The sequence below is a fragment of the Chenopodium quinoa genome, unplaced genomic scaffold (assembly GCF_001683475.1).
Source record: "Chenopodium quinoa cultivar QQ74 unplaced genomic scaffold, ASM168347v1, whole genome shotgun sequence".
Lineage (NCBI taxonomy): Eukaryota > Viridiplantae > Streptophyta > Magnoliopsida > Caryophyllales > Amaranthaceae > Chenopodium > Chenopodium quinoa.
Genome location: NW_018742204.1, coordinates 23112211 through 23173158, shown reverse-complemented (window position 1 = coordinate 23173158; position 60948 = coordinate 23112211). Strand labels below are relative to the sequence as shown.

Genomic DNA, 60948 nt, shown 5'->3' with positions numbered 1-60948 from the left:
TCAACATATGAGAACAAGCCCTAATACTCTATTTAGAGTTAATTAACAATAACCCTAAAATCCATTGTAGCCAATCTAACCCAAATCTAATTTGGTCTAAATCTTGATAAATAAATATCCAAACTACCAACTCGACCCGATCCCATTGCCATCTCTACTCGACAGGTCGGTAACTCAAACAACTCGGTTAAGGGTAAATCTTAACGGTGCGAGCGCGGGAGTTGCACAATTCCCAACAATAAATCAAACCCAAAAAGACTGTCTCCCTTCCGCGGACTTCCCACGTCAACTGTATTTTCTCTCTCCTCTGCAACTTCGCCATTAAGCTTTCTTCTTCCTTCATCTTCCTTTATATACCTCACCATTTTCACTTTTCTCTCACTTTCTTCTTCATCACAACAACAATGGCGTCTCAAGAACTCCCTAATCGTCGATCTTCATTGTATTCTGATATTGATCAATCTAACCCCAATTCTTCATCCCCTTTTTTGTACAATCAAACTCCTAACCCTAACCCTAACCCTAACCCTAATTCCCAATCTTCTAATTCTCTTTACCCTACTCTTCATATGTCAGATCTCGTCGATAATCTATTTCCCGATGATTATCATCGAAACCCTAATCCTAATCCTAATCCTAACCCTAACCCTGATTCTGTTCCTGGTACTCCATCTGCTCCACCAGAGCTCGAACCTGAACCTATTGAAGAAACCCTAATCACTGTTCCAGGTGCGGTTGTTCATCTAATTGATAAGAAGTACAGTGTTGAGCTCGGAATCGGCGATTTCACGGTTCGCCGCATTCGTCAGGGGGTGAATACTGTGGCTGTTTTCGCTTGTGTTTCAGAGGAGGTGCAATGGCCGTTAGTGAAGGAAGAAGCGATTGTCAAAGTTGATGATTCGCATTATTTCTTCTCTCTATCTGATTCGGATTCGGGTTCCAAAGAAAAATCAGATGATGTTTTGAATTATGGACTGAGTTTTGCTTCAAAGGGGCAAGAGAGTTTGCTGAGGGAATTAGATGCTATTTTCGATGGTTTCGGGAATTTTACGGTGCAAAGCGTTTCGGAGAAGAGTAGGGGAGATTTGGCGGGAGTGGGTGTCGCTGGTGAGATTTCGCCGCAGGAATTGAAGTGTGATGAGAAAAAGAAAGCGGTGATGGAGCGGAGTTGTGGGGCGTATTGGACGACATTGGCTCCCAATGTGGAGGAGTATAGTGGGTCTGCTGCCAAGTTTATTGCGGCCGGGTCAGGGCATGTGATCAAGGGGATTTTGTGGTGTGGGGATATCACTGTTGATCGGTTGAAATGGGGGCATGAAGTGATGAAGAAGAGGCTTGATCCTGCTGAGAAGAAGGAGGTTGATAAGAATACTTTGAAGAGGATCAAAAGGTTTGATTTTTTGAATTAAGCTATTTTTTTTTTTTTTGTTAACTTCTTATGCCTAACAATTTTGTCTATATTACCTGTTTGTACTGTTCTAAGAGTTCTATGTATTGTTTATATACAATTATGGTTGACATATTAATTCAGTTTTCTGTTATTTATTTTATATCTTTGATTCTTAGTTTAGTTGATGACATGTTGAATTGTCTTCATTTGAAACTGTTTTTTAGAAAGTTCCTTTACTAGATTACAGGATTAGGTATCGAAAAAATAATCAATGTTGACATTATTTTTTAACTATAGGATGGTCAGTGCAAGAAAGTAGCTTTAAATGTAGAAGACTAGAAGGGTGATGCCGTGATGGGGCTATTTCCTCTTTTATTTAGGATGCTGCTAATTGAAGAACTTTTATATGTTTTGTGTATGCACTATGGAACAATGAGTACGGAGTAATATAAAATGTTTTACCTTGCATGGAAATTATATCAGTGGAAATTGACTTTCAAGCTTCACTCTACTTCTTTCTTTTTTTTTTTTTTTTTTTTTTTTTTTTTTTTTTGTGGGGGGGGGGGTGTGGGAAAATAGAGGAGGAAAGTAAGAAATGAGGTTTGAAATGTGACGTATGTTCCGAAAATGAGAAGAAGTTTGGCAAAAAACATTTTCAACACAAGAAATCTATGTGTAAAATGCAACCCACAATTAACCTAACAGGGCTATGTAGGAAAACATGCAATTATGATAGTCAACCCAAGTCTGGCATGGATTGTGTGTTTGTGTGTGTTGTATTTTTCAAAAAATGAATTAAAGGTGCAAGCTTTAATTGTTACTGTTCAGTTCAATATACCTAAGTTTTGGTTTTATTAAATGAAGATTTCTGATACCTATTTTTCAACTTTAGGTCATTAGTGGTATCTGACAATCTAACATAGTCAATGAATATGCTTTGCTTGTCTTATAGGGTGAAGAGGATGACAAAAATGACCAAGCAGGTGGCAACTGGAGTGCTGTCTGGGGTTGTTAAAGTATCTGGATTTTTCACAAGTTCAGTTGCAAACTCAAAAGTAGGAAAGAAATTCTTCAGTCTATTGCCTGGAGAAATGGTCTTGGCCTCTTTGGATGGATTCAGTAAGTTCCCTTGCCTGTTTTAGTTTTTGCCTGTTTTTATTCTTTGACATTACTCTGTTCCTTCAGTAAATTTCTAGTATAATTCTACAGAATTTTTGTTGACTGAATGTAACATCATGATCTGTGTTTAATGCAAATTTTCTGTAGAAAATGCTTCTTGAAATTGTTTTTAAAGCCTTATAGTGTGTTTGGATTGAAGAAAATGGAGGGATAGGAAGGGAAGGGAAATGGAGAGATGAGGTATCATTCATTTGGGACTTTGGGTAACAAATGAGGAAGGAAGGGAAGTGGAGGGGAGAGAAATGAAGGGATTAAATTGCAAGAAATTTATCCCTCCAACAAGGGAGAGATTTGGAAGGAAAACTCACCATTCTTCCTTCCCCTCCCTTTCCCTCCCATCCTCTTCTCCTCCCTCCCCTTCTTTTCCTTCCCCTTTAATTATCCAAACACAGTATAGTCATAGTTTTCCACTGTTTGCAGCAGTGCAGGTTCTCCTGTTGATTATTAAAGCCATTGTAGCAATGTAGCATCAATGGCTCAAAATATGTCTCACAATTTCTATTCTGTTTGCTGATATTGCATCTCTTATGTGCTTGATGAAAATTTATTCCGGTGATAATACTTTTTTTTTTTTTCCAATGTTGTCTTTTTATGTCAGTTGAAGCATTCATGTTTTATGCCAATTCTAGATCAATCATTGCGGTGTGTTTTCTTCTCTGTTTCATCTGGAGTAATAGAATTATTTACGTAGGTCATTGTTCAGTCTTACTGGTCTGAATGTTTACTGGCACATATGATATACTTTTTGTTTATTTGAGGGGTGGGACTGTTTAAGACTTTAAGCTGTCAATGCAAACTATTTCTCCATTGAACTTACCATTCTTGCTGCGTGTTAAGATGACTTAATAATAATGACTTTGGGCTTGTTTTGATAGTAGTGTGTATTTAATTAAGTCGTATATTTTGTTTTCTTAACAGATAGAATATGTGATGCCGTTGAAGTAGCTGGAAAAAATGTCATGTCAACATCATCTACTGTGACAACTGGACTAGTGACACACAAGTAAGTGCTCACTTTTTCCCCCCTGACTAATCTGATAAATTTTCATACAGTTTTTAGCTTTTCAAAACCTCTTTATCTCGGGATTCCTTTGTCATGTTCTCATCTTCTTAGTTTGAATTGACCTTGGTATACTTTCTGAGCCTCTGAGGATTCACTTATTCTTTATAATGTGATGCACATGACAACTGGTTGCTTGTGAAGTATGCATGCTATTAGGAGCAAGACACTCTTTAACCGGAGAATATGAGTGGCCATGTACTAAGTAGAGAAGGCTAATTGCTGAATCCTGATAGAACTAATTGTTGGAAAGAACACATGTATGTTTCATTCACTTAGTGTCATCTAATTAGACATCTCTGATGGAGGCATGTCAATCCTTACTGATTAAAAATGCTTCCCTTAATCGCCTAATTCTTTTGTGTTGCTGGAGCCTGGAGATAAGGAGCAAACTATAGCTGGTTGAGTTGAGTTAAAGTGCGAGACTGACTAGAAGGGAACTCATTCAATTTACATACTTGGCTTTTGTTTGTGAAGAACCATACATAGACCACTTCCCCCCCCCCCTCTTGCGGTCCCAACTAAATAAGTTAAAGCCCTTAAAGAGAAAGAAAGAAGGTAGGGAGGGAGGTCAAATGTCAGTTTAGCTTTTTAGCTGTCCTTCGTCTATGGACTTCAATGAAATATTATATAAGCTAAAAATAATCCACCTCTTGGTCGTTAGAATATATATGGGGGAGAAATAGTTGTAAATGATGCCTTTTGTGTTTCAATGCAGATATGGAGAGGAAGCTGGTAATGCAACACATGAAGGGCTTGGTGCAGCTGGGCATGCCATTGGTACTGCTTGGACTGTGTTCAAGATCCGGAAAGCCTTGAATCCTAAGAGTGTCCTTAAACCTACCACTCTAGCCAAAACTGCTGTTAAAGAAGCTGCTCGTGAAATGAAATCTCAAAAGGGCTCGAAATGATTCCTGCTTTGCTTGGGAGATCCTTTATCCACTTATGTATGGAACTGAGTTGTATACTTGTATCTGTAACATAGTCCTTGAGTTTTGAAGCTCTGTTTTTGTTATAAACTAGCTTATTCTTGTAGCTTTGTATTCATGGCTTGATCCATTGGTTTTAACAGAACATCATCTTGAAATTGGTGCTTGCAAGTGATTACTGTAATTAAAATTTTACTTGCTGATTATTTTTCTTGTATATGAGGTCCTGCACTGAGGAATTTCACTTGTTTTGTTTTTTATGTTGCTGAATTATGAGGTACCTAAAATTTTCTCTGGTTCATATTTGCAGTGGTATTACATGCATCAGAGATCAACAGCTCGATTATATATGGTTGTACTTGTGTGGATGTAAACTAGCTTAGTTGGTTATGTCTTGGAGGTAATATACTTGGCTTGGGATCGAATCTTGTCTATGTTTGTGGCTCTCTTTAATTTACACCAAAAATAGTACTCGTGTTTCGTATTTATTGTACGTGGGGAACTTTTTGTGACTCTTGTTAGGTTTTAGAGACAGGGCAATATGGGGCTCAGACATAGAAGAGCACCTCTGCTTCATAGACATGTATTAAATGTCACCCACCAACATGAAGCATGGGATAAGATCACACCACTTTAATTTTTATTATGGTGTATTTTGATTGGTATTATAGATCCAATTGGGAACTTTTAAGGATTTGTTTGGTAGAAACCAATAAATTGTTTTGTTTTTCTTTTTTGAACTACTAGAAACCAATAAAATTTGATCATGCATTTTCCTCCCAGACAATTGGACGACTGTGATTGATTTTTCAAAGACAGCTGCACCCAGTTACCTTCAGTTGTGGACATCTACTGTGCAGTTGCTTGGCTTTCATAAATTGGTTTGAATAATGACACTAGTTATCTAGTGATTAGGAATCGTTAATGCAATAATAGACGAGATTTGACCTTCTATTGTTAGAATGCTGGGTAATGTATTACAGAGTACTGTACTAGTTAAGCTAGTTGATAATCACATAATTAAATAATTGTTCTTAAAAGTGAATAAGTTATTTTTTTTCATGTAGTGGCGCACTAGGGATGATATTTGTTGGTCATACAGTAGGAAATTTCAGATTCCAATTTAATCTAAGGCACATAAAAGTTGCTTTGTTACGTGTAATCTGTCAATAATTCATTTATTCTTGTATGTACTTTGGCTCGTATTGTATAGTTTTGTATTTTAATCTAAGGCACATAAAAGGCACACAAAACTCGTTTAATATCTTTCTTTGCTCTACTTGAGTTGAGCGAGTTTGATTGGGATAAAAAGGCAATTTACCACGTTTATTGGTTCTAAAGGAGTATGAAATGAACTGTTTAAAGCTCACTAGAATATATTATGTAGATAATATTTGTAGAAGTAGAACATATTCTATGTCATATTAAGGATAAGTTTGACTCTTTAATGAGAAGATAATAGTATAGGAATATTGTGGAGATCTATTAGAACCCCATTTAGGAAGCTTCACAAGTAAACAATTTCTGCAGTTGCAATACTTAATCATACATTTGATGGGTTAGTTTCTCATGCTGTAGGTTCACTGGATTTGTCATCGTCGTGGCGTCGATAATGTTACTTGACATACCCAGGGCCTATGGAGTCATACACTTACATGCCTTGGCCTGTCGATTTCCATAAGCCGCCCCACTAGTCTTAAATTATAATCCTAATTATATAACATGGATGTCATCTAATCCTGTCCTACCTCTGTGTTCTTTCATCGGATGTCTTTATCTCTTTAGTGAAATGAGAAAAAGGTGATTTGGTCTTCTTACCTAAGTTTTACCTGTCTTGTTTTTACTAAAGCTTGCTTCTTTTTGTTTTTTTACTAAAGCTTGTTTCTTTTTACACCTTATTGTAAAACATATGTGCACTTTCATCTCTTCATAATAAATAAAAGCAGGGCAGGGCATCCAAGAGGATTTTCTCCCATTACTGGACCATCTAATAACTACGGAGTAGAATTATTTTTTGTTTTTTTTTTAAAAAAAAAAACCCGCTTTAATTTAAATAGACCGTCCAATTACTGGAGAGAATCCCGATCTTGGGGACCCATTATATATAATTCAAGTTACCCAAGTGTTTATTACATATTATAGTACATGATTTACTACCAGCTTTGGAGAAGAATAATTGACAGATAGGGTACTTTTCACTACTTTTAGTCTGTTCTAAAAAATGTAAAATCAGTCTCTATCTAAAAGTTTGGTCTCTTCATTAAGACAAAGTTCTATAGCCACTAATTTTTGGACCTTTTTCATCTATAATATTCAATCATGAAAATATTTTTATATATTTAATTATATCTTGTTATGAATTTTGTTGTTTTACTGAAATTTCTGTACAATATGGTGCAATGGTCATATTATAATGGAAGGAATTCTGATTGTGGATGAGTAAGATAGCCACCATTTTTAGCTCTCCACTTCAGAAGCAACAGCTTATGTCATCTTCCAGGCAGAAAAAAAAGGATAAGAAATAAATTTTTGTACTCAATTATTCTAAGTACAATTCTAAAACCTTTAATGGGCTGAGTTTAGTGTTTTTCTTAGTGAGTGTACAAGAATTTTCAATTTCAATGGCGGAAAATTCAAACAAAGCTTCATCAGAACCGTCTTCACCAAAGACACCACCGGTTGAATCTCCTAGGAAAAATAATGCATTCATTAGTAGATTCTTATGTTTTGGCACCACTTGTAAAGGAAGTCCGACTCTGAGACTAAGAAGGCGTCTTAGAGGTGATGTTGAGGAGGAGTTTCAGTATGCTAGCTCTGATTGCTTGTCATCATATTATAGTGTTTTTGTGGTCCGCCTTGCTATTATGGTATGTAAAAGCTTGATATTCACCTTTTTATCACATTCATGAAAGTTGTCAGATTTTACAAGGCATTTTATTAGTCTTGGTAATATTGGTTTATTTCTTGTGTTTTGTCTCTTGCAGGCTCTTCTGGCAATTTTGATAGGGATGCTAACTATACTAACATGGCACTTTACTCGCGTCTACACTACAAAATCCTTGGATAACCTTGCTTCTGGACTTCGTTATGAGCTCCTTCAACGTCCCTTGTTACGAATGTGGAATATAGTTAACTCCACAGTTGAGGTAACAACAGCACAGGTTAACCTCTCAGAGCTTATCTTCAAAAAGTACAACACCAAGCCAGTAGTTCAAGAAAATCAAGTTGAGGTTGACTGTCAAACTTTTCCCTTTTATCTCTTCTTCCTCTTTGTAATGTTTGAGTTTGTCAAATCTTGCTACTAATTTTTGCAAAAAATAACCTGTAATCTGCAGTTATATCAAATGATGAAGGATGTAATGTGGGCGCTATTTGCAAGTCACAAAGCACTTAATTCAATGACAATAAATTATAGGAACGGGTTTATCCAGGCTTTCCATAGAGATCATAGAAACAACAAAACTTTCTACATCTATTCTGATCTTGCAAATTATTCAATAAGTGCTGCCTCCTATGAAGTGAGCAAGGTTTCTTCTCATCAGCTTTGGAATGATCAGTCAATACAAGGAAACCTTTCTGCAATCTGGTATCGTGAGCTACTTGATCCTGTCAGTGGTGAGAAGATAGGAAAGCAAGAGCAAATTCCTCCTGACGACTTGATAAATGTTGCTGGACCTTCACAAGTACCTGATGGAGTTGCTTCGTGGCATGTATCAGTGAGCAAGCATACAGGTTCACCTTTGCTTTCTGCTGCACTGCCTGTATGGGACCCTTCCAATGAGAGTATAGTTGCTGTTGTGGGTGTTACGACTGCACTGTATAGTGTCGGACAGTTGATGAAGGAGCTTGTTGAGGCGCATAGTGGTCACATATACCTTACCTCTCAAGAGGGTTTTTTGCTTGCCACTTCTACTAATGCCCCTCTCTTGAATAATTCAACAAAAGGCCCTAAGCTCGTAAGGGCTGTTGAGTCAGAGGATGATATCATACGGCAAGGTGCTCAGTGGTTACAAAAGGAGTATTCAAACAAGTTTCCTCCGAGCTATGGAGTTCATGAAGAGGATATCAAGCTTGGAGGCAAGAAATATTACATCGACTCCTTTTTCTTAAATTTGAAACGACTTCCTATGGTAAGAACTCGGTAACAGTTGAGACTTTGAGCCATTGATTGTTCCAATACGATTTAAGTGCAACATAAAATTTTGTCTGCAGGTGGGTGTAATTCTCATCCCTAGGGAATATATAATGGGGAAGGTGGATCACAGAGCTTATAAAACATTGGTGATACTTATATGTGCTTCCGTCTGTATCCTGGTAATCGGATGTATTTGCATATTGATATTGACTAATGGAGTATCCAAGGAAATGAAACTAAGAGAAGAACTAATAAACCAACTAGATGCAAGAAGACGGGCAGAAGCATCAAGCAATTACAAAAGCCAGTTTCTAGCAAACATGAGGCAAGTACTAGTACTTGTATTTGAAACCTTCTTATTTCACTGCAAAGTTTATAAGTCAAATGTGTTTCCATTACTTGATTTTAAATTTATAGTATTTTGTGACATGTAACATGTGACATGTAAATGTCTTTGTGGTTGTTGATTTGTTTGTATATCTTGGAAAGTAAAAGTTTGGCTCCGTGTGTAACAGCCATGAGCTGCGAACCCCTATGGCTGCAGTGATTGGATTGCTGGATATTCTAATTTCTGATGATTGCCTCACAAATGAGCAACATGCAACTGTTTCTCAGATTCGTAAATGTTCAAATGCACTTCTCCGTCTTCTTAACAACATTTTGGACCTCAGTAAGGTACCATACATTCAAGCAGCTTGCCTATCTGATAGTTGAAATCTGTTATGCATAGCATTTGTCTTAGATACTGAACTTCTGAAAATATTAGAATATCTGTAAAGTTAGTTCAGGATGTAATACATGATGCTTGAGCCCAATTTCTGAAATTTGTAATTTTGTAAAATAAAAAAAACAGGTTGAATCTGGGAAACTGGTACTTGAAGAAGCAGAATTCAATTTGGGTAGAGAACTTGAAGGACTTATTGACATATTTTCGGTTCAGTGTATCAACCACCATGTAGAGACTCTTTTAGATCTCTCGGGTATGTATGTACAACTAGTCAATCTTCCCTTTGTGTTGAAGTAAAATGTGTTGCCTTCTTGCATGAACAATTGGTTTTACAGTCAGTATAATGTTATCAGAACATCCTGATTTTCTGAAGGATACTTTGTTAAACTGTTGCTTTTCAGATGACATGCCTAAGTTGCTTCGAGGAGATTCTGCACGGGTGGTTCAAATATTTGCAAATCTTATCAGCAATTCTATCAAGTTCACAACCTGTAAGTACAACTTTGTTTCATGATGGTATTAATAGCTCTTTTAAGCAGAGGAGGATTAGATGGTATAGTATTACAACTCAATTGTTTTGTCCTTGCAGCTGGCTACATAATCTTAAGAGGATGGTGCGAAAAACCTGGTAGCTGCAGCAACACCGGAAGGCTTCCTCTCAATCAAGGCTCTTCTCCAATGGTGAAGTCAAAGCAATTAGGATCTTTCATGAAAAATCCATACAGAAAAGAAAACAAAGTGAGACTTTGGTTTGAAGTCGAAGACACTGGCTGTGGTACGTACCCAGTAACCCAATGATCTACTAGAAAGTCTATACCATTATAATCTTACTCTATATCTACTGGTCTTTCTTTAATTAATCACATTAATTTAACTCTCCTTTGATCAGGTATCAATCCAAATAAGTGGGAGTCTGTATTTGAAAGCTTTGAGCAAGCTGACCCATCAACTACAAGAATGTGAGCAATTTACTTGATCCTCCTACCAAGTCTTGACATTTAATCATTTGTATGATACTATATAATCTAAATTTTGCTATGTTAACTGATCAAGTCTCTAATGTAGAACATCGATTTTCTTTTTTGTTCTCCTATTTAGGCATGGTGGCACTGGTTTGGGCCTTTGCATAGTACGAACCTTGGTGAGTGCTCCTCCCTCCTCCCCCAATCCCCCTGTCCCGATTTTACAAAGCAATGAAGAGAAGTACAATGACTTTCTGAGAACATTAGTGGCTTTACAAATCTCTGTGCTATACTTTATGAGATGCTGTCAAGATTAAAACTGCAACCTCGGTATTCTATTGTGTCCACCCACCTCCTGATGACTTGTAAATATGACAGGTTCGTAAGATGGGAGGAGATATAAAGATAGTTGAGAAGAATGGGCCTGGGACATTGATGCAAATATCCTTGGTTCTTGGCTCTTCCTCGAATATACTTGAACAGCACATTCAAGTAGAACTCGCTGACCATAACTTGATGGTCAGTATTCCTAGAGCTTCATTAGTGTTTTTGATAAAAGTATTTGTTAATGATAATAATTGATCATACTATACACTTTATTAAGATGGCATTGCTTTTATAAATGAAATTATGCTGAATGTAGTTTTCCATGAAATATTGAAAATTTTCTGTATGTAGGTACTACTTGCACTAAGTGGCAGTACAGGAAGGTTAATTATGTCCCAGTGGCTAGATGAAAAGGGGGTTTCTACATTACAAGCGTCTGATTGGAATGAACTAACACAGATGCTTAGAAGGATTTTTAAAGACAAAGGTCCACCTGGTGACAATTTCATTGACATACAAAACCAGATAGAACCATTCACTGCTAAGGATGTTAAACGGTCACAGATTATTATAGTCGTTGATATTGGTTTGCTTGACTTGAGTACCAATATCTGGAAGGAGCAGCTGAACTGCCTCAATAGATATGCAGACAAAGCAAAGTTTGCATGGATATTAAATCATGATACGCCTAGTTCAATCAAGAAAGAGCTTCGAAGAAAGAGACACTTTTTGATGGTTAACAGACCGTTGTACAAGTCAAAAATGATTCAAATTTTGGAAGCTGTCATTAAGCAAAGGGATATTGAAGTACAGTTAAAAAGTGAAAGTGCTTCTGATTCAACAGAAGGGGAAATGCATGAATGTCTCGAGGTGGATCCCATTCATTATGATGCCTCTAGCTCTGAGGATTCTGATAAAGGCGATGTTGGACATTTGAGCTCTGGAAGTGCAAGTCAAACTGAGGCAACGAAAAGGCAGAGAGGTGTAAAACCATCATTCTCACAATTATCAGCAGCAAACAACTATCTGCTTGAGTTTGATGAAGATGGCTTTCCTGAAGGTAACCGTGACAGTCAGAGAGATTTTGATGACAACAGAAACACTTTGATCAGCAGCAGCTCTGAAGAAAGGAAGGATGTGCATTTTGCAAAGAATTCGAGTGATCAGAAATCACTAGAAGGAATTAAAATCCTCCTTGCAGAAGATACACCAGTTCTTCAGAGAGTGGCTACAATAATGCTGGAAAAAGTAGGAGCTAGAGTGATGGCTGTCGGAGATGGATTACAGGCAGTAAACACTCTCAAATCCTCTCTAAACGCAGAAGGATGCTGCACAACATCTCCCTTACCCGAAGGAGCAGCAAGTATTATAACTCCAACTCTAAGCCGGAATTTCCCTCCATTTGACTTAATTCTGATGGACTGTCAGGTAATACACTTCATTGAATTATACTGATTATCCAATGTAATCAGAATAGTTAATAAGTTCCTGATTTCCTACAATATACTGTCTTGTGACTATGCAGATGCCACAGATGGACGGTTATGAAGCAACAAAAGAGATTCGAAGATTGGAATCAGGAACAAGTGTCCACATTCCAATTGTTGCACTGACAGCCCACGCAATGTCGTCTGATGAGGCCAAATGCTTGGAGGTGGGCATGGATGCTTATCTAACAAAGCCAATTGACTACAAGCTTATGGTATCTACCATTCTATCACTAACCCGCAAAGCGGCTTGAGCTTTTTTTTGTACCCCATCATTTCTGATGATTCGCGTTAGCCTATAGCAAGCACAGGTTTATACAGTCATACTAGTAAAATAATAACAGTAGTGACTGAGCTTATTAGCATGTTTTGTAGAAAGCAAAAGTTGTACATAATTGATCCTTCATACCTCCTGTAAATGTTGTAACTGTAATGCGATATACTGGTAAGTATGCATTACTAGCACAGTTGAATGTTAACTGATGTAAAATGTAAATAATGCATTTGACCTGTATACATATGTAATCTCATTTCAATACCTTGTTTGCATTAGGCCTTTAATTGAGGAACATCCATTGGACCTGTGTGGGTCGGGTCGCAACCCATTAGATACTGGCCCATTTTATTATTAAGGGTAAAGATTCTATTATTCTAAAGTGAGTACAAAATTTGAATTACAGTTATAAATTGAACTATGTATGTTTTGTTTGGTTGCTTACTAGTTGTAGAGGAAAGGAAAATGTTTAGTACCATTTAAAATACCAATCAAAGGAAAATAAAAAAATCATTTTTATTATTCATCTTAATGTGTGATTTCACACTACTTATTCAATAGGCATATTAATGGTTAGAAAATCATTTTCGTCGCAGGAACGGATATGATGCGGATTGTGTCACAGTTTTCCCAATGTTAATTTAATTTTGAAGTCTTGTAGAAAATTATACTCATACTTGGTAACACTTTTACACTTTTCGAATAGTTAAGAGTAAAATTGTACTGTAGAGGATTAGAGCCATTAGAGGAGAGACATGCATGAATCTTTCACTGTATCTTTAAATAAAAAGTAACTACTTTTGAGTGAAACAAGAGAGATAAGTAACGCAAAGTGATTTGGGGTTGGAATGTTTAATTCGCCCAAGATTGTGGTTTTTCAAAGCTTATTATTGATACAAATGATTTTGATCAATTGAAAATTTACAATACAACCCAGTCAAAATGATGCAGCTTGGTTTAATACGATGTGGGCTTATCAGTGTTCACACAGTCACACATACACATATTAGACATTACATCATGGCATGCCGACGTACGTATGTAACACACAATATAAAGTGTCAAATTATATTGCACTCATTGGGCATGAAGACACATACTAAATTACTAAGTAGAGGAGGAGAGGACACATTACACATGTAACTAAATAAGCTACATTTATAATCACTTGCTGTAGTTTACATCTTTTCGTTCTTTTTCCATTCAATAAGATTCAAAACTAATCCACAAACCTCAATTTATGTGATTATGTCTTTTACTACTACCCTAATCATTTATAATGAGGCATTGAGGGCTTGAGGCTCACCGTCGCCCTCAATTTGTGTAGCATAGCTTTATTTATGTATTCAAATGTTGTTACTCGTACAACTTACAAGGTTTAAATAACTTTTAAATAATCCTCCATACTACTTTTGTAAAAGATAGTACATGTGTTGTTTTTCATATGAACATAATCTCCTACTCCATATTAATGAATTCATTATTACTCATATTATATTTGTTTTATCCGTATCAGTATCCATCTTAGTGCAACCTAACATATCATATTTTTATAAAGCACAAGCACAACTAAATATATTTATATTTACACTTGTCCATTGATAATTTAATTTTTACAAATTCTAACAAACAAATTCACTAAGTAGTGATTAATATTAATATTAAAAAGGAAAAGGAAAAAAAAAAAAAAAGCAAAAGTAGAGTATGAAAAGGGTGTCTTGTTGCCCAAGTTCTGAAAAAGCATTTCGATTAACACCGGAGACGAACCCTCCTTCATCTCTCCCAACACTCAACTCACTCGATCAACTTCCATTTTCAGAGGAGAGAGAAAGTGAACCAAACTCAGTTCTACAACAATGGCGAGATACGACAGAGCCATTACAGTCTTCTCACCTGACGGTCATCTCTTTCAGGTCGAATACGCTCTTGAAGCCGTCCGTAAGGGTAACGCTGCCGTCGGTGTTCGTGGTACCGATACTGTTGTTCTTGGGGTTGAGAAGAAATCTGCTGCTAAACTTCAGGATTCCAGGTTTTCTTTTGCTTTCTCTCTTCGATTTTGATTGTTTTTTTGTTTTAGGGTTTGTGATTTGTTGCGGAAGGGGCTTTGATTTATATGATTTCAGATTTCTGACCTAATTTTGGGGAATTTACGATTTAATTAATGATTTGTGCTTGCTTGTGTGATTTTGATTGCTTAATTTTGTGTTCACTGGAAATTATTGATTGATTGTATCATAGCAATGAGAATTTTCCAGATTAGGTTAACTTGATTGATTGTACATGAATTGATTAACAATTGTAAACTGTAATTGAGGAAGATCTTTACTTAGGTTTTGTTTAAGTAATTTGGATTGTTTGAAGGACAAAGGCAACAACTTGGTAAGATGCATATATTGATGTATTCTTGTATCTTCGTTGGTGCCTAAACACGGAATCACGAGTGCCAAGCATATAGATCACTATAAAGCTCATTTCATGAATGTATGAATTTGATTTCATTTATGTTTGTGTCTTCGTTTGTGCTAAGAATTGAATCACTGGTATCTTGGATATCATCAGGTCACTATATAGCTTTGTTCCATAGATGGTGGAGTGATTCGATTGAATACATTTGAATAGATTTTGATGTGTTAGCTAGCAGGTTAAACTCATATTATGTGCAGCGAGGCTCTCATAAAAGGCAAAAAAACCTGAACCATGAAACGTTCAATGTTGTACATGATGACTAGTATGCTCCAGATATTGGCTTTCTTGCTTTCCATTTGGATATAATGTCCAATACTCTACATTTTCTTGTACATTTTGCCTCCTGTTGTGTGATCAAAGCCTCAGAGGCAATAAAGTTTTAGTTTATCAGAGTATTGGCTCTTAGGGGGTGTTTGGTATGAATATTGAAAACGGAGTGGAAAGGAAACAAATAAGAGTAAGGAAAGAATTTTTGTTTGGTTTAACCATGTAAAGGTATCACTTAAGCCTAACTCCCTTTCTTTTTGTTTGAGGAGTGTAAGGGTAATTGTTACCTTAGGTTTGATCGAGGTAACAAATGTGTGGAAACCATGGTAATTGTTATCCAAACCTTCTAATCAAACACTTGGTAATGGTTATAGTTGAATTGAATTTGTGTCCAACTCATTAAAAACTCTTACCAAACATGCTCTTATTGTCATCATATCTGTTCTCCAGTGTTTTAGAGTTCCTTACTCACTGTAATTGTTCTAGCATCATATATCAGAGCTCTGTTTCTTCTTTCTCTTCTTTTTTTTGTTTTGAAAGTGCGAGAGGCATGAGTTCGCGCCTTCTGTGTTATATATAAAACACCGTGTTCTTCTCATTTGCAGGTCGGTCAGAAAAATTGTAAACCTCGACGATCATATTGCTTTAGCTTGTGCTGGTCTTAAAGCAGATGCTCGTGTTCTAATAAACAGGGCACGTATTGAGTGTCAAAGCCACAAGCTGACCTTGGAAGATCCAGTAACAGTTGAGTATATAACTCGTTACATTGCTGGACTTCAGCAGAAGTATACCCAAAGTGGTGGTGTTAGACCATTTGGGCTGTCCACCTTGATTGTGGGATTCGACCCGCACACTAATGTACCAGCACTGTACCAGACAGATCCATCTGGTACCTTTTCAGCTTGGAAGGCTAATGCAACTGGAAGAAACTCTAACTCAATAAGAGAATTTCTAGAGAAAAATTATAAAGAAACTTCTGGGCAAGAAACTGTCAAGCTGGCTATTCGTGCACTGCTTGAAGTAAGTTGTCTTGAAATTTTTATGTTTATTTTCAAGTAGTGACATTATTATGAACTTCAACCGGTTAGATCTTGCTTCACAACTTCAACCGGTTAGATCTTGCTTCAGCTTAGCTGTAAAATCTTTACATCTATGATCTATGTGTCCCATCACTTAGAGGTATTCCTTTGAACATATCTGTCAAATATTTGGTAAAGCTGCCCAAAATGTCATGGTCTGAATTATAATTTGGGGAACTGACGTGTGATGATTATAGTTTGATCACTACATTCTTAATCCTTAGAGCATGTTTAAATCAATTAGTTAATACTGTAATACTCATACTTTGAAATTGGTAGTTCTTATTCTTCTTAAGCCTGGCCTTGATGTTGTACATTGTTTAGACATTGTTACTTTGCTACCATCTTGTACAATCTGTTTTAAGTTTTGAAGGTGGATGTGATAATAGATACGAATATATGCTTTTCAGTCTGGAGGTCTGTATCATTGCTACCATATTAGCGACTGACTTTGCTCCAAAAATTTATCAGGTTGTTGAAAGTGGAGGAAAGAACTTGGAAGTTGCTGTGATGACGAAAAAAGGTTTGCATCAGCTTGAGGAATCTGAGATTGATGCCATAGTTGCAGAGATTGAAGAAGAAAAGGCAGCAGCTGAGGCCGCAAAGAAGGGTCCTTCTAGTTCTTAACTTGCAGACTTGTGAATTAGGCTGTTCCTTTCGAGTTTTAATCTATTCCTATTTCTGCTTCTTGTTTAGCTCTAAACTTCTAAAGTGTTGACGAGTCAGACTTGGATTTCATGTATGTGCTGCTAGCTTGGTTTATTAGCCCCGTGATATCATCTGAAAAGCCATCAATCAGTGGTAGATTTGTTGAATCTTTTGGTATTTTGCTTCATTATGCCTTAGTAAAAGTACCTTGTTGACTCTGGCAATTATTTTTAGTTTCGATTAATTGGATGGTGTGAATTGTGAAGGTCAGTCGCGACGATGAATTTTTGCATAGTTGGGTACTACTATTTGCATAGTCAATTACACAATGATGGACACTAGGGGTGAGCAAAAATTCTGGGTACCCGGAATTGGAACCGGAGGCGGTTAGAAAATGGCGGGTCCGGAACTAGAATTGGACCCGGTGGTTCCAATTCTGGGTAATAAATTAAGGACCCGATTATAACCAATTCAAATTCCAATTCTAAACTTTTTGAAACCGGAACCGGTGGGGTACCTGGTTACCTAGTATATGCTAAACTAAATGAATTTTAAATAATAAAAATATGTTAAATGTATCTAATTTGTAAATTAAAAAAGTATTATTAATACCTAACATAAATACAAATAGCTTAATGCATATATAAGTTTAAGTATTAAACGCTAAAAATGAACCTAACTAGAATAAGAATTATAATTTGTATTATATTTTAACAATTACATACATAAGTGGGTATCCGGAGCCGGTTTTCGATGGTTCCAATACCGATTGCTAAATTTTAGGACCTGGTTGAACCAATTTCAATTCAGGATTCGAATTTTAGGACCCGGTTTCAACCAATTTCAAGTCCGGGTCCTAAAATTTTGACCAGGTACCTGGTTTGCTTACCCCTAATGGACACTCTTATTCAACTAGAGAGGAAATAATGGCTCCAATGTTTATTTTGGTCTTTTAATTGCTTCAATTAGAACTAGTCTTTTGACCCGTGCAATGCACGGGTTAGTTTATAGATATACAATACAAATTTTTATTGTAAAATAAATAGTTTATAAAGGAGAAGATGGGGTGAAAATTGAATGTAATTGTAGAAGATATTAAGGTCTTGTTTGGTTGGCTAAATATTTTGTGGGGAGTCAAAAATTCCATGAATTTCATTTTCACCCTCTTGTTTGGTTGACACAAAAAAGTGAAAATGGGGGTAATGAGAATTCATGGGAATTTTGACTTCCCACAAAACATGGGAATTCACTTACCTTATCCACCCTTGGTAAGTTGAAATTCCCATAGGAATTTACTTCCTCTATTCTTAACCAAACAAATTTGTTAAATTCCCACGATTTAGATGATAGGAATTTATTTCCCATAAATTGAAATTTCATGGGAATTTACTTCCCATAAATTGAAATGTCATGGGAATTTACACTTTCCTAATGAACCAAAAAATCCCTAAGTTTTTCTGTTAGATTCACTAAGTTTAGGGATTAACCTCCCTTTTTCTAGCTATCAAAAAAAAAAAAAAAAAAAAAAAAAAAAAAAAAAAACCCTAAGTTGGGGAAAGTGAACCATGCCAGCAACATTCATTTTTTTTTTTATACATGTACTTAATTAAAGTGTTTTTAAAAAAAATTGAGAAAGGGGATTAAAAAATAAAAATAAAAAAAGGTTAAATGAGGTGACATGTGGCATTGGTGAAAAATAAAATTAACATGTGGCTTGATGGGGATGGTTTGTGTTTTTAAATACTAAATATAGATATAGATTATTCGTAAATGCTCTATGCTCAGTACAATATTTTGCATTGGTTAATCTAGGGGCTGCAAAACATATCAGGATTCAGTAATTCATTTGCAGGTTATTATAGAATTCACCTCTTTTTTCATAGTCGAGTATTCTAAATGGGTATTTGATTTGCATGGGTAAATAAACTGTGTATAATCGCTATTAAACAAATACATTATTGAAAAAAAAAAGTTGAATTTGATTATTATGAAAGCAATAGAAATTCATTCATTTGCAGATTATTGTAGAAATCAATTTACTCCCTCCATTAATAGTTATGTATAACTTTGGAGCACATAACGGATACTAATGCAAAAGACGGGGGACAAAGATTAGAGGAAAATAAGGGAGTGACTAATAGGAGTGGAGAGAGAAAATTGGACCACCCCCCCCCCTCCCCCCACCCACTTGCAATTTTGGAGGGGAAGTCTGGTTTTTTTGGAGGGGTATGTTTTTCCCCCTAAATTTTCACCCAAAAATTCAAATTTGGGGATTTCAATATTCCCTCTAAAAAATAAAAATAAATAAAATGTAATACCCCGTATTTTTTAAAATATTTTATAAATGGAATTTTATTTTATTTATAATATTTATTTGTCATTTTTCGGAATTTAATTTCAAAAGTTTCAAATTATTAATCTAGGTCAAAAATTATTTGAATAAATTATTTTATGCACCTTTATTCTACAATTTATGTCCAATCAAACAATCCTAACCCATTTGTTTACTTAATTGACCCATTATTTTTATGAGGCCCATCTTCCGATTTACCCTACAATTGTCTCCTATAAATACCCCATGAATCCCCAAAAATTTCCCACACAAAAAGGTTAGTCTTATTTTCTCTCTCCTTTATTTTATTAATTTGTATAATTATAATTATTGATTTATGGATTTTGATTTTATTGTTTGAAAGTAATTTAATTAGTATCAAGTTGTATTTTGATGATTAAACTTTATAATTTCAGATTTTATAATGTCATTATTTTCAGATTTTGTAAATTTTATAACCTAGGGTTTTTAATTATTGAAAATCATGATTTTAGGGTTTTTATGAACAATTGATTTAGGGCTTTTATAGTAATGATGTTTTGAAATTTTGGTGATTATAACTACTGATTAGTTTAACTTAATTCCAGATTATTTTAAACACTTAAATTCGTGTTTTAATTTTAAGATTTCCGTTCATTAATATTAATCCCGTTTTAATCCCGATCAGGTTATGAACTCATCCGATTTTGATGAAAAAGTAGGGTTTTTCATGTGGAAACAACGTTTTAAGAAAGACTCGTGAGCACCACCCTCCCGTGGCCAAATTCAGCCTCTAAATATGATTTTCGGGCAGTTTTTGATTTTAACGAAGTTTTTTATACTTAAAATATTATCCTTGAGTTTGATTAATAAAATTAATTATGTTTAAAGTTAATTAAGCATAAATATATGTTTTTATTGAATTTTTAAGTGTTGGAAATAGTTTCTAAGTACTACTTTTGATGTTTTATAAAGAGGGTTTAATCACCCATTAAAAAGGGAGATTATTAGGGGTTTTTAAATAATTTTCTGATTTTTATTAGACTTTTAACTTGCTGTAATTTCATGTATAAGAGTGTATTTTAAGGTTTTTATGAAGAAAATTTAAAGAACTATATATAAGCCTTTAATTTTAACTAAAGGGAAGATTTTAAAGTGTTGTTTGATTTGGATTTCGAAGGTTTTAAAGTAAGTTAGTATTGCTGTAAATTTGATTGATTGGGTATTGATTGAGATGTTATTATTTGGTTTAGGAGAGGAGTTTATTGAAGGTGATTTCTAGTTAGTAAAGTTCCACAAAGGATTGTTTACACGGTGTACGTACATGTCTATTTCGTTGTAAGTAGTATCATGTTTAGGTATCAAAGAAAAGAACTTAGTTTCATGATTAGAGAACACTTGGATGAAAATTGTTTGGTTATACATTTAATTAATTCATGTGCTTATGTTTATGAAACATGTTTTGGTGAATTGATTATGTTTGTATGAAATTATGTTTGTATGGAATGTTGATACAAGCATATTTTTATTGGATCGGTTTGTTAACCACATTTGGATTATTAAAGGATTGAAATTGAATGGTTTAAGTGGAATGAATTTATTAATTATTCCACAAGGTTGTTATTTATTTTATTAATCAATCATGAATTGTTAGTATGTTGAGTAAAGGTGGATTAAGCCGAAATGGCTAGGTGAGTTGACTATGTTCAACAATTTAGATAATTTGGAAGTTTAATGAAATTAAAAGTCAATTTGTGATGTGATCACCCTTGTCCTAAATAAGATTAAAAGTAAATTGATGTATGATTTTTAGGTATGGTCTATTTGATTGAGTCGGCTATTAATTAAAATTGTAATCACGTAAAGTGAAACATGGATGAGCAATAAAACTCTAGAAAGCGTGCACTTCTAGAGTATTGACAATTATGGGTTGGGGTACACGGTGGTAGCCCGTGGCTTTCCGAGGCTTGTTTGATCAACATGTCCTCTTTTCTTTTGGTATTTACATTTTATTTTATAATGAAAGTTAGATGGGATCCTAGACTAACTTTGTGAGAATGGAGTCGCGCCTATTCTTGCATCCCGCTAAACTTTTATTTTAAATGGTCATTTGGGACCTAAATGATTTGGTGGATTGGACAACCTCGTCTATTGCTTACTCCAAACTAAATTAATTAAATTAAATATAAAGAGTCAAGTGTTTGGAATTGATTAGCAAGTATGTTGAGTCGAGTGAATTGTTTAAGTGTGGAGTCTTGATTAATGAATTCGTGTTGTATGTTTATTTACTTTAATTAGTTGAGCATGCTAGGTTTGGTACGTTGTAGCTTGTATGTACTCAACTTTGCTGATTGCGTGCTTTTGTGTGTTTACTGTTGGTCATGGCCTTCGCCTTTCAATGACCCTGTGATGATCCAATTATTACCCTTGTATTATTGGGGAGCAGTATTGCACAGGTTAGTTTGATGATGTGAAGTTTGGGGATTTGACATACGCATTGTCAAAGGATTTGTGTGATTGAGAGTATTCGTTCTTTGTGTTGAACTTATTTATGTTTTACTACTTTAATTATGTTTTGGGACTTTGATTATTGGTTTGGTTTTAATAAGGGCCTTTATGGTTCCAATTTGTAAGCTTTGACTTATTGGTTTTCTAAATTATATTATTTTAAGATTTAAGTTGGATTTCCGCTGCAATACTTTGATAAAGACTTAACGTTTTAACACGTGGCAGTAACATGCTAATGGTTCTCCTCTATTTTTATTTAAAGTAAGTGGTTGAAAAAGGGAGAATTATTGGGGTGTTATATAAAACATCAAAGATTCAAACATAACATGATTCATTCACCATTAAAGCCATGCTTATAAATACCATCCTTCCTCTTAGCACGAACCTTAGGGGTGGCCTTTCCCTCTTAGATCTAGGTTTTTTTGGAGCCACAACACTCGCCTCGCCACTCTCGGCAACCAGATCTACACCACCCTCAAAGAAATCAAACGATTTCTTTAGGGACTCACCTTGACCCTCCTCCCTTTTGATTCTTTCTTCCTCCTCAATACTTTTAAGGACTTGACCCAAAACTCTGTAAGTGTACAAAGTACAGTAGGGACCGGTTTTACTTGACTCCTAAAATTGACGAGGGAAAGGAGAACCCGTCTCAAAGCAGTGGATGAGGTTTTGGATCAGATTCTCCTCACCCGCATCATTTGTAGCCATGTAAGCATCCTTTAAAGGATCTAGGTTCACCATTGTTGTGGGGGACTTTTTTGTGAAAGATTGAAGAAAAGAAGAGTAGATATGGAGGGGGAAGTGAGAAAATCACAAGTGAAGATGAGAGAGAAAAACCCAGAAGATGAACTAGGGTTCATCTTATGAACTCTCCAAAAAATATAGAGAGAACCAACCATTTTGGTGATTGGAAATGTGAGTAAATGAGGAGAGAAGGGGGGAATTGGGAAGATAAAAGGAGGAAATCATTAAATTAGGAGAACTTGATTAGTTTTAGGTTAATTTGATTAGTATATAATGAGGGTAATAATTAAGAAATTAAATTTTTTAAGTAAGGTAATATTGTAATTTCCAACCTTTTTCTTTACTAAAAATAGGAAGAAAATGAAAAATTGCACATAATCCTAATCATCCCAAAATGGCAAAAGTTGCACATAACTATTAACGGAGGTAGTATTAATATTCTGATACATATAATTTGTGTATAATCGTTATTAAACAAATCCATTACTAACCATAAAAGTCAAACTTTAGCATATAGAAAAGCAACAAAGCGTAGGTGTTTTTCATAATTTCAATATGAAGTAGTACAAATTTTGAAAGAAAGGGCTAGAGGGGAATTACTGGAGTATGTTGTTGGGGTCTAGTAGCTATCACAACCAAGAGGTTATGCGATCAAACTCTACGAGTGTTACTTTAGGTGGGTTGTGAAAAAATACTACCTCTGGTTCATTTTACTTGCAACAAAGTACAAGTTTTCGGAAACCAAGGCAAAAGATTGAAAACATGATTATGGAAAAATAAGGGTATGTGGTTAACTATTAATCTAACCCAAAAAAAAAAAAAATTCAAACTTAATTAAATTAAATAGCCCACCACCACCAACACCACCAAGCACCAAGCATCACCCAGCAAACCCCGACGCACCACCACCACCTCACACACCCAGCAAACCGTCGAACGCACCCCACCACCTCACGCACCCAACAACCTGCCGACGCACCACCACCATCCCACGAACCCAGGCAGTACCCAGCAACCCACGAACCCCAGCACCCCACGAACCCAGCGACCCGCCGACCCACCACCACCACCCCACGCACCCAGCATTGTCGATCCACCAACCCACCAAACCAATGAAACCATACCCACGAAACCAACCCACGAAACCCGCCAATCTGAAACCACGAAACCCGACCCACGAATCAAACCCAGGACGCCGCCGTTCTGCAACCCGCTGCCGCCGATCTGCAACCACGAACCTAGCACTGCTGATTCACCAACCCCCAAACCCACGAAACTAACCCACAAAATCCGCCGATCTGAAACCACGAAATCCAACCCACTGCAACCCCCCGCCACTCGTAAAACTATGAAGCCACCATGAAAATGGGGTTGGAGGAGGAAAGAAAAATCAGATTTGTAATTAATTAAGGTTGGGGTTTAATTTAATGAAATCGGGATGAGAGTTTAATTAATTAAGGTTGGGGTTTAATTTAATGAAATCAGATTTGTAATTTAATAAGGGTGTAAGAAAAAAAGTAAGGGCATATATGTCATTTTATAGGCCAAAAGTTACCAAATAAGGAAAAAAAATAAAAAATAAAAAATTGAACCACCACAAAATAAAAATTGTTGCAAGTAAAATGAACCGAAGGTAGTAAATAAAAATTGAAAAAGTTAACCAATTGAAAATAAAAAGAAGGATCACAAGGGAAAAATAGATCAAAGAAAGAACGTATTAATTTGAGTAAGAAGATTCAATCTGAAGATGAAAGAAGATTACGAGGTTCAGTACTCCAATCTTTAATTTTCCTATATGCTACGTATTAATTAATTTATCTATGAAATTTTCATTTCTGTAATTCAACTTCATCGCAAATAATAATACTCTATATTTCCCAGTTCTTCTGAAATTTCCTTCAAAATCAAAACCCTAACTCTGCTCTGTAATCAATCTAGTTACTCTCATACTTCATTTTGTGAGCTAAATTATTTATTCACTTGTTTAATTGCAATTTATTTAGTAATAATCGAATTGATTTCAATTCCAATTTTTAATTTTTGGGTAATTTGCAGACAGAAGAGAGAAAACAAGCTGCTGCAGATGTTTTGTTCAATTACTCCAAATTTGTAGCGGCCTGTATTGGAAATCGTGTTCGTCCCGGTGATTTGAGAATGCATCTTATGAAGGTAGTACATCAGATGATTAATTTATGTTTTTGTTGTTTTTACTCCGTATTTTGGTCTCAAAGGTGCCACAAAGAGCAATGATGTAGACGGGTTGTTTTTGTCTTTACGACTTTAACCAACTAAGCTAATTGACGTCTTTAATAATTTCATTATTGATTGCAGGTTTGTGTGATTGATTCTAATAGTCTTTTAGATGAAAATTTATGCCATGAATTTTGTGGGATGACTCATTAGAGAGACAGATTATCATTCTTATCAACCATAAACAAAAACACTGGAAAAAAAAAGGATTACTAAAACTCGTAAATAATGCGCTATCTTTAGTTCAGAGGAAGTAATTCTTGGCTTCAAGGCAGATATAATGTAAAACTATTTTGTGCTCCATTCTTGTTTTGATATTATTCCGAATCGAGCATTTAGTGAAATGATTGGGGGAAGGTTGTTGCTATGCCATTTAGGTTTTGATTCTGAACAAATAAGTATGCAATGTTGTCAATTTATGTCAAAGATGCTAATCTTACATGAACTATTGACCTATATCACTTGAACTCGACTGCTAGAATAATGGTGTTTGTTCTCTGTATAAAATTTTGCCTTTTTTTTTGGTCCAAAAGGAGTGTTAAGCTATACATGCCTTGTTGGAGTTTTAAGTACTTGGCACTGGTATTTAGATGAAAGGAAGAGTTCGAGTAATTTAGAAATTGGATTAGATAACAATTAGCAGCTTTATTGTCTTGATGTATCTACATAAAACTGAATTCCAATTCTACTTGATACTCAAGTCTTGTTTAAACTGGCTTATATTGTTACAAGAACTGTTTGTTTTGCGGTATTTTTACCAAATCCTAGTTTCCTTTTGTGGAATCATGCTTCTCTATGTATAATTGTATCTTAATGATGTTGATGTAAAGGATACAGGTAGTGAAACTGTTGATTACATGGAGAAGTTAAAGCAGTTTATAATTAAGTGCTCAACTGCTCATAAACAAGCAAGCATGCCTTCCAATTTTGTGCAAATAAATTGACTTACCTAAAGTGCTATCTTGCCCACTGGTTGTGTGCTCTATTGAACTTAGACTTGAATAAAATTTTAGGATTAGATTTATCTTATGATGATATATTGCAAGTTTCTACTCTCCAGGAAATATCTGGAATACCAACATCTCTGAAGCGGGAGTCATTTCCAGTTGCAGCTTCTCCAGATGCAATGGGCGAATCTTCAAGTTCTGGTACAGCTAGACTCGATAAATCAGATAGCTTTCGTGCACTATGAAACTCATGGACCGAAAGATGTGGACCTATATGTGCACTAGGAACTGGTCATGGGTACTTGCTATCTTTTGGTTTTGTTTTCTTTGGGATGATGGGAATATGTATAATACCAGCTAGTGTATACACATCTGATATGATTGTATGAATTGTATCTCTGTCAAATGGGCAGAAACATTATATTGTGGCTGTGATGTGTGTGAAATTCTCATCGTTTTTGTACATGTCTACCATGAGCTTTCGTGAAGTCATGAATGTTGTGTCCAAATCTAGAAAATCTAGTTATACAAAGTACGTACTCCGTAGTTAGTAAAAATAATTTTCTACCACCTAAACCCGAATGTCATTTAATGACTCTTTCTCCTTTCATTTTTCTCTCTTGATGATGCCAACCCAAAATCGATATTGGTTGTTTTTACTCTTAAACCTCGGTATACAGATCTTGTTTTAGGTTCAGACCAAAAACGTGAATACAAATGACTAACCGATTTTAATTGAAAAAAAAAATTCGTAAAAAATTCAATACCGATTCATAAATGAGTATATAATAATCCAATTAAAAAAAGCATTATTCAATCGTTCAAAATTAATTCCCCATTTGTTTCTAAATAATTTTATCACTTGTTTCTGACTCATGACTAGTAGAGCTGTCAATTCGGGTAGTTAAGTCGATTAGGTCTCGAGTTAAATCAAGATCAGGTTATGTCGGATCAATCTAGCTTCAGATCAGGTTCAGGTTGGGTCAATTTCAGTTCAAGTTATAACGGGTCGTTCACCTTTTCGAATATAAGTCGGGTTCAATTCGAGTTAAAATCAGATCGGGTTCAATTTCAGGTTCGAGTTGTGTTGAGTCGGGTTTGAATGGGTTAACAAGATGGTACATTCAGGTTCGGGTTAGTGTTGAGTCGGGTTTTGGTTCAAGTTCAATTCTAATAATATCGATGTGGCCAAGTTGAACTATATAATTACCCCTTCCATAATTTGATCAAGCATCATCAAAATTTTATTAAACCTATATATGAGTAGTAGAGAACAAAAGTTATATAAGCTGAACAAAAGATTTTATTAAATCGGATTGAGGGTTTACAGAATTATACCAGTATATAAGCTGAATAAAAGGTATATAAAATTTTATTAAACCTTCTATGACTCGGGTTCATCTTTGTCCGTTAAGGTTGGGTTCTCGGGTCGGGTCAGTTTTTGACAACTCTAGCTATAATCCACACTTTTTGAGGAAATTTTGAGGTTTCGGGGCCCGGTGGCAAAACGTGTTGAGTCCCTAGGGGATATAAATCGGGGTCATATAATGCCGTTTGAAACCATATATGACCATTATATATTTTCATAAACGTACGTGGTAGGCTTGAGTTTACGAAATCAATGCAAGTTGTGAACGGGTAAAATGACCGTTTAAGGGCATATTGGATGGTTCCACCGACCCAATTAGACACTCGGAGGGTATTAAGGACCATGGTAAACATCTCGACAATTTTTTTTTTTCGGACGAAAAATGGTTAAAAAATTACAAAATTGAAGGATATAATAATCCACGCTTTTGAGGAAATTTTGAGGTTTAGGGACCCGGTAGCAAAAAGCCTTGAGACCCTATGGGATACATCTCGGGTTCATATAATGCCGTTTGAAACCATATATGATCATTATATGTTGTCATAAACGTCCGTGGTAGGCTTGAGTTTACGAAATCGATGCAAGTTGCGAACGGGTAAAATGACCGTTTCAGGACATATTGGATGGTTCCACCGATCCATTTGGACTCCCGGAGGTTATTAGGAAACATGGTAAACATCTTGGAAATTTTTATTTCCTGGCGAAAAAAGTTCAAAAAATTACAAAATTGAAGGCTATAATCCACGCTTTTTGATGAAATTTTGAAGTTTCGGGGCTCGGTGGCAAAACGTGTTGAGACCCTAGGGGATATAAATCGGGGTCATTTAATGCCGTTTGAAACCATATATGACCATTATATATTGTCATAAACGTACGTGGTAGGCTTGAGTTTACGAAATCAATGCAAGTTGTGAACGGGTAAAATGACCGTTTAAGGGCATATTGGATGGTTCCACCGACCCAATTAAACACCCAGAGGGTATTAAGGACCATGGTAAACATCTCGACAATTTTTTTTTCCGGACGAAAAATGGTTAAAAAATTACAAAATTGAAGGATATAATCCACGCTTTTTGAGGAAATTTTGAGGTTTCGAGGCCCAGTGGTGAAAAGTGTTGAGATCCTAGGGTATATATCTCGGGGTCAATTAATGTCGTTTTAAACCATATATGATCATTATATTTTGTCATAAACGTACGTGGTAGCATTGAGTTTATGAAATCACTACAAGTTGTGAACGGGTAAAATGACCGTTTAAGGGCATATTCGATGGTTCCACCGACCCAATTTGACTCTCGAAGGATATAAGGGACCATGGTAAACATCTCAGCAATTTTTATTTCAGAGATAAAAAAGGTCAAAAAATTACAACATTTAATCCACGCTTTTTTAGGAAATTTTGAGGTTTCAAGGCCCGGTGGCGAACAACCTTGAGAACCTAAGGTATACATCTCAGGGTCATATAATGTCGTTTAAAACCACATAATATCATTAAATGGTGTCATAAACGTCCGTGGTAGGCTTGAGTTTACGAAATCACTGTAAGTTGTGACCGGGTAAAATGACCGTTTAAGATCATATTGGATGGTTCCACCAACCCAATTGGACTCCTGGAGGTTATTAGGGACCATGGTAAACATCTAGGTAATTTTTATTACCAGGAGAAAAAAGGTCAAAAAATTACAAAATTGAAGGCTATAATCCGCGCTTTTTAAGGAAATTTTGAGGTTTAGGGGCCTGTGGGAAAAAGCCTTGAGATCATAAGGGATACATCTCGGGGTCATATAATGCCGTTTGAAAGCATATATGATCATTATATGTTGTCATAAACGTCCGTGGTAGACTTGAGTTTACAAAATCGGTGCAAGTTGTGAACGGGTAAAATGACTGTTTAAGGGCATATTGGTTGGTTCCACCGACCCAATTGGACTCTTGGAGGGTATTAGGGACCATGGTTAGCTTCTCAACAATTTTTATTTTCGGACGAAAAAATGTCAAAAAATTACAATATTGAAGGCTAATCCACGCTTTTTAGGAAATTTTGAGGTTTTGGGGTCCGGTGGCGAAAAATGTTGAGACCCTAGGGAAAATATCTCGATGTCATATAATGCCGTTTGAAACCATATATGATCATTATATGTTGTCATAAACGTAAATGATAGGCTTGAGTTTACGAAATTACGACAAGTTGTGAAGGGGTATAATTACCGTTTAAGGGCATATTGGATGGTTCCATCGACCCAATTGGACTCCTGGATATAAGGGACCATGGTAAACATCTCGACAATTTTTATTTCCGGGCGAAAAAGGTCAAAAAATTACAAAATTGAAGGCTATAATCCATGCTTTTTGAGAAAAATTTGAGGTTTCGGGGCTGGGTGGCGAAAAGCCTTGAAATCCTAAGGAATACATCTTGGGGTCATATAACACTGTTTGAAACCATATATGATCATTATTTGTTTTCATAAACGTCCGTGGTAGGCTTGAGTTTAAGAAATCACTTCAAGTTGTGAACGGGTAAAATAACCGTTTAAGGGCATATTGGATGGTTCCACCGTCCCAATTGGACTCTTGGAGGGTATTAGGAACCATGGTTAACATCTTGACAATTTTTATTTACGAGCGAAAAAAGGTCAAAAATTACAAAATAGAAGGCTATAATAATCCATGCTTTTTGAGGAAATTTTGAGGTTTCGGGGCTTGGCAGCGATAATCCTTGAGACCCCTAAGGGTACATCTCGGGGTCATATAATGTCGTTTGAAACCATATACGATCATTATATGTTGTCATAAACGTCCGTGGTAGGCTTGAGTTTACGAAATCACTACAAGTTGTGATCGGGGAAAATGATCGTTTAAGGGCATATTGGATGTTTCCATTGACCCAATTGTACTCCCAGAGGGAATTAGGGACCATGGTAAACATCTTGGTAATTTTTAGTTTCGGGCGAAAGAAGGTCAAAAAATTACAAATTTGAAGGCTATATCCACGCTTTTTGAGGAAATTTTGAGGTTTAGGGACCCGGTAGCGAAAAGCCTTGAGACCCTGAGGGATACATCTTGGGGTCATATAATACCGTTTGAAACCACATATGATCATTATATGTTGTCATAAACGTCCGTGGTAAGCTTGAGTTTACGAAATCACTTCAAGTTGTGAACGGGTAAAATAACCGTTTTAAGGGCATATTGGATGGTTCCACCGACCCAGTTGGACTCTTGGAGGGTATTAGGGACCATGGTTAACATCTCGACAATTTTTATTTACGGGCGAAAAAAGGTCAAAAATTACAAAATTGAAGGCTATAATCCACGCTTTTTGAGGAATTTTTAGGTTTCAGGCACGGTGGCAAAAAGCCTTGAAACCCTAAGGGATACATCTCGGGGTCATATAATGCCGTTTGAAACCACATATGATCATTATATGTTGTCATAAACATCCATGGTAGGCTTGAGTTTACGAAATCACTGCAAGTTGTGATCGGGTAAAATGACCGTTTAAGGGCATATTGGAAGGTTCCATTGACCCAATTGTACTCCCGAAGAGTAATAGAACCATGGTAAACATCTTGGCAATTTTTAGTTCTGGGCGAAAGAAAGTCAAAAAATTACAAAATTGAAGGATATAATCCACGCTTTTTGAGGAAATTTTGAGGTTTCGGGGCCCGGTGGCGAATAACCTTGAGACCCTAAGGGATACATCTCGGGGTCATATAATTCCGTTTGAAACCACGTATGATCATTATATGTTGTCATAAACGTCCGAAGTAGGCTTGATTTTACGAAATCACTTCAAGTTGTGAACGGGTAAAATGACCGTTTAAGGGCATATTGGATGGTTCCACCTAGCCAATTGGACTCTTTGAGGCTATTAGCTAGGGACCATGGTAAACATCTCGGAAATTTTTATTTTCGGGCGAAAAAAGTTCAAAAAATTACACAATTGAAGGCTATAATAATCCACGTTTTTAAGGAAATTTTAGGTTTTGGGGCCTGGTGGCGAAAAGTGGCAAAATTGAAGGCTATAATCCACCTCATTGTACGAGTATAGGCTAGGTTAAGATCATTGTCGGTTAGACAGTCCTCGGGTCGGGTCAATTTTTAACAGCTTTAGGGTCACAATACTTTTCGTCACCAGGCCCCGAAACCTCAAAAATTCCTCAAAAACTGTGGATTATATATCCTTCAATTTGTAATTTTTTGACCGGAAATAAAAATTGTCGAGATGTTTAACATGGTCCCTAATACCCTCCGAGAGTTTAATTGGGTTGGTGTAACTATCCAATTTGCCTTTAAATGGTCATTTTACCTGTTTTCGTACAAGTCTCTTGTATTGGCTATAAGCTCTCACGGGGCCTTTATGTTGCCGGATAATGTTCATATATGGGTCCACACAATATTATATGATCCCGGGATTCATCCCGTAGTGTTCCCTGAAATTCCAACACCAGCTCCCGACACCTCCTAAATCGCTCCGATTTCGTGTATTATATTAGAGTTTTCGATTCGGGTAATCAAGTCGGATTTGGGTTGGGTCAAATCATGTCTCGGGTTGAATTAGGATCTGGTTATGTCGGGTCAATCTAGCCTCATATCAGGTTCAAGTTCGGGTAGGTCAATTTCAGTTGAGTTTATTTTGGGTTGTTCACCTTTTCGGATATATGTTGGGTTCAATTCGAGCCAAATTCAGATCGGATTCAATTTCAGGTTCGGGTTGTGTGTGAGTCAGGTTTGAGTTGGTTAATAGATGTTACATTTGGGTTTGAGTTAGTGTTGAGTTGGGTTTTGGTTCAAGTTCAATTCCAATAAATATAGATGTGCTCAAGTTGAACTTATATAATTACGTCTTCCATAATTTGATTGGCATCAGGATTTTATTAAACCTATATATGAGTAATAGAGAACAAAAGGTATATAACCTGAATCGGATTGTGGGTTTACAGATTTGTACCAGTATATAAGTTGAACAAAAGACATATAAATTTTATTAAACCTTCCATGACTCGGGTAAAGGTTCTAATTGGGTCAGGTACTAGTTCGGGTACAAATTGTTTTTGGATCGGATTAAATCGGTTGACGGTTAACATATGGTTAGGTTCAGGTCAGGTTACAGGTCTCTAGTTTCACCCCATTGTTCAGGTACAGGTTGGGTTCAGATCATTGCCGGTTCAGATCGAGTTCTCAAGTCGTGTTAGTTCTTGGCTCTACTCACGAGTTTAATACTTTAATCTTGTCTTGACATATAATCCAAGAAATCTCACCCCAAATCGATCTATTCCCTTTTCTATAATTCTATTCCCATTACTCCATTAGGTAGATTAATGGGCTGATCCAGGCCCAATCACCTTAACAATAGTACAATACACCACCGTATATCTGTAACGGCTACTTGAACAATCAATTATAAAAAAAAATAAAAATAAATAAATAAACAAACATAGTACCGTTGCTCAACGGTAGAATTTCAAACCAAATATCTACCTTGCCCTTTCCCCTCTTCATCTCCGCTCCCCTTCCTTCTGCCTCCTCCTCATATCTCTCTCTCTCCTCTGCTTAAACTGCACTTGAGAGTCTGATTATCTACATTTTTATCTAATCCCTCTAATTATTTAACTTAATTTAATCTTCATTACTAATAATTCATAATCATACCTTAAAAAAAAAATCAGAAAAAATGCAAGAAATGTGGAATGGTCCTCCTGGGTTTAGGCCATCAAAATCAGCTTCAGCACCTTGTTCTCCAGCAAAGCCGCTTTCGATGCCTCGAACCCGGTCCGAGTCCTTCCACATTACCCATAAAGTTCCTGTTGGTGATACTCCTTATGTTAGAGCCAAACATGTTCAGGTTTGTGTATAATTCAGTACTAATGTCAAATTTTTTTTTTTTTTTGGGTTGTGAAATATTGAATTTTGGTTTTGGTTTTTGGGTTGATTTGATCAGTTGGTGGATAAAGATCCAGAGAAGGCGATTCCTCTATTTTGGGCTGCAATTAATGCTGGAGATAGAGTTGATAGTGCTCTTAAAGATATGGCTATTGTTATGAAGCAGCAAAATCGGGCTGATGAAGCGATTGAGGCTATTAAATCGTTGCGAAGCCGGTGTTCGGAGCAGGCTCAGGAGTCTCTTGATAACATTCTCTTGGATCTCTATAAGGTAGTTTAATAGAGCTTTGACAATTGACTTGAAAAATAATTGGTGTACATTTTATTGGTAATTGATCAATTGGGGTGTTTGTTGTTGCAGAGATGTGGGAGATTGGATGATCAAATTGCACTTTTGAAGCATAAATTGTATTTGATTCAACAAGGGTTAGCATTCAATGGGAAACGGACGAAAACAGCGCGATCTCAAGGGAAAAAATTTCAGGTCTCAGTGGAGCAAGAAGCCACTCGTTTGCTGGTAAGAAATTAGTCCATAAAATCATTCAATTGTTCAGTTGGTAATAAATTTATTAATATTTTAAATCACAACAAATTCTAGCGTGATACGGTCTCATGTTACATAACATCACCCCTATATCTTACTTTATCCGAAAAAACTGTTACATTTTACCTTTTTACGTGTGCCAATTAACATTAACTGTCCGTAAAGTCGTTCAATTGTTCAATGGTACGGAGTAATAATTTATTAATGAATACGACAAATTCTAGCATGATACGGTCTCACTAGGTAAATTCACCCCTCTATCCTACTTTAACCGAAACAACGGTTACATCTTACCTTTATAATTGTGTCAATGTAACATTAATACGGTGTATGTCTAATTAAATGTTCGGAAATTTATCACATATTATGTTAAATAACTCCTACATCCTACTTCATCCGAAACAATTGTTACATTAAACCATTCTACATATGCCGTGTAATATTAACACGGAAGACGTATAAATGTATAATTGTATGTTCGGAAACATTTATTATATTTATAATAAGGTCCCACATTATTATATGTACATAAGTTACAAATGAGGGTCAAAATGGTGTTTGTGGATGGTGACAAAAGTCAAAGTGTAACACTTGCAAAATTATTATTTCAGGGAAATCTAGGATGGGCACTGATGCAGCAAAACAACTATGTAGAAGCAGAGGATGCATACAGGAGAGCATTGTCTATTGCACCAGATAACAACAAGATGTGCAATCTAGGCATCTGCCTAATGAAACAGGGGAGAATCGTCGAGGCGAAACAGACTCTCCGGCGAGTGAAGCCGGCAGTAGCGGACGGGCCGAGAGGGATGGACTCCCACCTCAAGGCTTATGAAAGGGCACAACAAATGCTGGCAGACTTGGAATCAGAAATGATGCAAAAAGCAGGGGACTCTGTTTCAGAACAGAGCAGGCTGTTTAATACTTTCTTGGGATCATCCTCACTTTGGCAGCCTCAACCTTGCAGAGAAACATATACCTGCCAACCAACCAGCAAAATCCCAGATGAATTTCCTGATGAAAACACAAATTCCAACATTTTATCAAACAATAATCAGAATTACCCACCAAAACCAAATGGGTTTTTACCAATGGGAAATTCTTGGAATATTGATGCTCCCCCATTTTATTCCTCCAAATTGGGGGGAACCCAATTCAATGAGACCCTTAAGAGGACGAGGTCTGGGAGCGCGGCGAGTTTCGGAAATGAGAATAACAATCCAGCAGTGGAGGAGGAGACTATCAAGATTAGTAGTAAAAATGGTAATCAAGAAAGGGAAAATAAGATTTTGAGGAGGTCATTGGAGGAACCACTTAATAAAGTGGCTGATTTTTTGCCTGACGACAAAGATTTTGAGGATGCTATAATATCTGCAGTTCTGAATACAATTGATACAGAAAATTCTGCTGCTGAAGTTAAGAAAATCTCACAGAAGTTTGAGGTGAAGAAGGCTGCTGCAGTTGACAGAAGGCTGAAAGTTTTTCAGGATATAACTTTGTCTTTGAGTCCTAGGGCTTAACAAAAAAAAAAAAAAAATTATAAAAAAAAAAAATTGAGTCTTGGATTGATTTAATTTAATTCACTCAATTTATGCTAATTTAATTAATTTAGTATAATAGGAGATGCACTTATTCTCCTTTTTCTTGATTTTCTTACAATGTTTAACTTTCAGCCTGCTGCTGCATATTGGTAGTAGTTTTGGGGATTAAGAAATAGTTTTAATTGTTTAACCAAGGAAATATTTATATCACATGAAGATAATAAAGTTTTTATTGTCATTTATCTCAATCTCATCTTACCTTGTATATGCTATTTGTCCTTGTTGCCATTATTTGGCCTTTATAGCATTGATTAAGCAAAAAATTATCATTTAGCTAACCGTATGCATTTTAGTTATGGTTTCTCTTTATTCCGTACATTGTTATTAGTTAGAATGTAACACTATTATCGTTTAGCTAACCTTAGGGTTTTCTCTTTATTCAGTACATATTTAGAATGTAGCGCCGTAACAGTTACGTATCTAAAGTTTTTGTTTACATTCGTGCATTCTTAGAATTTAACGCATAATTGACATAATTAATGCAACATTTCAAATGAGATGGAATTCATTTCCTTTATTGCTTAAATTAGGGAACAGTAAAGAAATTCTCAGGTTTTATTTGGTACAGTAGTATATATCAGCATTTGTATTTGTATTCTCTATTCATTCTTGTTTAATTCATACAAGATAATTACAGTAACAGAGACAATAACACCAAGTGCAGCCTTAGAAACTATCTTCTTCCAAGGAAGGGGTGGATTGAACCCCAACTCTGAGAGCTTCTTGTGTGATTCTGCATAATCTCTGAAGAACGCGTATTCATCCTGATATTTTAAACGATCTCTTCAGTTAATTCAGTAGCTAATTTACATGCTCAGAACTGTAAATACACTGTGTTGAAAGCAGTAGATTACCTTAGCATAGAGCTCAACATAGCGTCGAAATCTAGGATCATCTACAAGGGCCTTATCAGTAGGAAGTTTCAATAGCCCCCGTCGTTCACCTCTCAACAACTCTCTGATAATATTACAAGTGTAAGTTGTTTGTTACATCAATGGCTAAATGACATTTTATGATTTTGAACTTACACATAATAGGAATTGTCGAATTTCATAGGGTCTTTAGTCCAAAAGCCTTCGTAACCTGATATTTCCTTATGCGCTACACCCTAGATGTTGTACCAGTGGCAAAAAATGAGCAGATCAGCAAAATATCAACCAGTTTGGTTTATAAAAAATCAGGTGGAAAGAACAAAGTTGTAACATTGTGCTAAGGTCTAATATAGTCTACCAGTGTGTGGCCTCCTGATAGCGCGACAATATCCTTGTCAGTAAATCCCATTCTGTTAAATACTTCTCTCAAATGTTCAGCACCTGTAATCAAATAGATGGTCTTAGTAACATGTCCTTCATACAAACATGTTACCAGAAGATTACTCATATTACTTATGAGATAGTTCATAGTTGTAGAACACACACCGAAATCTGCATTAGGAAGGCGTCCTTCCTCTGGAGATTCTGTGGAGTCCTGTTATTAACATCGATAATAGATAAGAAGTACTACTATATATAACAGATAAAGTGTTCTTGTAACATGTATGTACTGTCTTACCACTCGTCCAGGAACAAAGTCGATGGTTGGGCCGCCTGTGACTTCAACTGCAACAACTCCAGCTAGCTGAAAGAAACAAGGGATGTTTGAGAATGAGCTTAAACAGATTGCAGTGGCTTAATTGATTTAGTTATGATAAAGAACATTGTTGAGCATCTAACACTAGTCTAACCAATGTAATAGGTTAAGAAAGTGAAATTAAGCTAGGTACTTGTTTAATTATTAAAGTTGACATCTAAATTTGTTGACTTATTAGCAAAGGAAGGAATGATTAGAGAAATTCCTTTCTTCTAGATTAGGAAAACTGGTTACATACATTAAATCACAAAAAGAACAGCTCATATGTAGATATTTACGTGTATGATCATAGTTAACTATCATGTTGTCTCAACCCGGCTTCTGAATAGAGGGGTCATTTTGAAAATAATAAATCAAACATTTCAAAAAAGTATACGTGACTGATTATTCTACCTGATAAAGATCCGCATAAGTGATCTTTGGGTGTTTAGCCTTTATTTCTTCTGAAATGAACAACAACAAAAATTTATTAGAGGAAGTTTAATTACTGTTGCTAGAAATTCTTATCCAGTGTTAGAAATAATTAGTTAAAGCTCACCACAAAGAGCAACAGCTGTTTTGAGGCCACGGTTGGCTCTGTGCTCCATTTCTTCCTCGTTTCTGATTGAGCCATTCGGGCCTCCTGTTTTCGTCTTTTCATCATATGTACCTGCATCATGCCATCTACGGCACCAGAAGAAAACATGAAGTAAGAAAACATTGAATAAAAAAAATATTTTTTTTTATAAAAAAAACACATTAGTACATATTAGTGGAAAATTTGATGCAAGAGATATTACATACGCTAAGCGAAGCATGCTAGGAGCACATTGCTTAGTAGAGATGAGAGCGCGAAGGTCTCTTCGAGCTCTCTCAATTTCCTTCAAATATTCGCCATCCACCAACTGTTTTTTTCCTCTTCCTATCATGTTTAATTTGTAAAACTAAGAGAAAATGAAAGTGTAGTCTTGGACTAATGGTAAAATATTGGCTATCAATATATAAGGAGACTCATTCGAATATGAAGAGTTCAATTCAAGTTAAGTGAGGGAATTAACAAAGGCAAAGGATTGAATTAATTACTAGAACAGCCCAAGTAAGGGATTGCTTTAATACTTTTGCTTGCATAGGAGGGAACAGTAAAAATTTGGAATGAGTTTATTCAATTCCCAAGCAAATACTTTAGGTATATATTTCAATTTTTAGGAATATCGTTGTTTAATTGTAAGATTGATCAAATATCCAATTATTCAATTCGTGTTAATCATTTGTCCTTTACGTCTTTCTTTTGAACCAAAAGAAACGTCAAGGGGTGCTATACGTTAATTGCAGTCACCTTGTTATGAAATGACTTATCACTTATGCATAGTAATGGCATAATTTTACAAAGTCACCACCTCAATGCGCCAAAATAATCCAAAGATAGATAGAAAATCATTGCTAAGGCATAAAATGTCACCTAGTGATCACAGAACATGATATCAATAAAACTTGGCAACAAGCCGAGTTTTTCTCAGTACATGAGGTAGGGGACTGGGGACTGTACCAGTTTCGAGCAAGTGAACTCGTGCACATACAATTTTCCCCATTATTAGCACTCCTTAATATTACATATATAATACTAGTACATTACTAGGGAAAGTTTATGATTCCACATTTAATTCAAAATAACAACATAGAGTATTAGATCACAGCCTACAGGAACATCCACTACATATCAGTCTAGGCTGCCATCCATTCATGCATCTTCTACCTTTCAGGCTTTCTTAGAGTGGCAGCATGGGTGCCCTGGGTGAAACCCGAGCTCTGACATCTTCTTGTGTGAGTCCGCGTAGTGTGCAAAGAAGACCTTTTCATCCTGCCAATTCGAAACAGAATGAATATTGATCAGTTCATAATCTGACAAAATAATTCAGAACTCAATTAGCTGCTGTCCATGTCATAAGAGCCTGCAAATCAGAGCCTTGCATAGCTCATTCTTTCGTCCTGCCTGATAATTTACGCAGAATACTCTCTATCACTATTCAGAGCCTGCAGATTAAGCCTTATTGCATAGTTAATACTTAGCACTAGTATTCAGAGCCATATTACAGAGTAATATAGTACTAAAACAGTAAGAAATGGATATGCTGTATTACCTTAGCATACAGTTGAACATATTTACGGAAATCAGGGTCCTCAGCAAGAACTTTGTCTGTAGGGAATTGCACCAGTCCAGGAGTTTCACCCTTCCTCAAGTTTCTGATCACAAAAAGAAACTAAATCTCTTAGTAAACATTGTTAAGACAAATAATTCATATATGGAAATTCTACATATTTACATGAATATGTATCTTGTTAATGTAATAACGTAACTTCCATTGAAAATACAATATAATCTTACACATAATAGGAATTGTCAAACTTCAAAGGATCTTTGGTGAAAGGACCATCAAAACCCGATATATCCTTATGTGCTCGACCCTGTAAGTTAAGTAAATTTAGAATAAGCTAAGGTTTGTACAAAATAAACGATCATAAGCTCATAATTAGGAATAATCATTTTTCCCATGAAAAAAAAAAAAAAAAGTTGTACAGATTGTCAGAGGATTATAGAAAAATTAGCTTACCAAAGTGTGAGCTCCAGATAGAACCACAATATCCCTATTGTTCAAGCCCATTCGATAAAATATATCCTTCAAATGCTGGGAACCTACAATGATACATAGAATCCATACAATTATCAACTATACATGTAAAAGATAGGAATGATACAAAAATAAACCACATAAGATCTCATACGCGAATCTAGCTAGATTAAATCATGGCTTTCAATGCTTGAAAAAAGATCAAAGTGTTTTTATTTACCTCCATTAGGGTTTGGAAGGTCTCCGCGGTCTTGTTGATCCAGAGCATCCTATTTGAACGAACCACAATATATATATTTGTAAGGTACAGTTATGATAATCAATTAATAAGGATGATTTTGAGATACACTCTTTCAAATTTGATGTTGATGTGTCACTTACTGGTCGACCAGGGATAAAAGGAATAACAGGACCTCCAGTAACTTCAACAGCAACAACACCAGCAAGCTGAAACAACAAAAATACAGTAGATGCATGCTGAGAAGTTAGATCATAGTACATGCAGTTTCACCGGCAAAATTATGTAGGTACACTACTTTGTGTTTCATGATTGTTGTCACGTTACTAATTCAAATTGCACAAGTTGACAGACTCTAGCTCTAATTAATAGCTCTAATTAATTCTATCCAAAAAGCAGTAATCTTATCACTTTAAACTCTAAGTGTAAAGATAGATAGCACAATAATAACTCATTATCAACATCTTTTTTTTTTTCTCAATTAGAAATTTACCTGGTAAAGGTCAGCATATGTGACCTTGGGGTGCTTAACCTTCACTTGTTCTGAGACAACAGATGGCCGAAACTTGTGTTAGAACTTAGAAAAGTAACTTGAATACCTCCATACCCATACTTAGGGCCTGTTCTCATCCGTTTATTTTCAGTTCAGTTCAGCTCAGTTGAGTTCAGCTGAGTTCAGTATATGAGAACAGGCCCTTACACACACGCACATATGTAGGAGAAAGGAGAAAACAGAAAGCACAAAGTAGGTCTCACCGCAGAAATCAATTCCATTCTTAATACCGCCGTTGGGAGGGTTGTTCAGTTCATTCCTAATCGAACCATTTACGCCTCCGGTTTTTGTTTTGGCATCATAAGTACCTGCATCATGGAATCTAATACACCAAAACCAACAAATTAAACAAGAATGTTTAGAGGGTGAATGGGGAGGATTAAATCAAAGAAGAAAGATTACGCTAATCGAAGAACAATGGGAGCAAATTTCTTGTTGTTCTGAAGAAGATGATGAAGGTCTTTACGAGCCCCTTCAATTTGTTTCAAGTATTCGGCATCCACAATGTGCCCGGCTCGCGATTGTTGTTGATGTGCCATGGTGCAACACAATTTCTATTGAAACACTTAGTAATGAAAATTAATTAATTAAGCAGATTACTGGAACATGTATACAAATTTGGATTGTCAAGGTTTATATTTATACAAGGTTTGTATAATGCAAAGAAAATTCGCAAATTATTAAACTTATTCCAAGTATTCACGTGCCAATATATTTAAGAGTAATTTATTAATATTGTATAGAACTATTTAAAAATTGTACGAAATGTTTCATTTTCATGGGTGACATCTGATTTTTTTATTAGAAGCATCCAATTCTGTGAAAAAAAAAAGTATGAAGTTGATCCTCATCTATATAATCTAGAAAGAATAAGATTCAATAATCTAATTAGTTATGAAAATAAGATACAATAATGGAAGTACATACCACATGATTGGAGCAATTTACGATCAACTAGAAATTTTCACCACTCATTTATTATGTTATAAGATAGCATCACAAATTGATAAAATGGTGAAATTAATAATTAAGGATACAAATTTGATTAAAATTTTTCACCTACTTTATTTATTTATTTATTTTTTTCGTATATAGTCGTGTTTGGTAAAAAGTTAAAAGATTAAATGTGAAGTTGATTGTGATGTTATTAGTTGATCTTGACTATTTGATTGTATTAGCTAATTTGACCAATTGATTGTACTAGTTGATTCTATAAAAGTGTTAGACTTTTTAAAGTTGTTTGAGTAAGTAATGTGAATGTAACTATTAGGGCCTATATATATTTAGTGTGCAGATTAGATAGCTAACGGGACTAGTTCATGAGCCCTAATCTCTTGTATATATACACTACTCATACTCTAATACAAACTATGGAAAATCATTTCGTGACATGGTATCAGAGCCAAAATCATTCTAATCCCTAAAATCAATTTATATTTTGTACACTCTAATCCCTAAATTAATTTCTATTATAACCAATAAGCTAAGGACATTAACATATTTCATTGTGGTAGGATTTTGGGTTAATTAAATGAGGGTATAATTGTTATTTCACCTTATAGTACTTGAATAAGTTAATGAAAAAGCTCCTTTAAACAATTATTGAAAATGAGCTTATTTGGTGAAATAAAGTCTTTGAATCAGCTTACCACTAAACACCTTAAATCACATGACAATAATTTTATTAGACTATGTAAAATGATGCTTGCAAAGGTGCAATTGATTATAAAAAATTATTGTAGAGTGTACATAAACAGGTTGCAATTGATTGTTGTCTATTTAACACAATAGATTTTTCTAATCTAATTGCACAATAAATAAACAAGATCATGATTAGAATACAAATCTCAGATTAAAGGATATTTGATAATTCATATATTAAGAGAATTAAATTCTATCAAACATTCAAATTTAGTCTTGTCAAGGAACCGAATTCAATTTTGTCAAAAAACTTTGCCAAAGATCAAAGAAAAAGGGAGTTTCGATTCTTTCACTCTCAATCTGAAGACTATACACCCCAATATGAAAGAATTGGGACCAAAATTCATTAATATAATGCTACTTGATCATACCCAATATGGAAGTATCTAATACCATTCGACGTTACACTAGCTTTAGAGTATGGCCAATTGAAGGTCAATTGAGTTTCCACTCAATCTTTTATTTATTTATTTATTAGCAATATTAAGATTCTAAAACACTCACAATTAAGGCATTTTTTATGTACACATAAGTTAAATTTATAGTGTTTTATCTCTTAAAATTGAAGTACAACTTGATGAAATCCCATTGTAATCAACTTCTGAGTTATTTCACACTGGAAAAATAAACTAGAAAACATCGTTTTAAAAGTCGAAAGAATTGGCCTATGCATGGTACAATGTCTTACAAGTGTTTATAGGCTTTTAACAATAGGAACAAACTTAGAGTACAACAGAAATTCATATTTTGTGCACAATGCACATACCATAAATTAGATGATTGTTTAGCGACATCACATATAAGCCACTAATTGAATATTAAGGGTTATAACGTAACGCGGATGGGTAACCGTAATGAGAAAATGGTATTAGTATTACTTTTATAAACAAGTAGAATTTTTTTTTTTTTTTTTTTAATATTCAAACAAAAGAAAAGGGGTTACTCCCTCAATTGAACAAATAAATTGGCGTTCTTATAGATAAAATAAGGTTACCCTCATGAATAATTAAGATTACTCATATTTTTGGATACAAGTGACATGTTATATGAACAAATGTGACCACATCATGGATATGATCAACATCTCAATTATTTTTATCACCTTAAACTTTATTTAACATGGTTTTCAAATAATTCTAATTAATCATTTAAAGTTACCTTAAAATTTCAACACTTTATCATTTCAGGTGCCTAAAATATATCACGAAACAAATTTAACGTTTTTTTTTTTAACCAAATTAGTATTACGTTGTCTCAAACGAACTCTCAAATCAAATTTTAAAAAAAAAAATAAATAAATAAAAATTACACTGGCTAATGACTACTCCAGCAACATATTATTGCATGCTATCTCCAGCAACATATTGTTGTAGACTTTTCTCTGATCTCTTCCGTTTAACTATCTCCAACATTCCAGCAACATATTGCATGCTATGCTAATAAGTAGTTCCGAACAATTCTATAATATTGTATACAAGTTTTTTTTTTTTTTTTTTTTTTTATCATATACAGATGAATGAATAGGTTGGGACTAATTGTACCAATTTCAATTAAGAAATAAAGAAATCTCAAATAAAACTTTGAAACACTAGAAGTTATAATTAGCATTAAGTAATAGTAGTACATCCTAGCTAGTACATCTGGACGTGCTACCATTTATATAAAATAGTAGTAGTACATAATACTAGTACAACTTTAAGGGAATTATTCTAATTAAACTTGAAATCTCAAATACAACATCAACACCATTAATTAATAAGGATACATACTACATACAACCAAACCATAGTACGTACTACAGATATATTAACATATACGAACATCCATATATAAGACATATCAGTCTAGCTTATTAATTAGGTTGCCATATCATGCATGAATATGCAATGACTTCAAGCTTTAGCACCAGCTGGGCTGGGTGGGTGAAACCCGAGCTCCGACATCTTCTTGTGTGATTCAGCATAGTGCGCGAAGAAAGCTTGTTCATCCTGCCATTGTTAAACAAATTATTCTTGATCAGTTCATTTGACAAATTACCAAGTATCATACAACTAGCAAATACTAAGATCCATGAATTTGCAAGTAATGTCGACAGTCTCAGCTCAACTCAGCTTAAAAGAACAGGGTCTTAGACTTTTTTTTTTTTTTTAACAGAAATAGGGTCTTAGACTTCACAGCCTTACATTACATAATTTAATCGAATAATACTACCACGAACCCAATAATATTGAAATAAATCTAATAAATAATGTTCTTTAATTTATGAGAGTGTATTACCTTAGCATATAGTTGGACATATTTATTAAAAGCAGGATCCTCGACGAGAACTTTGTCCGTGGGAAATTTCACCAATCCAGGTTTGTCAGCCTTCCTCAAGTTTCTAACATATATAAATTTAATAAAAAAAACCTTATGAGGGTAACATAAATTAAGCAATCAAAATATATAATGTTGTAATTTAATTGGAACTAATTAACTCTTGTAATATAATACGTATAATCTTACACAAAATAGGAATTGTCGAATTTGAAAGGTTCCTCCGTGAAAGGACCATCAAAGCCAGATCTATCTCTGTTTGCTCGACCCTGTGATTAAATACGTACAACATAATTAAAGTTTAAAATTGCTTGAACTAGTTATAGTATGTAGGAATTAAATAGTTAAATGTTCTCTTCATCTCATGTAAAAAAGGTGTAGGAATTAGCGTACCAATGTGTGAGCCCCCGATAAGACCACGATATCCCTATCTTTAAAACCCATTCGATTAAATATATCTCTTAGATGTTTGGCATCTGACAAAAATAAAAATAAATACATTTATCAATTATTAGTCACAAATTCACAACAAGTATGATGTATAAAAAAAAATTAAAAAAAAAAAAAAAAAAGTTGAGATCTAATCTCAACATATAAGGGTATGTTCACTTCAGTTTAATTTCAGCTCAGTTCAGTTAAGCTCCAATTAGTTCAGTTCAGCTCTAATCAGTTCAGTTCAGCTCCTAATTTCCTTCTCTCATAAATATTCATTTCACTTAGTTCAACTCCAATCAGTTCAAGTCAGTTAAGTTCAGCTCCTATCAATTCAATTCAGTTCAGTTCAGCTCAGTAAATGCAATTACTTCACATTTTTTGCTAGCTAGAACAATGGTTTTATTGAATCAACTTGTATTAGTGAGGTTTGATTCGATGACCTTTGAATTGAAGCAATATTTATACTTTAGTACTAATAGTCTTATTTCAAAGAATAAAAATAAAAAAATAATAGTCTAGACTCTAGAACTAGTATAAAGATATCCATAAAGATGACGAACTAGTGTTGCTATGTACCTCCATTAGGTTGTGGAAGAGCACCACTGTCTTGTTGATCCTTAGAATCCTATTTGGAAAAGTCATAAAAATAAATTGTAGAGTGAGATAATTGTAATAAAAATGGATATTTAATAGAAAAATAAAAGTACACAAATCATTGAAAAAAAAATTGAAGTTAATGTTCCATGTAACACGACTTACAGGACGACCAGGAACAAAGGCATAGGTCCTCCGGTTACTTCAACCGCGAGCATACCAGCAAGCTACGTCAAGAACAATACAATTAATGAAAAGTGAATTGTACTATATATGTACACCCATTCGTTACCTTTTCTCAAAATAATAATAATAATAATAATAATAATAATAATAAAATAAATTAAAATAAAGAAATAAAAATCGTTACTAATTCAAACGACAAATATTTGGGAATGGAGAGGTAATAATCAAATTTTAAATTTATTGTAGTCAATTAATAAGAAATTTTACCTGGTAAAAATCAGCATAAGTAACCTTTGGGTATTTAGTCTTCACTTGCTCTAATATAAGAAAGTAACAAAATATGTTAATTAGTCAAGTGATAAAAGTATGTATAAGGTAAACGCATACATCCATAAAATAGCATTCTATGTGAGGAGATTTCAAGTAATGAGCTTACCCAAAAAATCAACAGCAACTTTGAGACCATTGTTGGGAGGGTTGTTCAACTCACGTCTAATTGAACCATTTGGACCCCCTGTCTTCTTTTTAGCGTCATAAGTTCCTGCTTCGTGAAATCTGTAACACCAGAAGTAAATTAGAGGCCTTAATTAAGATGGGTTCGTTGTTTGTTTTAAGCTATACTATGTATTAATTACCTCATATTAATTAAAGTGTGCACAAAAGGTTTATTTATTATTATTGTATTGACACTCCATATTTTAAATTAATCAAATTAATTATACAGAATAACATTAAGTTAAACAAATTTTCACACGTACAACGCAAATGTGTAATATCTATCACTAACACAAGGTATTGAGTGTTCCACAATATATAATGCAATATTCGACCAACATATTGTATCCTACTTCATTATTTATTAGTTACTCAATTCAACTAAACTAGTATGTATCCATCCACACAAAATAAGTGCGAGACAATTATAAGTAAAATTGACTGAATAATACTAATGCAAATTGAAGTATATATTACGGAGAAAGTATATATATTATTATGAGACAAAAGAGAAGAAGGATGATTACGCTAAGCGAAGCAAAATGGGAGAGAACTTCTTGTTCTTCTGAAGAAGATCAAGGAGATCTTTACGAGCACCCTCAATTTGTTTCAAATATTCTACATCAACAACGCTCTTTGTGGTAGCTGCCATGGTACCTTGTTAATAACTTCAAATTTCTTTTAAGTGGAAAAATATATAATAGGATTGATATAAGCTAAGATATACAAATATGAGTTCATGGATAGGCTATTTATAGAAGTTCCAAAGTACGTAGGAAGACCATAAAATAATAAAAGTTCGTTAAATTTTATTCCAAGTTGTTACATGCATCGCAATTTGCAATCGTTTTTTTTTTTTTTTTTTTTTGAGAATAGATATTCCAAGTTGTGACAATAGTAGTTAAATAATGCAAGATATGTTACATTTTCATGGGCGGCTCTCGATTAAAGCATTTTATTCTATATTGAAAAAAACAAAAAAAAAAAAAAGATAGGAAATTTAAATAGAGTTTAGCCTCGTCTATATTTACTATAATACTCCATTTTAAATATCTCTCACTTTAATCGTACATGTTTGTCAACGTAAAACTTTGGCCATAAATATTTTTAAGTGAATATTATAATATATAAAACAATTGAATTGTAATAAACTACTCATTAAGACGAATCAAACAAGACCTAACATGACTATATATTTACAGAATATTTAATATAATATGGAGTATATATTAAGAGTAACTTAAAAGATTATCTTATGAATCGAATAATATCAAGATTTTTTAGTGAGAAACATTTATAAAATAAAAAAAGTACTTGTATTATTTAATTTAGGCACCACCTATCATTTTGGATTAACACAAGTATACAACTTAAGGTTGGTGAATGGTGACCATGTGGCATGCACTATTGCGAAGTTCCCTCGCCTACCTTGGGTTAAAATTTTTGTGTGAGATTAAAATGTAATTCTCTTGTCACAAAAATAAAAATAATTACACAAAACGAGAGTATAATCTATTACCAATTCACTCTTTATACAACACAAACCAGTATACACTCCGTAATTTTTGCTATGTTTTGTAGATTTTATTGTTTAATTTGCCATCTAAAATTAACAATAATTTTCCTTTGTCATCATAATGCTTCAATTCACTGCCAAATTTTAAATCGAATTATCAACAAGTACAGATATTCTTGGAAGTTCATGGATAGAAGACGGAGCCCATGGAGGTAACCTAGTCAAGTAAAACTCATCATGAAGTATCAAGGAATTTTGTTTATGGTAAAAGATCATAATTTTAATTTACACTTATATTAATTATAAATAAATAAATAAATAATAATAAAAATAACACTATTATTAGTGTACATCGAGCAGTATAAAGATAACTTTAAGCCAATGTAGGATAACTTTTTGCCCTTTTTTGGGTAACTTTGAACATAATATATGGGTAATAAAATTACTTTCAATCACAAATCTCGCTCTTGTGGCTCTCTAAACACAAAAAAAAAAAAAGTCATTTAAAATACGATTTTTTACCAATAAAGCGTAGATTATTTTTATTTGAATTGGGTTACTTTTATACCTATTTAGAATCTTTTATTCATTTCAAGGGTAATTTTTTTTATCACTTGAGTTTTTTTTCTTAGGGGTTACTTGATTTTTTCAGTTTGGGGTTACTTGAGGTCAGGAGTTACTTGAATTACTCGGTCAAAGGTTACTTGAGGGGTTCGGACAGAGGTTACTCAGTTAGGGGTTACTCGATTTTCTCAGTCAAGGGTTACTCGAGTTATTCGGTCAGGCCGCATACAATAAATTGTGATTCGAGTAACCCTTGACCAAGAAACTCGAGCAACCCCTGTAACTCGAGTAACCCTGACAAAAAAACTCGAGTAACCCCGGTAATTCGAGTAACCCATGACTGAGAAACTCAATTAACCCCATAAACTCGAGCAACCCCTGACCGAGAAACTCAAGTAACCTCAAAAAAACTCAAGTAATTATTTTCATAGATAATTTTCATAGTTCGATAATTATTTAACCTATAGCATTGTCAATAAGATAATTTTCATAGATCGATTAGCATTGGTAACTAGAATATGTATCATTGATAAAAATTACTCTTTAGCCTGAGTTTTCATAAATCGTTCACCGACCGTCATTTTATTTAGGCCTTATTTGGCAAATGGTTGTTGGCGGTTGGCTGTTGGCTGGTTCACTTGGCTTGTTTGACCAGCTGGAATATTTGACTTTTTATAATGACTTTTGAAATTGGCTGTTTAAGCTGGCTGTTTATAAAAGTGTTTGAAAAATTAATTGTTGGTTGTTGGCTGTTTATTAGATAATTTGTGGGCCAATAAGCCAAAAGCCAACAAAAAAGCTACTCAAAGCAGCTTTTTCATTTTGGCTTAAAAGCCAACTTTTTCGCTGACTAAAAAGCCAATTACCAAACACATTTTTTGGCTGTTTGACCACCTGAAAAAGCCAAAAGCCAAAAGCTAACCAAAAAGCCAATTACCAAACATGGCCTTAACTTTAAAATATAGTAGTAGGTGTAAATCATTGTAAACTGTGTGTTCATTATTTTTTGTACGGAATATTGCTTTAATAAAATTAACCTAACCGGTTCTAGATTTAGCACAAATTAAAAAACGAAAAGATGTTAATCACTAAGATTTAGCAAGTGGTACACTATAATAGAACATTAGTAGCATAAGTAGGATAATGATTTAATAATTTGAGCATCTTGACCTCAAGTCTTCAAGCACCATGTGTCTCATAAATTCAATTCAACTATTAAATATTCAAATATTCCCTTTGAATTACTATTTATTGAGTACAATTCTAAACACTTTATCCACTTTGTTTGGATAGAAAGAAATAAAAGGAAGAGAAGAGAAGAAGGGGGACAAATTCTCTTATTTAGGTAAAAGATTGGGGGAAGGATGGGAAAAGATTGGAAAAGATCCTTTTTCCTTCTCTTTTATAATCATAATCCCTTCTATATTGGAGAGATTTGGAGAGAAAATAATGGAGCTCACCTCTTCCTCCTTTTCTTTTCCTTTCCCTTCCTTTCCTCCTTTTTTTCTCGCCTTCCTTTCCTTCCTTCTTTGATATCCAAAACAAACTAAAGTGTTAAGGTGCCTAAAATGTGTTATGAAATAAATTTGCTTAAGTATTGTATGTTGTCTCAAACTAGAGCTGGGCATCGTGCTGTGTCGGGCCGTGAAGGTGGCTTGTGTCGTGTCAGGCCACCAAATGGCATACCCAGCTGTAGGGAATAATTTCAAGCCTTAAAAATCCCGCTAGCTCGAACCCCACTGTGATCATACACTAAAGTACGGTAGCGTCCAAAAGGGAAGAAGATAGAGCAAAAGAGTCGCCAACAAGTTTTTTTAAGGAAATTGTAAACCGTTCACGAGGTGAAGGTTACACCCCTTAACGATCCAAGAGATCATCAACTCCATAAGGTCATGAACCAAATAAGGGTTCAGGGATGATGGTACAAATCCAACCTAAAAGAGATTGAACCTGCCCTAATAATAGGCCTCTACTTTATTCTGCTCGTATTCATGTGCGCTTTCTGACTAACATACAATCAATAGGATTAACCCTAAACCTGTTTAATCTATGTTGGTTGAATTTAATGCACAAACAAACTATTATTGGTGATCACTTGAATTATAATCAAAGTTAACCCTAAATAAGATTATTAATTATCTTATTAAGCGTGATTGCAAGTACAAATTTCCTTTAAACATGCAATAAAGGTGATCAAGCAATAACAATAAATATCAAGCAACATAATAAATAATAATCAACATCATTAATAATAATAATATCAAATTATAACAAATAATAATCATGTTAAAGCACAGCAAGATCCTAGGCATGATACTAACAAGATTAATAACAAATCCTAGCATGCCACTAAGCAATAAAAATCAAATCTTTAGCCCTAACATGATACTAACAATCATAAATATTAGGAATAGAATAGAAAGCATCGTACTTTTAATCATACTTAATATTAAAGTTACCCTAGACATGATACTAGGAATCAAAATAACAATGTAAGCATGATTTCTACATCATAATATCAATTAAACCGTTAAAGTACTTACTTGGATGCCTCGTACCTCTTTCTAATAACAAAATACACACGTTAGTAACTTCAAGGAAAGTAATAATCAAAACAATTAAATTAAATAATTGAAAGAGAGATTTGGGACCAAACCCTCAGAAATTAAAACCTTTCACGTCTAGGGCGAAGGCAACTTCGAATATGGCTAGGTGTTTCTAGATTTTGTGAATGCGGAATTATTTATTTAAAAACAAGGTTTTGAAAAGAATACTAAAGAATTAATATTATTGAAAGTTGATGAATGAATGAAAAGAATTGATGAATGAAGAGAGTTGATGAGAATATGATTAATAGATGTAGATGGTGAATCGTGAATGAAAACGGAGTTTTTAATACGATATTTATAAAGAAAATCAGCCAAAAAAGATAATTTAACAAAACAGAGTCTGAAGATCACAAAAAAACATTGGCGTCAACCCTGGCTAACTGGCGCCAGGCACCAGTGGCTAGCGCCAGGCGCCAATGGCTAGCGTCTGGCGCCAAGCCTGGTTCCAGGCGCCAAGGCCTGGGGTTGGACGCCAAAGTGGTTTTCAACGCGTTTTCGAAAATCTGATAAATTTCCTGTACTGGAAGATAAAATAATATAATTCCAATCGAAAATGCTATTTGATCTTGATTAAAATTCTGAAGAGTCCTAATTGAATTAGGAATGATAAGAACCTTCTAGGATGTTCAAGAAGACTAAAACCATTCCTAATTACATTAGGAATGATAAATTATATTAGGCCCTCCCCTAGATCATTGGGCCGTACATAAAGCTCAAACCGGACCCAGTTTGGTAAATTGGCCATAACTTCCTCAATATTCATCGGAATTGGGCTTATAATATATCGTTGGAAAGGTCTTTGCAACCCCATCCAACTACACCACTATTGGATCCATATCATGGACCAACCAAAATGGATTGGCTGTTTTCTTAAAATAAAGTTTTCAAAATCAGGGAGAAGAGAAAAGAAATAAAACTTCCTGCAACACTAGACCTTTCCACACTTTCGTTTCATTCGATTATAATTCGACGTGAAAGGCACTCATCACCGGGTTTGGTTTTGGGGAGACACAATTGGGTGTCTACACCAGCCCACGGCACATTATTGACTTGAACCGAACCCGACTATAACCCGAGAATGACCCGACCTGATTCTAACCCGCAAATTATTGACTTGAACCGAACCTGACTCAAACTCGAGAATTACCCTAACCCGTGAAAACCTGAATTAAACCCGACCTATTGTTCACCCGACCCAAATCTAATCCGACCTGTTATTAACCTGAACTAAACCCGGCCCAAACCCGATAAGAAGTATGACCCAACATGATCCAACTCAAGCATGACCCAACCTGCATAGGTTATAGAATTAATTAGAATTGACCCGACCCGAGTTGGCCCAACCCATCCTTACCGACCCAAACTCGACCCGTTTACCCGAATTGACAGTTCTACCCGACCTACAAAATTTCTCAAAAAGTGTTGATATTAGCCTTCAATTTTGGAATTTTTTGTCTTTTTTTCATCTAGAAATAAAAATTTACTATAGTCCCTAATACCCTCTAGGAGTCTAATTGGGTGGGTGAAACCATCCAATTTTCCTTTAACGGCCAATTTACCGATTTACAACTTGCACCGATTTCATTAATTCAAGCCTATTACGAACATTTATGACAACATATAGTAATAATAAATGGTTCCAAACAACATTATATATCCCCGAGATGTATCTCCTAAAATCTCAAGCCTTTCGACGCTTGGCCCCGAAATCTCAAAAAGCGTGGATATTAGCCTTCAATTTCGGAATTTTTTAACTATTTTTCGCCGAAAATAAAAATTTTCGAAATGTTTAACATGGTCTTTAATACCCTCCGAGAGTCCAATTGGGTTGGTGGAACCATCCAATTTGCCTTTAAACGACCAATTTACCGATTTACAACTTGCACCGATTTCATTAATTCAAGCCTACCACGAACATTTATGACAACATATAATGATCATAAATGGTTCCAAACGGCATTATATGACCCCGATATGTATCTCCTAAAATCTCAAGCCTTTTGACACCTGGCCCGAAACCTCCAAAATTTCTCAAAAAGCGTGTATATTAGCCTTCAATTTTGGAATTTTTCAACTTTTTTTCGCCCGAAAATAAAATTTCCGAAATGTTTACCATGGTCCTTAATACCCTCCGAGAGTCCAATTGGCTGGGTGGAACCATCCAATTTGCCTTTAAACGACCAATTTACCGGTTTACAACTTGCACCGATTTTATTAACTCAAGCCTACTACGAACATTTATGACAACAAATAATGATCATTTATGGTTCCACACGGCATTATATGACCCCGAGATGTATCCCCTATAATCTCATTTCTTTTCGACAACAGGCCCTGAAACCTTCGAAATTTCTAAAAAAGCATGTATAACCTTTAATTTTTGAATTTTTTGACTTTTTTCGCCCGGGAATAAAAATTGCCGAAATGTTTACCATGGTCCATAATACCCTCCGGGAGTCCAATTGGCTGGGTGGAACCATCCAATTTGCCTTTAAACGACAAATTTACCGATTTATAACTTGCACCGATTTTATTAACTCAAGCTTACCACGAACATTTATAACAACATAAAATGATCATATATGGATCCAAACGGCATTATATGACCCCGAGATGTATCCCCTAAAATCTTAATGCTTTTCGATACCGAGGCCCCAATACATTAGAAATTTCTTAAAAATCGTGGATATTAGCCTTCAATTTTGGAATTTCTTGAATTTTTTTTCGTCCGGATATTAAAATTGCCGAAATGTTTACCATGGTCCCAAATATTCTCCGATCCGGGAGTCCCATTTGGTGGGTGAAACCATCCAATTTGCCTTTTAACGACAAATTTATCGATTTACAACTTGCACCGATTTCATTAACTCAAGTCTACCACGAACATTTATGATAATATATAATAATCATACTCCCTCCGTTTCAAGTTACTCGCAACAAACTTGGTAGTTGCGGACTCCTAGGCAAAAGATTGGAGAAGGATTAATTAAAGGAAGGGGTAAGTAATTAAAGAGAGAGAAAGTGGAGGGAAAGTTAGTGGTCCCAAATAAAGTAGTGGGAACATGTGAGGTAAAGTTGGGTGGGATTTTTTTCCCTCCCTTTTTTTTTTTTGGCTGATCCTTCTAAGGAGCCAAATTGTTTTCCCTCCAATATTTTCATGAAAATTTAAAAAACACATTCAAGTTTCAGATTTTTTCAAATCTGACTATTTTCCAAACAAAAGGCCCTTATAAAAGGCTCATTTCAGATTCATTCCCCCCTATTCAATCAAAAGACAAGTCTGGGAATAGGGGGGAGGGAAAACACTGTTCACCATTACGTACATAGTTCACCATACTTAAATTGTTTCCAAAATTACAAAAACCATCATCAACATTAATTAATCCTAATTCCTAAGCTGAGTTAGTTGCAGTAGCTGTTCTTTGTATATAAATTAGGCTCCACTGAAAGCTTCCAAAAATAAACCAGGCACCTCCACTTCATCACCTACCACCAGATCTGCAAAAAAAAAAAAGGGGACTCATGGAAGAAATCTTTGACGATTTTTTTATATCAATCAAATATTGATGGAGCAACACACAGATGAGTCAAGTGAGACCAACAGCACACAAACAGGGTCAGATTCAAATGAAGGTAATCAGCAACAAGACAATGAAGGCAGTGATGCTGGGGACTCACAGTCAGAATCAGAAGAAGAAAATCAGCAACAACAAAATGGTAGGCAACGCAGAGAGCTCAACATTGAGGAAAAAAGACAGATTGTAGATGATATTCTGCTTAACATGGAAGGGACTCACTTCCAAGAGGTCTACTAACCTCATTAGCAATCAAACACCATGTACACAAATCTACTACAAGTAGATGGTTCAAGGAAATAAAAAAAAACAGATTCTGCTGGGGAATGTTGTTGATGTGAGGAGCAAGAAATTAGGGAAAAAAGGGCCTAAACCAAAACAATACACAGATGAGTGGCTAATGTCTGTCCCACTGTACAAGAGAACAACTAACAGGAGTTATGCTGCTGCATTGAAGGTAGCACATGTTGTCATACATAGATTAAAAAAAAAGGAAGACTAAGGGCAGTCTCAGCAACAAATCACCCAACCCTTAGTGATAATCACAAAGTGGCAAGGTTGAAATGGGTGCTTAATCATGTGAACCCTATTCCAAGTGAAGGTAATCCTAGTTTTATGGATTTTCAGCATCATATTCACATTGATGAGAAATGGTTCTATTTGAACCCAGAGACAAGGACTTTCTACCTCACACCAAATGAGGAAACACCATACAGAGCACAACAGTCAAAGAGGTTCAAACTAAAGGCCATGTTTATGGGAATGATAGGGAAGCCACTATATGATGAGCAAGGGACTATGCTTCACTTTGGGAAATATGGGTTCTTTCCATTTGTGAAGTATCAAATGGCTAAGAAAAAAAGCAAAAACAGAGATGCTGGAACCATGGGAACAAAGGCCATACAAAGTGTAAACAGAGAAGCAATTAGGGACATGATATTACAGCACATCATTCCTACAATTCATGCTCAATGGCCAGCACAACTGTCAAAGAACATAATCATTCAATGGGATAATGCTAGGCCTCATCAAATTCCTAGGGATGAAGATTTTTTGGCAGCAACTCAAGCAAATGGGTTTAATATCCAATTTGTATTTCAACCTGCCCAATCCCCTGACCTAAATGTTTTGGACCTAATACAATCAATACAATATCAATCTTTCCCAAAGAATTTGGATGAACTTTTGGAGAAAGTTGCTGAGGCTTTTGAGGAATTTTAATCCAACACTGAACAGGTATTCATGGATCACTCTACAGTCATGCATGGTAAAAATATTGGAAAAAAAGGGAGGAAACAACTTCAACCCACCACACATGGGTAAAGCAAGGCCAGACAGAGAAGGCACACTACAAGACATACTAGAAGTGGACAGGGAGCTCATCACAGAAACTGTGAACTACCTCAACACTCTTTTTGTTGACACAACAGGGCATCAAGAAGACACACAAGACATGGAAGTGGATGCAGATTAACAAGATGCTGAGACTCATAACAATTTTTTGAACAGGGGATACAACACCTACACAAGATCACTGACTGCCACACATAACCAGTAAACCTTTTAAATTTTATTTATTTTGCCTTATAAATGTATTGGTTATGTGTATTTTGGTAGATAGGATAGGCATATTAGCAAGGCAGTCACTGCAGTGTAGTGTACAAGACTTAGGACTTTTGTAAAGTGTCCATATTATGAATATAAATCACAACAATTAAACACAAATGTTTGTCCATCAGATGGGATTGTCTTAAACAGGGCTAACTCACTAACAAGGGTACCTCAACAACAACCTTGAATTGAGGTTGTTGGAGCCATCCCTTGGGAGTGGTTGCTATCAGATGAGTCCCTTCATCATATGAACACAAAATAAAGGATTGATGCATAGTTTAACAGGGACTCAAAGCACCAACAGAATACACCCACATGTAAGGCATCAGGGACTCATTTGACAGACATCAGCAACCACTTGCCACTTCATGCACCAACACAGACCAACCACAAGGCAGTAGGGACTCAATGACATATACCAGAGCATCATCAACACAAACACTAAGCAACAACAGATACTAGAGCATAATCAACACAAACCCTAACCATCAGAGCATCACCATCAAAAACATGTATCAACAACTAATTCCAGGGCATAACCATCACAAACCCTAACCATCAGAGCATCACCATCAAAAACATGTATCAACAACTAATTCCAGGGCATAACCAACACAAACCCTAACCATCAGACCATCCCCAACAAAAACATGTATCAACAACTAATTCCAGAGCATAAACAACACAAACACATAGCAACAACATATAGCAGAGCATATTCAACACAAACACTAAGCAACATCAGATACCAGAGCATAACCAACACAAACCCTAACCAACATGATATAACACAAACATCAAATCAGCAAAATAACCCAAACCCTAACCACACAAATTCATACAGTAACTCATCAATCAAAAACATCAAATCAACAAACTAAGATTATTATAAGTAAACAGAAAGAGAGAAGAATCGTTACGCTGCGAGATCAGTTACTGGGAGGGAAGTCATGAGGGTATTTCTCTCTCAACCAAGCCATATAATCAGGGTCCCGTTGCTGCAGTCCTCCGTCAACACAGAACGCACCCTTTTGTTCCCTGTAGAAGACCCAGCACCAGCAGTACGCTTCAGGGACTCGGGAAGAACTTCAGTAATGGGTTCAGGGGAATCAGGCACCTCAACCACAACAACTACGACCTCGCTCCTTCTCATAACCACCTGATAAGTCTATTATATATATATTTTTATTCCTGGTCCCACGGTCATATTTGTGCTTATTTGAGCTCTACGGAGCTATTTTTATTACTAATATACGTTTTCTAGTGTTTTTGTAGAGATGATATTATTTTGCAGGAATTTTCATAATTATGACAATTCTCTAGCTTTTTGAGCCACTACAAAGCATTGGAGTCCGATTGTATTTTATGACCGAATATTTAAAGCCCAAGACTAAATTAGAGAAACTGAGTTCGGTGATTACTCTCTCTCTCTCTCTCTCTCTCTCTCTCTCTCTCTCTCTCTCTCTCTCTCTCTCTCTCTCTCTCTTTCCTTTTACTCTTTCTTTACTCTCTTAATAGTTCTCTTAGATTTTCTTTCTCTTAAACCTTTGTTCTTAATCTACTCTTAATTCCAGATTTATTTTGGTAACGATTTCTCTTCTCTTAATCTTAGTTGTTTATTTTATTCCTTTCATCATGACTTATTTTATTGCTTTGATTAGTTTAGTTTTTAATATGTGTGAGTAGTTTTATTTCTAGGGTTTATGGGGATCCATAAATAATATGAAGGGGTAATTTATTGTTGTTAATTATCAATGCTAGATTAATTTCCTATTGATTGATTTAATGCTCTGTGACTAGATTAGGCCTATCTTTTATGCATGAGTTTGACAACATTTATTCGAGATTCGAGAGATGAGAATTGACGTTTAGGTCTAATTTCAATAGGAAGGTTAATTTATAAATGGTTAAGTCGAGATTCGAGAGATGAGATTTAATACCGGTAGATTAATTCTGTGATTGTAATACGCAGCGAAAGCCCTTTACAATCTGGTTAATTGATGCATTGATGATTGACTACTATTGATTTTTGATATTGCATGATAATTTCTTATTGAATTGTTTTAACGCTTTACAATTACGGCTTGTAAAAGTATAGCAATATTGAATTGATGAATCGAGCAGATGTTAATTTGATATTAAAGGCTATTTTCAATAAGAACTTAGATCTAGTAAATTGCGAGAGCCTGTTAGATCTATGTTGATTAATAAATTGCGAGAGCCTGTTAATCATGTTATTTATGCAATGTCAATGATTGATTACTATGTTTTACCCTGGAATATTATTTATTGGTGAACCTATGCCCTAGATAATTTTATATATTGTTTTCTCCCTATTCTCAATCTTAGTAGTTTAGTTTCTTATTCAAATATAAATGTTGGTTACTTCATAATCTAGATTATTTTAATTAATTAGGAATAGAAAGACTTGTTTCCCTATGGAGATCGACCCTACTTCCCTATCTGCTTTAGTTAGAGGATTTAGGTATTTATTTTTTATTAGGGGATACGACTTTACCCTGTCACCACCAGATCTGACTCCTCAGAAGGGTTGTCCTGATCTGCAACCCCTTCATTCACAGCCAAAGAACCACCGGCCCCTAGATCTGGACCAGTTCCAGCCTCATCAGCGTTAGGTTTTGGTGGTTCTTCGACAACAACATCATCCTCGTCATCAATGGAGTATATAGGCTCAATTTTAGCCCTAATTTTCCCCCGATGATAACAAGAAAAGGTGACGGAGCAGCAGCAAACTGGTTTCATGATTCCAGTGCCGCGATGACATTTGTACGACGTAGACTGAGAATCACCGTCTTCTTTTTTGCGACAAGGGGACTTCTTCTCATTTGGGATGGAACTCATTTTGGATTTGGTTAGGGTTTCAGAGAGAGAATCAGAGAAAATCGCAAAATGATAGAGGAGAGAGAAGAGGGAATACGAAAGTAGATCCAGGGTTTATGAGGGAATTCTGGAGAATTCTCCAGTATTTGTTCAAACTGGGCAGCATAATCAAGAACAATTCAATGCAAAATAATGAATGAGGTAGTTGGGGAGTTGGATAAATTCAGAAGAAATAAGTTAGGGGGGTTAATTTTTGGTGGGAATGGTTAGGTTAATTGAATAGATTAAGTACTAAGTAATTGTACTTATAAAATAACAAAACTCATTAGCACAAATATTTAAGGGCAATATGGACATTTCACACAAAAAAACTTACTATAAAAGGAAATAATATAACTTGTTGCAAGTAATGTGAAACGCCCATTTTTAGTAATTGTTGCGAGTAACTTGAAACGGAGGGAGTATATGGTTACAAACGGCATTATATGACACCAAGATGTATTCCCTAAAATTTCAAGACTTTTCGACAACCAGTCCCGAAATCTTCAAAATTTCACAAAATGCGTGGATATTAGTCTTTAATTTTGGAATTTTTTAACCTTTTTCGCTCGGAAATTAAAATTGCCAAAATGTTTACCATGGTCTCTAATACCCTCTGGGAGTTCAATTGGCTGGGTGGAACCATCCAATTTGCCTTTAAACGGCCAACTTACTGGTTTACAACTTACACCGATTTCATTAACTAAAGCCTACTAATAACATTTATGACAACATGTGATGATCATATATGGTTCCAAACGGCATTATATGGCCCTAAGATGTATCTCTTAAAATCTCAAATCTCAAGGATTTTCGATAACGGGTCTCGAAACCTCCAAAATTTCTCAAAAAGCGTGGATATAGATAGCCTTAAATTTTTTATTTTTTTGACTTTTTATCGCCTCTAAATCAAAAATGCCGAAATGTTTACCTTGGTCCCAAATAAAATCCGGGAGTCCAATTAGGTGGGTGGAACCATTCAATTTGCCTTTAAATGGCGAATTTATCGATTTACAACTTACACCGATTTCATTAACTCAAGCCTACTACGAACATTTTTGACAACATATAATGATCATTTATGGTTTAAAAACAGCATTATATGACCCCGATATGTATCCCCAAAAATCTCAAAGCTTTTCGACATCGGGCCCCGAAACCTAAAAAATTTCTCAAAAAGCGTGGATATTAACCTTCAATTTTGGAATTTTTTTTACTTTTTTCGCCCAAAAATAAAAATTGCCGAAATGTTTACCATGATCCCTAATACCCTACGGTAGTTCAATTGGGTGGGTGGAACCATCTTATTTCCATTTAAACGACCTATTTACCGGTTTACGACTTGCACTTATTTCATTAACTCAAGCCTACCACGAATATTTATGACAACATATAATGGTAATTTATGGTTTCAAAAGTCATTATATGACCCCGAGATGTATCTAATAAAATCTCATATCTTTTCGACACCTGGCCTCGAAACATTCGAAATTTCTCAAAAAAGCGTGGATATTAGCCTTCAATTTAGTAATTTTTTGACTTTTTTTCGCCCAGAAATAAAAATTGCCGAAATATATACCATGATCTCCAATACCCTCCGGGAGTCAAATTGGGTGGGTAGAACCATCCAATTTGCCTTTAAACGACCAATTTACCGGTTTACAACTTACACCGATTTCATTTACTTAAGCCTACCACGAACATTTATGACAACAAATAATGATCATATATTGTTCCAAACGGCATTATATGACCCTGAGATGTATACCATAGAATTTCAAGACTTATCGACCCCGGGCCCTGAAACCTCCTAAATTTCTCAAAAAACGTGGATATTAGCCTTCAATTTTGGAATTTTTTGAATTTTTTTTCGCCCGCAAATAAAAATTGGCGAAATATTTACCATGGTCCCTAATACCCTCCAGGATTCCAATTGGGATTGTGGAACCATTCAATTTGCTTTAAACGACAAATTTACCGGTTTACAACTCTCATCGATTTACCGGTTTACAACGGCCAATTTAATTAACTTGCACCGAACCCGACTTGAATCGAAATTGACGACCCAAACCCGTTTTATCCCGTCTAAACCCGAATTTAACCCAACTTTGTAACTAACCTGACCTGAATTCAACCTGACACGCTCCTAACTTGACTCGAATTTAACCCAACCTGTTACAAACCCGGCGATCCGAAATCAACCCGACTTCACTACAAGAAAAACAATTTTGGGCAACGGATTAATAATTTATGGGCGAAAAAATTAATAATCGTCGCCCAAACATCTAATTATGGGACCACAAGGTAAATTTTGTCGCCCAATGTACAATAATAGGCGACGACCAAGATTTGC

The 60948-nt window shown here is 35.2% G+C and overlaps 7 protein-coding genes and 1 pseudogene across 7 annotated transcripts; 5 read left to right on the top strand and 3 right to left on the bottom strand.

Annotated features, from left to right (window-relative positions):
- The first annotated feature begins 200 nt into the window (after positions 1-200).
- On the top strand, positions 201-4818 carry LOC110724587 (protein EARLY-RESPONSIVE TO DEHYDRATION 7, chloroplastic-like). The gene is made up of 4 exons (XM_021904006.1): positions 201-1390; positions 2343-2509; positions 3488-3572; positions 4348-4818. Exons 1-4 carry the CDS (start codon positions 405-407, stop codon positions 4538-4540), a joined length of 1431 nt encoding a protein of 476 aa, XP_021759698.1. The 5' UTR covers positions 201-404; the 3' UTR covers positions 4541-4818.
- Positions 4819-6888: 2070 nt separating this feature from the next.
- LOC110724577 (histidine kinase 1-like) lies at positions 6889-12828 on the top strand. The gene is made up of 13 exons (XM_021903996.1): positions 6889-7425; positions 7543-7788; positions 7894-8688; positions 8771-9018; positions 9209-9368; positions 9547-9673; positions 9822-9911; positions 10010-10195; positions 10310-10379; positions 10519-10561; positions 10761-10901; positions 11061-12137; positions 12235-12828. The coding sequence occupies exons 1-13, from the start codon at positions 7180-7182 to the stop codon at positions 12448-12450; spliced, it is 3645 nt and encodes a 1214-aa protein (XP_021759688.1). The 5' UTR covers positions 6889-7179; the 3' UTR covers positions 12451-12828.
- A 1333-nt stretch (positions 12829-14161) lies between these two features.
- On the top strand, positions 14162-17200 carry LOC110724570 (proteasome subunit alpha type-7). The gene is made up of 3 exons (XM_021903984.1): positions 14162-14499; positions 15809-16223; positions 16754-17200. The coding sequence occupies exons 1-3, from the start codon at positions 14327-14329 to the stop codon at positions 16907-16909; spliced, it is 744 nt and encodes a 247-aa protein (XP_021759676.1). The 5' UTR covers positions 14162-14326; the 3' UTR covers positions 16910-17200.
- Positions 17201-24122: 6922 nt separating this feature from the next.
- LOC110724559 lies at positions 24123-26178 on the top strand. The gene is made up of 3 exons (XM_021903975.1): positions 24123-24258; positions 24549-24662; positions 25804-26178. The coding sequence occupies exons 1-3, from the start codon at positions 24241-24243 to the stop codon at positions 25933-25935; spliced, it is 264 nt and encodes an 87-aa protein (XP_021759667.1). The 5' UTR covers positions 24123-24240; the 3' UTR covers positions 25936-26178.
- Positions 26179-32198: 6020 nt separating this feature from the next.
- On the top strand, positions 32199-35023 carry LOC110724552 (protein POLLENLESS 3-LIKE 2-like). Its single transcript, XM_021903968.1, has 4 exons — positions 32199-32904; positions 33001-33213; positions 33304-33459; positions 34098-35023. The coding sequence occupies exons 1-4, from the start codon at positions 32734-32736 to the stop codon at positions 35004-35006; spliced, it is 1449 nt and encodes a 482-aa protein (XP_021759660.1). The 5' UTR covers positions 32199-32733; the 3' UTR covers positions 35007-35023.
- Positions 35024-35581: 558 nt separating this feature from the next.
- LOC110698631 (probable L-ascorbate peroxidase 3) lies at positions 35582-37718 on the bottom strand. The gene is made up of 9 exons (XM_021876142.1): positions 37500-37718; positions 37255-37379; positions 37110-37159; positions 36639-36704; positions 36506-36554; positions 36318-36400; positions 36116-36195; positions 35942-36044; positions 35582-35851 (listed from the first exon to the last, which is right to left on the bottom strand). The coding sequence occupies exons 1-9, from the start codon at positions 37622-37624 to the stop codon at positions 35687-35689; spliced, it is 846 nt and encodes a 281-aa protein (XP_021731834.1). The 5' UTR covers positions 37625-37718; the 3' UTR covers positions 35582-35686.
- Positions 37719-38107: 389 nt separating this feature from the next.
- On the bottom strand, positions 38108-40834 carry LOC110724531 (L-ascorbate peroxidase 5, peroxisomal-like). The gene is made up of 9 exons (XM_021903953.1): positions 40516-40834; positions 40317-40435; positions 40054-40103; positions 39704-39769; positions 39543-39591; positions 39305-39387; positions 39079-39158; positions 38834-38936; positions 38108-38553 (listed from the first exon to the last, which is right to left on the bottom strand). Exons 1-9 carry the CDS (start codon positions 40650-40652, stop codon positions 38452-38454), a joined length of 789 nt encoding a protein of 262 aa, XP_021759645.1. The 5' UTR covers positions 40653-40834; the 3' UTR covers positions 38108-38451.
- A 2553-nt stretch (positions 40835-43387) lies between these two features.
- Positions 43388-46566, bottom strand: LOC110724541 (annotated as a pseudogene).
- Between the last annotated feature and the right edge of the window lie 14382 nt (positions 46567-60948).

Excerpts from the sequence above, each read along its gene's own strand:
- LOC110724587 (XM_021904006.1), top strand. The coding sequence starts at position 405 with ATGGCGTCTCAAGAACTCCCTAATCGTCGATCTTCATTGTATTCTGAT. Across the intron at positions 1,391-2,342 it reads ACTTTGAAGAGGATCAAAAG|GGTGAAGAGGATGACAAAAA; the intron begins GTTTGATTTTTT and ends CTTGTCTTATAG. Across the intron at positions 3,573-4,347 it reads ACTGGACTAGTGACACACAA|ATATGGAGAGGAAGCTGGTA; the intron begins GTAAGTGCTCAC and ends GTTTCAATGCAG.
- LOC110724577 (XM_021903996.1), top strand. The coding sequence starts at position 7,180 with ATGGCGGAAAATTCAAACAAAGCTTCATCAGAACCGTCTTCACCAAAG. Across the intron at positions 9,674-9,821 it reads GACTCTTTTAGATCTCTCGG|ATGACATGCCTAAGTTGCTT; the intron begins GTATGTATGTAC and ends GTTGCTTTTCAG. Across the intron at positions 10,380-10,518 it reads GACCCATCAACTACAAGAAT|GCATGGTGGCACTGGTTTGG; the intron begins GTGAGCAATTTA and ends TCTCCTATTTAG.
- LOC110724570 (XM_021903984.1), top strand. The coding sequence starts at position 14,327 with ATGGCGAGATACGACAGAGCCATTACAGTCTTCTCACCTGACGGTCAT. Across the intron at positions 14,500-15,808 it reads GCTAAACTTCAGGATTCCAG|GTCGGTCAGAAAAATTGTAA; the intron begins GTTTTCTTTTGC and ends TCTCATTTGCAG. Across the intron at positions 16,224-16,753 it reads CTATTCGTGCACTGCTTGAA|GTTGTTGAAAGTGGAGGAAA; the intron begins GTAAGTTGTCTT and ends AAAATTTATCAG.
- LOC110724559 (XM_021903975.1), top strand. Across the intron at positions 24,663-25,803 it reads TGAGAATGCATCTTATGAAG|GAAATATCTGGAATACCAAC; the intron begins GTAGTACATCAG and ends TCTACTCTCCAG.
- LOC110724552 (XM_021903968.1), top strand. The coding sequence starts at position 32,734 with ATGCAAGAAATGTGGAATGGTCCTCCTGGGTTTAGGCCATCAAAATCA. Across the intron at positions 32,905-33,000 it reads TTAGAGCCAAACATGTTCAG|TTGGTGGATAAAGATCCAGA; the intron begins GTTTGTGTATAA and ends TGATTTGATCAG. Across the intron at positions 33,214-33,303 it reads TTCTCTTGGATCTCTATAAG|AGATGTGGGAGATTGGATGA; the intron begins GTAGTTTAATAG and ends TTGTTGTTGCAG.
- LOC110698631 (XM_021876142.1), bottom strand. The coding sequence starts at position 37,624 with ATGATAGGAAGAGGAAAAAAACAGTTGGTGGATGGCGAATATTTGAAG. Across the intron at positions 36,705-37,109 it reads CTTATGCGGATCTTTATCAG|CTAGCTGGAGTTGTTGCAGT; the intron begins GTAGAATAATCA and ends TGTTTCTTTCAG. Across the intron at positions 36,196-36,317 it reads TATCAGGAGGCCACACACTG|GGTGTAGCGCATAAGGAAAT; the intron begins GTAGACTATATT and ends TACAACATCTAG.
- LOC110724531 (XM_021903953.1), bottom strand. The coding sequence starts at position 40,652 with ATGGCACATCAACAACAATCGCGAGCCGGGCACATTGTGGATGCCGAA. Across the intron at positions 38,937-39,078 it reads TTTGACAATTCCTATTATGT|AAACTTGAGGAAGGGTGAAA; the intron begins GTAAGATTATAT and ends TTTTGTGATCAG. Across the intron at positions 38,554-38,833 it reads ATGTTCAACTGTATGCTAAG|GATGAAAAGGTCTTCTTTGC; the intron begins GTAATACAGCAT and ends TCGAATTGGCAG.